The following is a 67626-nucleotide window of genomic DNA, read 5'->3' as shown; positions in this document are numbered from 1 at the left end:
CTCATAGCGCTGTTGTAAGGAATTCACGAATCGGTATAAGTTAAGGGCTTGCAAGAATGCCTGGCACACAGTAAGCACTATACATATATATATATATATATAATATTATCAATTACAATTGTATATTAATATACAATTAATATTATCAATTCATTGTTAATATTATCATTAGTCCATTTTTTCCAACATCTGTGAATTTTTTTTTTATTAGACAGGTAAATCTGAGGAAGCATATAAAGCTTTTTCCTGGCTGTAAAGAATACTTTTTAAGTGAAAATACAGATTTTAAGCATGTTTTTTTCAGTCCCTAAGAATTTGCTAGCCATTCTGCTGCAATCATTCAGACGGCAATGCCTTGGCAGGCGTCACTGTAAACACTGTGCAGCCATCAACAGTACACATGCACCGGCCCGGGGGTTTCTATGATTCACAAGGCCAATGTTCATTATTGGGCTATTGGCCATAAGTGGCTATTATTTTTGGCTCCAGATACCATCATTTTAAGAGTTCTCCTTGCTGCATAGTATTCACAGGTCCCCATGAATATTGGGACATATCGAAACGTTCAGACCTTTTGAGACGGAGGCTTAATTTTTTTTTTTTTCCGATACGCGGGCCTCTCACTGTTGTGGCGCACAGGCTCCGGACGCGCAGGCTCAGCGGCCACGGCTCACGGGCCCAGCCGCTCCGCGGCATGTGGGATCTTCCCGGACCGGGGCATGAACCCGTGTCCCCTGCATCGGCAGGCCGACTCTCAACCACTGCGCCACCTGGGAAGCCCAGGCTTAATTTTTAACTTCTGATTGAAGTCAGTGCTCCATTTTGTTGAATAATCATGGGTTTAAGAGTTGTAGGGAAGGAAGCTCAAGGGACAACCAAATGGTGCGTCGACATTTTTCAGGGAACGTTCAGTCCCACTTGACTTTCTGAGTAGCTATCGCCAAAGCACCTAATACACTTGGAGGAACTCCAAGAGCTCAGCGTGCTCACAAACACAAGTGCTTACACAACATCAAGCTTCCCTTGCTGGCCCTCCAGGTGCTCTCCGAGGTACTAGGGACCCATCGCACGGCACTCAGAACGGGAAGCCCGTGGCAGCCCGATCTGTGCAAGGAAGTTTCGGCAGATAATCATGCCTGAGCCCTCAGTCCCACTCAACTCCTCCAGTTTTGGTCTCTTGCCCAAATGTGAGTCTGTTCTATGGGTTACACTGAAAAAGGAAGAAAATAAATTAACACTTATTTTGTCCCTGGAAGGTTTGGAGAGCTCTGCTTACTTTTTTTTTTTTAAGTCAGATGGATTGATGTGAAATGTATATCCAATAACATTTACCCTTTTTAGGGGTACACAGCTCTGATGCTTTTAATCCAAAGATCCAGAAACTTCTTCTCTAGGGTCCTCCTGGGGATGCCAGGGAATCCACTTCAGTAGCTCAGATCCACAAATACAGCGCTGGTCTCTCACTTCTGGTCTTGCAACCTCACCCTTCAATCCCCCAGACAAGTGATAAAAACCATTTTTGAAAACTTACAAGTAAAGGGCATATAAGCTCTAGTTTTCTATTAGGCCCCAAGAGACTGAAATGGCACCTTCCAATTCGGCAGAGTCATTTATATATGTATTAATCATGCCTTTTTATTTTCTGTATTTCTGATGCTTTGACATCTGGGGTCTTGCTGACCCTAGAGGGACTGCCCCTCCCAGGGCTAGCCGGTTCCTAGAGATAGTAGAACACTTGCCTGCAAGTGTGCCTTTTATACGCAAACTAACCAATGCAGAGCCCACAGCCCACACCACCATCATCTCCTCTACTGGGCTGTCACACACCGAGCCTAACCCCCCAGGACCAGGTACCAGACAAATAAAGACAGCACTTGCACCCCTAGTCGACCCTAACCTGCTTAACCTGCCTTGCATTTTCTGTGAAAACCCAAGTAAAGGCTCTGGCCCACATTTTCCCCTCACCCCCTCTGCTCCTGACCTACCCTGGTGCTTTCCCATGGGTCCTGAATGGCATGACCCCCTCCTCCCGGGAACTGTGAGGAAAAAGCTACCTTTTCAATTGTAACTGTCCCCTAGCTTGGGCCTCACCATACCTGAACAGTAATAAAATCTACATTTAAAACAATACACATCTGCATATTATAGACATTTCACAAAGTACATGTCCAACTGACTGTGTGAAAGGCTCTCACTGAGAGGCATGCCAATGACCACCTGGATGACCTTCAACACCACCTGCACAGCTGACACATGGGCCAATTCTGACTCCCAGTCACAGTGCCATTAAAAATATAAACAGCTCAGGAAATGGTTTGGTAAAAGTTAACATAAAATTCATTCATTCAAATATGTATTGAGCATCTATAATGTATCTGGTGGTACTAGAGATTCAATAATAAGTTGTGGTCCAGACCTCCAAGAGCTTCTAATATAAAAAAATGGTACCCATACATCACCTCATATTCTATAGAATATAGTAGTCAAAGTGCTCCTGGCCTCCTAGTTGTGGTGTCATGAGGGGTAGGGGAGGGAAGCTTGGGGGCACCAGCAACAACGCTGCCAGAAAGGAAGCTAAAGTACTGGCAGGTGTAAAAGATGAATAAGATCCTTCTGCTGCATGAATACCTTCCCTTGCTTCCTGAAAATCTGGCCTTTGGCCTGCCCAGTTACCTCAGTTTTTAGTATTTACCTCAAACTTCCAGGAATTTCTTGTTCAAAAAAAAAAAAAAAGTGTGACCCTAGTGATGTCTTCTGGGTCAGAGCCTGCAAGATTTGGCATATCTGCCTTCCATTCTTTGGCCAAGCAAGAAATGAAGTCAAGTCAAAACAGACTGCTGGCCCAGAAGACATTCATACCAGAGCAGGCACCACCCGGTGGGATGTCCTAGCGAAGGGCAGTGGTGGCAGAGGAGGGCTTGCTGGTCATAACTGCTGTATATCAAATATTCCCATTTCTCTGTGTTAAGGCGTAGGGAAGGCTTGTCCTTGCTGGCTCCCCTGTGGTTGGATGGAGCCATGTGACAAGTTTTACCCAATGAATTGTAAGCAGAAGAATGTGTGTTAGTCACTTCTAGACCAAGCGTGTAATGGTTGAAGAGAAACCCTGGAGCTGCACTGCCCAATATGGTAGCCACCAGCCACGTGTGGTTACTGAGCACTTGAAATGTGGCTGGTCCAAACTGAGATGTGCTCTAAGCATAAAATACTCTTGTGGAAATTATAACACTGGGCTAGATAAAATACATTATCAAAATTAATTTCACCTTAATCACCTTCATTTTGCCTTTTTAACGTGGCTACTAGAAAATCTGAACTTATATATGCAGCTCATGTTATATTCCTATTGGACAGCGCTGCCCTAGAGCTTTTCTCTCCTCTTCTACATGACTGGGAATGTGCCAGATAAGATTACTCCTGGTGACCAGGGTCCTGAGGTGGGAATGACAATGATGTGGAGAGAGCCCTCCAGCTACCCTCAAAGGACATGCAGCACAAGCAAGAAATCAACCTTTTATTAATCCAAGCAACTAAGACTGGGTTGGTTCATTACCACAGCAGTCTATTCTAACTGATGCAAGAAGGATGAAGACACTTGGAGCCAGTCTGGATACAGGTGGGGTAAGACATACAGTAAGAAAGGGACACAGAGGAGATGTTTCTCAAGTCATGTCTTGCCTATAATCATCCCTGCACGTGTGCGAACACACACACACACACACACACACACACCTGTTTATGTCCTATGGAAGAGGAGCCAGGACATGAAACACTCTTTTCGTCCAGTGACATTTCAAATCCACCAGTAGCAGACAAGGCTGCATGGGTCTTATGAAAAACTTGTCTTGTAAGAATGGTTGACGCTGGGGTTTTGGGCTTGGCTGTGTAGCACTCGCCTGTTTCTACCTCATTCCTGTCCATGGAACCACCTCTGATAATTTACTTCTAGGGCTGACAATCACCATAATGCCTCATTCAACCTGCATCCTCGATTCAGTCGGGACCCATGGTGATAGTGTAGGGAAAAATAATCCTGGGATGAACAACTGAAGGGAATTCTGAAAAGGGTGCTATACCAAAAGGTGGACTTAGACATTTGGTCTTCAGTGAACACTGAGGAAGGGGGATCATAAAGTCCTGTCATAAAGGAGGTGTGAGTGGTGTTTCCAACAATGGGCTTGCCAAGAATCAGAAATCTAGATTCCCCTACCATTCACCTATCTGCTACCGCCCTCATTCCCTGCTTCCATTACAGGTGTTTATGGCTATAACGGAATATTTAATTAACAGTGGTTCAAAAGAGGAAATTTCTTTTTCACATAACAAGAAGCTCAGGGATAGTCAGTCCAGGGCAAGTGTAGCAATCCAACAATGGCATTAAGGACCCAGACTCCACGCATCTTTCCTTTCACCTTCCTAAGCAGGTTGGTACATTGCCTCATGGTTGTAAGATGGCTGCTTTAGCTCCAGCATCACGTCTACCTTCATGATGGGAAGAAGAAAAGGGGAGGAACTAGCTTCAGCCCCAACCCTGTGGTACAAAAGGTAGGGCAGATGCCCAGGCCTCACACTTGGGGAAGAAGGGGCATACTTCAGAAAGGTGGGTGTGGGGGAGATGTACCTTTTTCTCCTAAATCCACAGGCCATGACTCAGGGTTTTATCAGCTGGTCACCTTTTTGAAATTTTTTTGCTTGGAGGGGTCTCCTTTTTGTAATATGCACAAAAGCACTATTTATGCTGGTAGACTTGGACCTAGTACCCTCAGTTGAAGAGCCTCTGCTTCTCACCCTCCAAGGATGCCCTCAGCCGGCAGTAATGCTCACTTTTCCTACAAAAGTGACCAACACTTTGGAACACAGTGCCTTGGGGTTAGAGTGTGTAGCCCACGATGGGTCATCGCTGCAATCTCTCCAGCCCCGCGCTAATCTCAATCCGCACCTCTTTCCCACACCATCACCACCACTAGCAGCAGGATCCAGACACACAACAGGTTCTTACCTCTCCTTACGGTAGCTGATTGGCAATTCATTCCCACCAAAATCTTAGCAGATAATGACCAAGCATTATGCCCCCGGGAGCCCCTGATACTAAGAGGCTACCACGGAAGTAGCAAAGCTTTCCCTAGAGCTCCAGGGCCTCGGGTAGTTATGGGGCTGAGAGAAGAGGGCAGCTCTCTGGAGGCAGGCTGTCTGACTCCTGCAATCCCACTTCCGGTTCCGGTTCTGGTTCTAGAGGCCAGATGGGATTTTCTGCCACCCCCACTCTGAGAGGGAAGCTGCGCCCATTCCGTAAAGACAATCTCTCACAAATGGCATTTCTGGCTGGGAAAATTGCCCTGCAGCAGAAAGAGCTGGGGCTAATTTAGTGTTCACTTCTCATCAGCTGAAATGTTTTTATTTTTGGAGAGAATTGGCGAGCCATAATTATTATCGATCTCTGGGACAGCAATCAGAGAAAGCTTTCGTGTACCCTCAAAAGAGCAGGACCAGGAATAGACGCCAATCTCTCAGCCAATCAGAGCTTCTTCTTGCTCTAAGTTGACTTTAGAGCTGACTTGCCATTTAAAGAAAAAAAATAATAATTAAAGTTCTACATAGTGAATCTGGATGTGGCAATCACTCCCCTGTCAGTATTTATGGAGCATTCACTGAGGTCCTAGCCATATAGTCTTAGAGAATGTCTTACCTGACTTTCAACAGATGGATATTAATGGGATATTTATTTACAGAGTACAATTAAACTGGAGCTGCATCTTAAGGTACAATTTACATAATCAGCTTTGTTCTGAACTGATGAGCTGTTTTCAATAGCTCCTGGGACCCTTCAGTCACAGCTGCCTCAAAGCCACAGCCACTGAGAATGGAGATTAAACAGCTTCCTAAAGCCAGAAGTCTTGATGAGGATCTATTACCCCATCCTGGAGACCTCATAATTTCTCTAGACACTGGCAAAGGATCAAAGATCCATGTTCGCTTCCTGCCATCATTCGGGATCAAAAGAAAGACGTTCAATTTGCATTTGGAAACCATTACAGTCATGGATAATCTCACCCTCACTTCTATAAAGTTTATGGCATTTCAATTTTTTAATGCCTCACATTCCAAACAACACACATAATTACCGACGTACCACACCACGTGCTTGGGGAGCCTGGAGGAAATCTTCCTAATGATTAATTTCATTTTAATACCTGTGCACATAAAGCTGGTTTCCAGGGAGAGCTGATCACAGGCAAGGCACATTCAGAGCCTGGAGGGATACAGGGAGTAAATGCTCAAGGGGAGAGCCCGGTTGACAGAACTGGACCCTCAATAAGGAACTGTTATCTCCTTATCCCGACCCCCCGCCCAGAGGGCAGTGCGTTGACCAAATACTTCCTGTCCTTCCAATGCATCTGATCTTAACCTGGTGAACAGCATTGCTCCTGTAAGAAGTCACAGCAAATGAACACTTCCTGAAAACTCAAGCTCTTTACGCGGGCCTCTCACTGTTGTGGCCTCTCCCGTTGCGGAGCACAGGCTCCGGACGCGCAGGCTCAGCGGCCATGGCTCACGGGCCTAGCCACTCCGCGGCATGTGTGATCTTCCCGGACTGGGGCACGAACCCGTGTCCCCTGCAGCGGCAGGCGGACTCTCAACCACTGCGCCACCAGGGAAGCCCCAAAACTCAAGCTCTTTAAGTTTGCTTTGTTCATTCCTTCAGACAGCCTTAGGAGACAGCAATTATTACTGGCCCACCACCCTTTGCAGATGAGAAAACTGAGTCCTAGAGAAGTTAAGTAATTAGTCCCCAACCCCCTAGTGCATTAAATCGAGTAACCAGAGTTTGAACCCAGTCTGTCTGGCTCCATAATACAAAGTGCTTACCCACCCTGTTTCTACACAGTCTCCTAGAGCAAACAACACGGAGAGTTCTACTAGTAGACCTGAGGTTCCCAAATATTGATAGAAATATAAGAAGAGGCTTAAAATGAGACTTCTACAACCCAGGGCTGTATTTGCTAACCTTGATTCTTACGTTGGGCAAACAAAAAAATCCTTAAAGGAGAGGTTGATGTAAATTATTTATTCATCCATTCACTCATTTATTCATTACAATAGGGCTTGTAAGCTATAGTTAAGATATAACAGAGAGGTCAAAATCATACCCCATGGGGAGCAAGAAACGTACACCGCTGGAATCTCTACAAATTTGGGGTTTTGTGATGTCAACTGGTTATCTAAATAAACTTCAATTCTAATAGAAAGGTTCGTATATGTGAAACACATTCCTAAAATTCACTGAGCTAATTAGCGACAACAAATGCGGTAGGAGAAACATACACCTGGAGGAGGGTCTATTGATTCCTCCACCCGCTAAGCACGCAACCCTCAGCTCGTGGACCTATGTTCCATGATGGGATAAATGGCTATTGACATCCTGTTCACTCCTGAAAGCCTAACTCAGGGGACTTCCCTGGTGGCATAGTGGTTGGGAATCCGCCTGCCAATGCACAGGACAGGGGTTCGTGTCCCGGTCCGGGAAGATCCCACATGCCACGGAGCGGCTGGGCCCGTGAGCCACGGCCGCTGAGTCTGCGCGTCCGGAGCCTGTGCTCCGCAACGGGAGAGGCCATAGCAGTGGGAGACCCGCATACCGCAAAAAAAATAAAATAAAATAAAAATAAAAGTTCAGGTGACCTTTTGCAGAGATATTTTACTTTTAAATAGGAGCTCTCTAGAGGTACAGCGCTTAAATTTCAGTTGTGTTTCTAAATGGTGGCAATTTCAGGCCAAGGCAACAAGTTGAGAGAGAAAGGGGTGGGGGGAGAGATGACCACTGTAGCGGGTTGGATGGTGGCCCCCCAAAATATATGTCCGTATTCTAACCCCCGGAAACTGTGAAGGTGACCTTATTTGGAAAAGGAGTCTTTATAAATATAATTAAGTTAGGATCTCAGGATGCAATCATCCTGGATTACCCAGATGGACCCTACATCCAATAACATGTCCTTATAAGAAACAGAAGAGGAGACACAGACACAGAGGAGAACACCATGTAAAGATGGAGGCAGAGATTGGAGTGATGCAGCCACAAGCCAAGAAGCACCTGGAGCTACCAGAAGCTGGAAAAGGCAAGGAAGGATTCTCCCCCTTGAGCTTTCAGACTTCAGACACGCTCTTGGAGAGCTGTCTCCCAGGTTGCAGCCCAGTGTTCTTCGTGGCATTCTTCCCTACCAACCCACATGCTTACACTGGGAAGAAGGTGGGGAGCAAATGCCAACAGTCTTAAGACCCCAGATCGGGAGGGTGGATCGTGAGGAAAATCTGTAGCACCAGGACATGCTTAAGAGAGAAAGTCACAATTTCCTAAGATGTTGAAGAAAGGTTTAATATAACGAAGCGGATGGATGGGATAAAGAAATAATGGAATTAAAATGAGAAAAGAAATACTTGGACAAGTTTACAAGTTCATTTCTCTGGTGGTGCAGTGGTTAAGAATCCGCCTGCCAATGCAGGGGACACGGGTTCGAGCCCTGGTCCGGGAAGATCCCACATGCCGCAGAGCAACTAAGCCCGTGTGCCACAACTACTGAGCCTGCGCTCTAGAGCCCACGTCGTAGACACAACTACTGAGCCCACGGGCCACAACTACTGAAGCCCGTGCACCTAGAGCCCGTGCTCCACAACAAGAGAAGCCACCGCAATGAGAAGCCCGCACACCGCAACGAAGAGTAGCCCCCGCTCGCTGCAACTAGAGAAAGCCCATGTGCAGCAACAAAGACCCAACACAGCCAAAAATAAGGGAGGGAGGGAGAGAGAGAGAGAAAAAGAAGAAGAAAGAGAGAGAGAGAGAGAAAGGAAGACAGGAAGAAAGAAAGAAAACAGGAGGAAAACCAGGTTAGAGCAAGGACTACTGTTCTTCTCTATTAAAAAAAAAAAGAACTAAAATTAGAGTGCAAAATGATTTCTATAGGTAGATGATGGAAGACTTGTCACTCAGAACATTTAAAGCTAAATCAGTCTGCAGGATACACACAGGAGAAGCGAGATGCATCACTCAGGCCATTATACAAATGATTCAGGAAGAAAAAGAAAAACGCTCTTTGGGACTAAAACAGTTCTCTTGTCTGAAAAATCTGCATTTGATCTTCATGGGGATTGAATTTACCTGGCAATTGCTTGTCTACTTCTTTGTATACACCCAGATTTTTAAATGCATTTACCTTTCTTAGGAGTACCTAGTTGAGGTTAGGAAAACATCCTCTGACAGCAGGACAATCAAATTACCGTAAAGACAATTTCAACAGCTTCCAAGAGTTCTGGAAACCAAAGGTCTCCACCTAGGTGCTCTGAAAGGTGAAATGCAGGGGGAGTTTGTGAGCAGGCCCTGTGGCTCCTGCAGCCCCACCATCTTTCTCCATCCCCCTCATCCACACAACAGGGCAGATTACTCTGAGGGCCATGATGCCATTGCTTGAAGGACCCCATCCCTGTGGGGTCACCTAACCAACCTCGTCTGTAGACGGAGGCAGGAGGGGGCACTCTCCGTCCTCCCAGAACTCAGTCCCAGTCACCCTTCCCCATAAGGCTCAGCCAGGAACGTACTCTGCCTTCCTCGAAAATCAGCTTTTACCCACGCTTTGCACAAGCTCCTTTACTGCAATGGGCGATTCCCATCAGCACTGTGTCCTCTTCCATTCTGCTTGCTTGGGTCGCGTGTTAGCGTTCCAAGAGATGCATGCAAAAAGGAGGTGAGGTGGGCAATTTCTACTGTAAATTTTCTATCTCTATAGTATGTGTAGAAGTAATCAGGAGCGTGCCATTTAATCTTTTTTGCTTATATCTCCAAGGTAAGTGTTTTCATTTAAAAGGTAAAACCTGGGACTTCCCTGGTGGTCCAGGGCCAAGGCTCCATGCTCCCAGTGCAGGGGGCCCGGGTTCCATCCCTGGTCAGGGAACTTGATGCCGCGTGCCGCAACTAAAGTTCCCACACGCCGCAAGGAACCTCCCACGTGCCACAACTAAGACCCGGCACAGCCAAATAAATAAATGAATATTTTTTAAAAAATAAAATGTAGGACCTTCCAGTCTTCCCACGTGGCCCCACAGATGCCCTGAGATCCAGCCCTTGCCTCCATCCTGAACCTGCCTCCTCTCACCTGCCTTTTTTTTTTAAAACAAGTGATCAGTTTATTAAGAATTAAATGAGGGTATGGAATGTGATACAAGACACTCAAGATGGATATAATAGTACTACTCACACAAAAAGTTAAATCTCTTTTAAAAAACAATCACAAGACAAATGAAAAAGCAATTCTATCATCATAAAGTAAGGTATTTCATGCAAAAACTTCAAAGAAGTCCCCAGTCCCCCCCAAACCCCCCCAAGCTCCTAACAAAGCTATCTGAAATATTGCCATGCTAACATATTAACCACAATATAATCATTCATAGAAAAGCAACACACTAATGAAGCAATGGATTAGATGAAACAACACAGGCTGCAATATCGTAAACTCACAGACCACGATGATTTTACATGATAAGCAATTCCAGAGTCACTCATAGCCGCCTTCTGCCTTGACGCTCATTCAGCCACACTGGCCTCCACAGCAGGCTGCTGCTGCCTCAGGGCCTTTGAACATGCCACTCACCTGCCTGGAAAAGCACCCCCACCCGTTCCTCCCTCTGCAGCTCCTCCTCTTCATTCCAATCTCAGCTCAAGACATATCAAAGGGGCCTCTCACTCTGGTTTCCAGTCAGCACGCAAGGATCTTGGAAGCTGTCATTCCCGTCCGTCCTCACAAGAAAAACTTTTTACACCTAAAAATCAACACCTCTTCTTAGACCTGTCAGAGAACTGAGGTCGCAGGGAAAATCACTGCCCCCAAAATTGGAGAGACAGGAAGACGGTAACAGAAACACAACTTACTGGAACAGAAACCTCCGTGAGAACGAGTGCTGAGGCAGGAAGCTCTGCACTGTAACTGATGAATCGCTGGAGGCTCCGAGTGTACAACTCTGAAAGGGACCCAGCCATGGGGGAACCGTCATACTTTTGAGAGTTTTAGGCGCTCCATCAGATTCTCATGGTGGAGATCAGAGAAAAATCCCCTCGCACTTTCGGCAGGGGGAGGAGGAAGGTAGCCATTTTGAAATACACCAGAATGCTCTGTTCTTCTTAAGGAGGCCTGCCCTGAGGAGACACTTTCACCAGCACCTAACCTGTGGGGTTTTTATCGGAGCCCAGCCTACCCTGGGGAAGGGAAATACCTAACTCCAGCCCCCTCTAGCCATCCTGTCCCACCTAAAGAGGGGGAAAACTGAGAAGCACTTGTGAAGGGCACAGCCCAGAATCACCAAAAGGCTGAGACCATAGGACAACAGACTGCTTCCCCTCCCCCACACCTCTGCAACACATCAGTATACATATGACATCACATCACATCTTCCCACATCACATCATATCACATATCACATCACGTATCACATCGCATCTTCCCACGTCACATCGTATCACATGTCACATCACATATGACATATCACATCACATCACACCTTCCCAACACATCAGTACACATCCTGTATAAAAACAGGGGAATGCAGTAAAGAACTTCACATCCCACACCTTATTTAAGCAGTCTCAAAGAGGCCTTTCCTTGACAGTGCTGTCTCAAACCGTACACACCTTCCATTCCAGCAGCTCATTTCCTATGTCTTTTTTCATAGCATTTAGCATTACCTAAGATCATCTTGCTTACATGATTACTTGTTTATTGTTTGTCTCTCCTACTGGAATATAAACTCCATGTCTGCCCTGCTCCTCAGTGAAACTCCAGTACCTGTAACAAAGCTGGAACAGAGTGAGGTGTTTAGAAAATACTTGGTAAATTACTGAATAACTGAATAAACACAAGCCCGTTGGTCTATACATCAGTAGCATGACTTTCACACTCAGAACATGTATTTTGATCAGCTCCTCTTCTTTGTCTTGGATTTTCTTTTTTTTTTTTTTTTTTTTTTTTCCGGTACGCGGGCCTCTCACTGTTGTGGCCTCTCCCGTTGCGGAGCACAGGCTCCGGACGCGCAGGCTCAGCGGCAAGGGCTCACGGGCCCAGCCGCTCCGCGGCATGTGGGATCTTCACGGACCGGGGCATGAACCTGTGTCCCCTGCATCGGCAGGCGGACTCTCAACCACTGCGCCACCAGGGAAGCCCTGTCTTGGATATTCTTAAGATGCTTTCCATTTTTCTTGGGAAAAAAAAATATATATATATACACATATATAAAATGTCTGTATATATGCATACATTTTATGTGTACACGGTACTCCAGCTCTTTATAATGAATGATAACTTAATATAGCTATGCATACAAATATCATCAAAACTGTCTCCATATTGAAAGATGTCAGCCACAGCCATTGGGCAGTCGCTATCTGTTTCACAGACATGGAGAAAGCAGAATGCTGGTAGCTGGGAGTAAGACTTAGGGTCAGAATAAGACTTCAGTTCATTTCCCCCCTCTCATATCCATAATAATATTTTTTTGTCACAGTGCCACTTGCTCTATTTCAGACAGATTTCTTTTCACTACATTGTAGTATATCAGTTCTTGGATATTAAAATTTGTTAATGTTGGAGAATGCCTAGCTCTTTTGAGCATTAGCAAACCCCTGGAGCCCACAAGATCAGAAAGATGAGTTAGGCTGTGATGATCAAATGTTCCCTTGCTGACACTGTAGGGATCCGCTGAACCTAGCAGATGGTGTACAGACATGCTGTCTGATTATACCTTCCCACGGTTTATAACACTCATCCAGGGAAAGCTAATTCCTCCCTACCAAGAGGGCTCCGTTATCAAAAATCACTGCTGTACTGCCTCTGTCCTCTTTCTTACTCAAATACCCAGACGCATCACTGCCCTCCTCCCTGACCTTTGCTCCACTAAGACAGACCAGGAAAGAAAAGAGGCCATTGTAACTTAACCATGGTGTCCTATTAAGGACACCAATGGAGAACATCTCCATTTTGAAGACCTCGGGACACAGAGCCCTAGGCGAACACTTCTGTAGCTGCTGGGCTCCACAAATCATATTTCTAAAGGGAGCACGTCCTCCGAACTCAAGTGTGTGTGTGTATGTGTGTGTTTTCAAGATCAAGATGTGAGATTTCTACAAACTTCTGATGTCTTCAACTGGCAGCATCATCCTCTAGTTTTGACCCTGTACCAGTCTTTTTACACGTGTATAATCTAGGAAGTGGTTATTTTCTACCAACTAATAGTCTACAAACCCTAACAACTAAAATAACACTAAACTCTCAGGGCTGCAGAAATGGCAACATAAGACCACAGTGCGTCTCAGCATCCGGAGGTTTCCTTTCTAATGTAACAATTCTCACTTCTCTGTCACACACACCCCCGCCTTATCAGTACACATGAGTCACTGATTATGACTTAACACCTCATAATCCAGTGCTGGTGGACAATTTTGATCAGACCCCATTAGCGGAGGGCAGGAAGGCACTGGGTTTTTAGCTAAACTGTGAGCAGATGAATGAGCATTGTAGCTCTCCTCCACGTTTTCTCTTGAGCTTCATATTTACTGAGCACCTACTGTGTGCCAGGCACTGCGCCAGGTAGTAGGAATTCCTAGATGATTAATGTCGTCTTGAAGGAACTCGCAGGCTGGGAGAGGCGACACATACAAAACCAAACTGCTTCTTGGTAGCATGGTGAGTGATCTGGTAAAAGAATACTCATGGCCAGAGGTTTGGTGGGGAGACACAAAAGATGGCCCATTGGCCTAAACTTGAATTTCCAAGAAGGCTTCCTAAAACAGATGATTCTTGAATGGAGTCTTGGACGATAAATAAGAATTGCAAGATACAAAAGTGTTCAAAGAATGTTTCAGATACCGAGAACTGTGTGGGCAAAGAATGATAATCAAGAGGGCTGAAGACAAGAGCTTGGATTTTATTCCATAAGCCTTTATGCATCGTGGTACACATGGTAAATGACACCTGTGTGGAATATGGAGGTACATAAATGAGGCTGCTCACAACCGGGCCACCCCTGGAGCCAAAGGGATCAATATTTCCATACACACGTAATCCAACCCAGCATACTGGTGGGGAAGGCCCACTGAAAGAAATAAGGATCCATTAAAAGCTCTGAAGGAGGGTTATTACACAGTCAGAATTGTAGTTTAAATGGCTCACTCCGGCTGCAGTGCAGAAATTGCATTTACTTAGGATCTGACCACAATAGATTAGGCAAAGACTGATGACGATAGGAGCTGGGTCAGTGGTCATATGGATAAAGAGAAAGGGACAAGTTCAAGAAACATTAAGGAAGAAAAATCGGCCTAATTTGGTGATTTACTACATGGAGGAAATGAGGGAGAAAACGTGATCTAGAGCAGCTTTCTGGTTTCTGGCCTGGCTATTGAATGAATGCGTAAATACATAAATCTACTTTGTCCAAAAGATTAAGATCTTTCCCCGTTAACCACATCACACATAGAAAACTAGAGGGCCTGCTGGCTTGTTTTTTAAGACTTCCTATTTCAGACAAGCAAAGAAAATACTGGGGGCTTTTGGCACCCTCTCTTCCTTCCCCAAGTCCTATCTGACTACCAGAGCCAATACCCTTAAAGAGGGTGGGACGAATTGAGAGAGTAGCATTGACATATATACACTACCATGTGTAAAATAGATAGCTAGTGGGGAGCTGCTGTATAGCACAGGGAGCTCAGCTCGGTGCTTTGTGACCACCTAGAGGGGTGGGATAGGGAGGGTGGGAGGGAGGGAGACGCAAGAGGGAGGGGATATATGTATACAAATAGCTGATTCACTTTGCTGTACAGCAGAAACTAACACAACATTGTAAAGCAATTATACTCCAATAAAAAAATAATTTAAAAAAAGAAATTTGGTTTCTTGTGTGACAGCCTGATATTAAACTCTCTTTAGCTTGGGGACAGCTCACCATCTGTCACCTTCTTTGCTCCCATTCTTCCCAAGACTTCAGGTCTCAAGATAATGGTGTGGGTCTCAAATCTTTCAGATGACCTTGATATTAATAAAGTAGGTCACTTAGGCATTATTGATTCATCATGTCATAGCTCTCGGGAGCACATTTCTGGATAGTTCTAAATCAGGGTGTCTTTTTTTTTTTTTTTTTTTTTTTAATTTTTGCATTACGCGGGCCTCTCACTGCTGTGGCCTCTCCCATTGCGGAGCAGGCTCCGGACGCGCAGGCTTAGCGGCCATGGTTCACGGGCCCAGCCGCTCCGCAAGCATATGGGATCTTCCCGGACCGGGGCACGAACCCGTGTCCCCTGCATCGGCAGGCGGACTGTCAACCACCGCGCCACCAGGGAAGCCCTAAATCAGGGTGTCTTTAAACACACCAGATGGCATCATCAACATTTCCTGGGAGATGCAGAAAAAGGTTCCGAAAACCACACTGGTACATGTACCCTGGGTCCATTAGGCCTTTTTCATGTCCCTGGCAGGCTGGACCTCGAATAACACTAGCCAATTCTGGATGCTCCAAAAACTGCACAAGATTCTCCTCCTATAAAACAAACTTATGTTTCTTACATAACAACAAATGCAGTGTATGGATCTCGTTTGGATCGGACAATGGGAGAAATTTTATTATGGACTCGATATTAGATGATATTCAGGAATTATGCTTAATTTAGATAGGTGTGATTATAATATGGTAATTATAGTAAAAATGTCTATCACTGATACATCCTGAAACATTTATGTGACATCTGGGATTTGCATTAAAAAAACTCTACCCAAAAAAGAAAAAAAAAAAAAGAAAGTTGGGGAGTAAATGAAGACAGACCCATTGATCTACAGAAGATGCATAATGGAGGTATGGAGAATTATTATGTTTTCTCTCTACCTATGTGTATGTGAGAAAATTTCCACTTTGTTCTGCTTCTACTTCAGGCATTGATCACCTATTAGATTTCTCAGCATCATGCTTATGCCAACTTGTATTTGTTTTAGCAGTGAAGTGGGGCTGTATAAAAAGGCAGATTCTTTTCCAAAGCATTAACCTTGTTGCCATAATATAATAATCATAGATACCATTTAGTGTTTATTACATCCCAGATACCGAGTTAATCATTTTGTATACACTAATTTATTCAATCCTCACAATAAATCTGTGTTTAAGAGCATAAGGAGAAGGGACTTCCCTGGTGGTCCAGCAGTAAAGAATCTGCCTTCCAATGCAGGGGGCGTGGGTTCGATCCCTGGTCGGGGAACTAAGAGCCCACATGCCGCAGGGCAACTAAGCCTGTGCATCACAACTACAGAGCCCACGCGCCCTAGAGCCTGCACACCACAACTAGAGAGAGAAAACCCGCACACCACAACTAGAGAGATCCCGCGTGCTGCAAAGAAGAGCCCATGCGCCACAACAAAGACTCGATGCAGATAAATAAATAATTTTTTAAAAAAAGAAAAGAGCGAAAGAGGTCAGGTGCTGACTTTAGACACAGCTCTTCCAGGACCACAAAAAAATTATTCTAAACGAACTAAAAAATCCTCAAGAGTCTTTGAGGTAGTTTTCTATGAATTGCCCTAATTTCTATCTATATTTTTAAAGATACGCACAAAAAAATATTATGATAGTAATGCGTAAAACATATTGAGTGCTTACAATGTACTAGTCTCTGTTCTTGTTTTTAATGTAGCTATAATTTTTATTTTTTTAATATTTATTTTTGGCTGCACCTGGTCTTCGTTACGGCATGCAGACTCCCAGTTGCAGCACGCATGTGGGATCTAGTTCCCCAGCCAGGCCTCCCGCATTGGGGGCACAGAGTCTTACCCGCTGGACCACCAGGGAAGTCCCGACTAGCCTCTGTTCTAATAAGCACTTTGTACGCACTATCTCGCCTGATTCGCACAACAACCTATAACGTAGCACAGTGGATGAAGTGCACTGCGAGCTCCAACCAAATGCTTCCCTGCCTCCACGTCTGTCACAGCTCTTCTCCTCAAGAGGTGGAAGGCATTTCCCATCCCTTGGATCTGGGCTGACCTTGTGACTTGCTTTTGCCTATAGAAAGTGGCCAGTAGAAGTAAGGATGGGCCAGTTCCAAGCCTAGACTTCAAGAGGTCTTGCACATCGCTGCTTTCTCTCTCTTGGGCCTCTGCTGTGAGACCTCGCCTGAGGTAACTTGCTGGAGGATGAGAGACCACATGCAGAAGAATGAAAGGGCCGTAAGTGACAGTCGGACAATCACCGGGAGCAGAGCCACCTAGCAACCTGCCAGCCAAGCGCAGGGGCATGAGTGGGCTCAGTTGCTGCCCAGCTGAAGCCAGCCTAACTAAACAAGCGTTTCGGCAGCCACTAAGCTCTGGAATGGGTTTATGATGCAACAGGAGTTAACTGACATAGCAGGTGTCACTGTTTTCTCTAGAAGAAGAAACCATGACACAGAATGGTTAAGAGGCTTGCCCAAAGTCACACAGTAAGTGCGGTAGCTGAGACAGATACGCAGAAGTCTGACTCTGGAGTCCATGCTGCTGGTGCATGGCTGTTCGGAGTAAGGACAAAGGAGCAAGGTGAGAGGCTATTGGGCTTTGACACCCAATGGCCCAATCATGGCCAGGAAAGATTCATTACAACCACCTGACAACAGAGGTGTCTCCATCCTTCCTCACTACCCTGAGTACCTCTTCCCTAGAGCTCTGCCTGCCCTTCCCAGAAGAAGGAATCTCCCGTCTCTGGATGTAACCTCCAAGAGACGAAGCGGACATTTGATGAAATGACGTTGAATTCTGAAGGAGCCCACTGGGGGCCCTGAGAAGCACTGATGTGTTAAATGAATTCAGTATATTCAGAAGACTATAAAGTAGCATCCACACTTAAGCCAGAGACCCATAGTAAAGTTTTATTGTACCCTAAAGACCATGGAAAGCTAGCGATGAATTTTAAATAAGGAAATAATATAACGTTCACATATATAACAAAATCAGTCTGGCTGCAATATGAAGAATGGGCTGAAAGTAACCTTGTCCATATGGAGATAAACTCAGACTTGGAGCAGTCACCCAGGAGATGACGGTGGCCGGGACTAGGGTTACACCCATGGGAACAGAGAGAGGTAGCATTCAAGGGCTATTTAGGAGGTAACACCAGCAGGACCTGACAACTGGCTGAATGAGTGAAGGAAAGGGAAAAGGTGAGGACAACCTGACCATAGGTCCACGAAAAGTAACTGACAACCAGGAAGTTCTATTCCATCCCTCACAGTGTTTACTGAGCGACAACTGACCGATTTCTGAAAAGGGTTTAGGATTTAGTCTTCCCACAGTGCAAGGGTTCCTGATGGAGAGCTCTGAATCACCCTATTTGCAAAGAATAAAGGCGGGCTTGGAGGGAGAACATGTCATAAATGAAACAGCCACTTGTCTCGACAGCATTAAAAATAATCTGTCACCTGCTCCTAACTTTGTTTTTGGTCACAAAGGCCATTGTTTGAATGAATAAAGGGGGTAAGGAATCTGGAAAGAACTGTTTACCCAGAGACACTGACAAGAGCTCAAGCTGAAGAAGACTTGCATGTGAATGAGGAGGGCGGTGGGCAGCTCCAAGCACAAACTGTGCTGTCTGCTGCAAATAACTCAGGGACTCAATGTTATGAACAGAAAGAATGCAGTTTCCAGTAGCTGCTCTTGGCATATCCAGGATATTCTAACATTGACCGGTTTCTCGGTGGAAGCCATTTCCCATCTGATGATTCAGAAATTCAACTCAGGGGACAATATAACGATGGTTACTTTTTTTTTTTTTTTTTGCGGTACACGGGCCTCTCACTGCTGTGGCCTCTCCCGTTGCGGAGCACAGGCTCCGGACGCGCAGGCTCGGCGGCCATGGCTCACGGGCCCAGCCGCTCCGCGGCACGTGGGATCCTCCCAGACCGGGGCACGAACCCGTGTCCCCCGCATCGGCAGGCGGACTCTCAACCACTGCGCCACCAGGGAAGCCCATAATGATGGTTATTGATAAGGCTCTTCAACTTCCTCCATCAGACACCTTACCCCAACGCGCCCAGCTCCCAGCTGCTTCCCATGCTGTCCGACCTACCACTTGGCTCCTGCAAGCATTCCCGACAGGCAGGTGGAGGTCACTCCACTTTATGAAAAGTCCTTAGAAAAGGGGAGAGTTCAAGAACAGAATCTGAGCGTACAAAAGCCTACCAGATTTTCTCCACAATTGTTTTGATTCTGATTCCTATGGCCGAAGGATTAGTCTCACACAGATGATTTTCCTATTGAAAAAATTCGTTCTAATTCTTTAGTTTCCATGAACTAAATACTAGTTTAAGGTTGTGAATTTTCCCTATTTGACCTGACCCTCAATTTACAAGCACAAAATAGGCCGACGGCCAGGAGTCAGGCAGTTCAGCAGGAGGATTATAGTGGATTCCAGCAACCAAGAGTGCCAGCCAGCCAAGCCAAGGCCACATGAGAGAGGCTAGGAAAGGCAGCATGCTTAGCTCTCTAAAGGCAAACCCTAGAAGCTTGGAGCCAAGACCTGACTTGCATAGAGAAAACAAACTTGGCCATTAGAGAAGGACTTCAGGGTGGACCCGGAGGCAACAGAAAGAGTTGGAAAAGGAGCAGAGATGCTTAAAGGAAGCTCTCCACGAAGAATGCAATTTCACTCTGTTCTCCAAGAGGTTAGCCGCCGCTGGATGTTAGCTAATCTGTGACAGATTGCACTACACAATGAAGCACTGTTTTGAAGTAAAGCTCCCCCACTCCATAAAAATAACATTTTATGGTTGGTCTTGCTAAATTTTCACCCATTTAGATCCTGCATGACAGAGAAAGTTCACAGTGTTAAATAGTATTAAGTCCTCCGAGCTCCCTCAGCTTGCAAGAAACCCTCCGACTGCTGTTAGATAGCTTACTCAAAGTTAAATATTTGTAACACAAACATGGTGACAGCGTGCCTTCCAGTTGTCTAGAATCACAGAAATCAATTTGGTTTCACCAAGAAACGAAAATGAAAAAAGCCCTACACCCTGGGGTTAGTACATTGACTTAAACGAAGTATGGCAGTGGTCCCTAACCTCTTTGGCACCAGGGACCAGTTCATGATGCCCGGCATGATGCATTTACCAAGTTCAGAAGGGAAAAACTACAAAGGGCCAGAGGCCCATGAGCAACAACTTCCTATTTAACAGATTTTGGCGGCAACAGGGGAATAAATGACGTGGCCTCTGCATGCCCATGAGTCACCTTCCACCCTTGTGTACGATTAGATATGTTGTCACTGCCTGGAGAGAGGAAATACTCTGTTCTCCCTCATTTGGAATTTCTGATGCTATTCTGATAAGACTCGAGTTCCTAAATCTGGAAAACAGGCACCAAAACCATTGTTAAACTTCACTTTCTGGAGCCCAGGTTTACTTGGCAATGTGATCTAATAGGAGTCTGAGATCCACCACCATTAGGTCTGTGCTGAAGCCCCAGTTCGGCTCTTCCTAGCTGGCTATAGCCTTTGGCAAATCACGTAGCATGTTAGTGTCAGAGCCGTACGAGGAACGATAAATGCCTACCGTGCAGGTGGCGAGGATCACGGGGGTCACATCAAGTGAAAAGTGATGGGCGAAGAGCTCTGCAGGTGTGGGCTGCTGCCTTTGGCTCACCTTCTGGAATTTGCTCACAGCTCAGAAATCGAGCCAGCGTGAACAATGGGTTAGGAGTAAGGACATTCCAGTCTCAAGCTCACATCCGTCACAATTAGTTTTCCATCAGCAAATTGAGTAAACTCTTTGCCCTCACATGCACCTACTCACTTATACCCATGACTAGAGAATGGAGCATTCTATTGAGAATCAGGTGTCTTAGCTCACCTTACCATGGTGATTCCTCAGCTGTGCTGCATATTGGAACCACCTAGAGAGCTTTTAACCCTCCCGATGTCCAGTCCTACCCAAGAGCATATAAGTCAGAACGTCTGGGGGTGGAGTCCAGGCATCAGTATTTTTCAAAGACCCTGAGGTGACTCTACTCCACAGCGAACTTTGGGGAACCTCTGTCCACCTCCCTCCTGCAGTCCCCTGAGGTTACCTTTCAACCTCTTGGTTCTAAAGTATGTCCGCCTTTGAAATGGGAATTGGGGCCCAGGACACCCAGTCTTGAGCCTCTACTGGACAGGAAGGCAAGTCTAGGCATCGGGAGTGCACAGGGCACCCCTTCCCAAACTGGGTGATCAGCAGAGTCACATAAACAGAGATTTCAAGATCAGATAAAATTGGTCAATTCTGGGTTCACCGAAGATAAGCGGTTTTCTTCATCGCAGGACCTCTGAGACCCTTTAAGCTGCAGTGTGATCATGAATCTGCCCGAAAGGATTGTCTTCCCCTCATGGAAACCTTCACTTTCTCAGAGCATTTCAAGGGCTGTTGTTTCCAGGAAGATTCTCTGAGAGCAGTGTTGGGAGTGGGGCAGGTGTTTTACCTCCCACCCCCGGGGGCCATTTGACAAAGCCTAGAAACACTTGCTTGTCACAGCTGGGGGTCAGGTGGCTGTTCCTGGCATCTAGTGGGCAAAGGCCAGGGATGCTGCTAAACATCCTACAACACACGCGACAGCCCTAGACAGAGCTTTCCAGCCCAGTGTCGCCAGCAGCCCAGGTGAAAAGTCCTGGCCTTGAGTGGGCTCTACTCCCGCATCCTCTCCTCCACACTATGACCTCATCAGACGATGAGAGAGCAAGAAGGACAGGAGAAAGAGGAGAAAAACAAGGAAGGAAAAAGGGAGGAAATGAAAAACAGATGATAATGAAGGCTGAGATAAGGAAGAGACAAGCGAAAAAAGAAGAAAAGGAAGCCAGATTCGTAATTGCCAAAACTTGGAAGTAGACAAGAAGTCCTTCGGTAGGTGAATGGATAAACACACTGCAGTAAATTCAGACAAGGGAACAGCATTCAGCATTAAAAAGAAACGAGCTATCAAGCCATGAAAAGACATGGAGGAGACTGAAATGCCTGCTGCTGAAAAGCCTGCCTACTGTATGATTCCAACTATATGACACTCTAGAAAAGGCAAAACCATGTGGACAGTAAAAAGATCAGTGGTTGCCAGGGGTGGGAGGCAGGGAAGGATGAACAGGCAGAGCACAAAGGAGTTCTAGGGCCGTGAATATACTCTGTAAATACGCTGGTCCATCCCATAGAATGAACCCACCCAGAGTGAACCCTTAATGTGAACCGTGGCTTTGGGTGATAATGATGTGTCAGTGCAGGTTCATCAGTTGTAACAAGTGCGCCCTCTGGCGGATGATGTTGATATAGCGGGGAGGCTGCGGGTTGGTGTGTGGGGTAGAGGGTTATGTGGTAAATCTCTGTACTTTCTGCTCCATTTTGCCGTGAGCCCGCAAGTGCTCAAAAGAAAGAAAAATGAGAAAGAAAGCAGAGCAGCACGCGCGATTAGCGGCCCTCGCCTTCTCACGCCTTTATTGCTTCTCTGAGTTGACCAGGCCACTCGTTCTTGCTCTTGCACGGGCACCAGCTGGTGGAGGCAGGCGAGGCGACCACGGGAAGGCGGGCGATGCCGTTTGGTGGCCCAGCTCTGGGCTTCGGTGCGGCTCGGACGGGGAGCCTCAGACCCTGCGGGGCTTCTTGGGGTCTTTGTTCTTGGTCGGGATGAAGGCGTACAGCTCCTCGATGAGCAGCTCCATCCGGGCGGTGACCTCGGTCACCGTGTCGATGACCAGCTTCTGCTGGAGCTTCAGCTTGTTGTTCTCCCACAGCGCCTTGCTCTCCTGGAAAATGCGGTGCTCCTCGCGCAGCACGTGCAGCGCCCGGTTCTCCTCCTGCAGGAGCCGGTTCTCCTCGCGGAGGGCCTGCAGGTTCTGGTTCTCCTTCTGCAGCGCCTGCAGCGCCTGGCTCATCTCCCGCAGCAGCTCCAGGGACTGGCCGCCGTCGGGCAGGCCCGGGCCCGCCTTGCCCGCCTCCTCCCTGGGCTGCCCCGACAGGTTGCTGAGCATCTCGTGCAGGGCCCGGAGCGTCTTGGAGTCCTCCTGCGGGGCCTGGGGGCCCTTGGGCTCCTCGAAGGGGGAGGAGAGGCCCGCGCCCTGGTCCGGCAGCAGCCCGTGGGGCGCCTCATGGGACGAGGGGGCCGGTTTGATCTCGGTCGAGGCCGCCTTCTCGTCCGGCTGGGCCCAGTAGGCCTTTCTCTGCTCCAGCGGCTGCTGCAGGGCCCGGTTCTCCTCCCGGAGGAGCTGCAGGGTGCTGCTCTCCCGGCCGCCGTGCACCTGCAGGTCCGGGTCCTTCTTCGCCGCCTCCAGGGACGAGGCGTTGTCCTTATGCAGCAGTGGCGAGGAGGCCCGGCCGTCCTCGCGGCCCAGTGCGGCCTGGTGCACCTCCCATAGGACCTGCAGGATCTTGCTCTCCTCGCGGAGCGTGCGGTTTTCCGCGCGCAAGGACTGGTTCTCCGCGCGCAGGGACTGGTTCTCCGCGCGCAGGGACTGGTTCTCCGCGTGCAGGGACTTGTTCTCCTCCTGCCGCAGGCACTCCTTGGCCAGCCGCTTGTGGTGCAGCTTGTGGTGGAAGGACGAGGACGGGGAGAAGTAGGGGGACTGCAGGCAACAGTTCTCACTCACCCACCGCCCGTCCTGGAAGACGAACGTCTCGTCGCTGAGCTGCACGCGGGGAGGGTTGTAGTCCAGCTCCAGGTCCGCCTGGGAGGTGGGGCTTTCCATGGGGTCCAGGGGCACGGAGGGGAAGCGGTTCGGCAGGTAGGAGTGCTGGCTGACCGCCCGGCGGCTCAGCCTGGGGAGGGCGGTCCTGCCTGGCCCAGCGCGGGGTGGGGTGCAAGTTGTGGAGCCTCAGGAAGGGCTCGGCTGTACCCCTCTGCGGGAGAGAACAGGGAAGCCCAGAGTTAGCGAAGGAGCTGACGCACCCGAGGCTGGCTGACCACATGAGAGGCCGGGAGACCCCACAAGAAACCCTGTCTGGAGGTCTGGACTGGCCACAGAGGGCGCTTTTGCACTTGGCCTCTTGGGTTCCTCGCGAGGAAATGACATCGGTCCTCGTTATTCGCGGTTCTATGAAGTCCCGCGAACACACAATTCGCGACTACTGTACCATTGCTCCAAAGAGATGCACGGCGTTAGGTTCCTGCTAGCCTCTGGTCACATTTTCCTCAACCAATCAATAAATAACTTTGTCTGCTGTTGAAAGACACCTCATTTTAAATGTACTTTTGATTCATTACATTGAACTTGCGGTCAACAGCACTGTGACTCATGCGGGAAGGAAGCTTACCTAGCAGGTGTTTTCTCTGTAAGGCACATCACATCACTGCCTTCTGGTGCTTAGGACGACTAGACAGCACTGCAGCGCTATGCTTGAGGGCCATTTTAGACAGAGAAACACCAACAAAAAGCACAAGAGTGTGAAAACAGTGACACTAAATAAACTGTGAAAAGGACACTTCTACAGTCTGAGAGCTGAAACAAGAAGGCACCTCCAACTGGAAATGTGTGCATCAGGTAACTCAAATTTTTCATCATTCTGTGCATGTCTATGAATAATCATGAAAGTGAGACAAGTATTGATTTTGGGGCTGCAAACTAATTTTAGTGAAAAAAATTTAGGCAGATTCACAAATACGGAATCCATGAATAATGAGAATCAAGAATATATCATGGGGCTTCCCTGGTGGCGCAGTGGTTGAGAGTCCGCCTGCCGATGCAGGGGACACGGGCTCGTGCCCCGGTCCGGGAAGATCCCACATGCCGCGGAGTGGCTGGGCCCGTGAGCCATGGCCACTGAGCCTGCGTGTCAGGAGCCTGTGCTCCGCAACGGGAGAAGCCACAACAGTAAGAGGCCCACGTACCGCAAAAAAAAAAAAAAAAAAAAAAAAAAAAAAAGAATATATCATGGAGTATAAAGGCATCGATATTGGAATCAACCAACTGTTTGAGTCCTCGCCCCATTATTTGATTAGTTACAAGAACATGGACAAATTATGTGAGCTTTAGTTACCAGGCTTTCAAATTGGGGTAACTACACCTACTGCCTTGCCTCATAGAAATATTTTAGGATGAAAAGAGGTAATGTATGAAAGCACTAAGCACGGGTTCTGGCACACTTCTGTCACCCTAGAGGAAGAATAAACACCGTTCTCCAGCTACCGGAGCTATAGATGTGTACCCACAATTGGCATCACCCAACAGCCACTCACATTGTCCCAAATGGCAGTGCTACTGGTAAGTCCCACAGCCCCTTTAACACCAGCCAACATGGTGCTAAGCTTAAAACAGAGTCCAGCTGATAATTTTGGAAAGGAAGGGCACCATCACAGACATATCACCGAGCAATGGGAGTTCAACGTGTGGCAGTGAAGACATCAAAGGATACCAAGGAATTCATACAGAGGAATTCATGATGGTGGCCACGCACCTCAAAACCACCACATAAAAAGAGGATCGGAGCCACAGAGCTTAAACCCAACAAACCACTGTCACACTTCTCAATATAGAAGAATAAGCTAAGTGCGTTTCAAATGCACATTTTGGAGCCTTTACTTACAAGCCTCATTCACTCATTCACTCATCCATCTGTATTTCTAACCAGCTCCCTCCGGTGATTCTGGCTTCTGGGGGTCAGAACTGCTCTGAGCCAGGTAGAATGCAGTTTGCTCAGGTGAGGGTTACACCAGGGCTGAAGGCCAAGGGGTCAAGACTGGGGTCACACAGATGCTCATCCCGGTTCTGTTGCTGATGGGCAGCGTGGAACTAGAGCGCTCTCACCCTCTCTGAGACCCAGATTTTCACTAGTACGAAAGAGAGTCAGACTCTGTGACCTTAAAGGCACCACCTTCCAACACTGAAAGTCAGCAAATTGTACCTGTCAAATGGAAATAATAACACGTGCCCTGCTTAGTTCACAACACCGTTGTGAGGATTAAATGAGATAATGAATGCAAAAGTGTTTTTAAAACTGCCAGGTGCCACAGAAATGTAAGTGTTTTTAAAACTGCCAGGTGCCATCTTACATGTAAGAAATGTAAATGTAAGGTATTGTTACCAAGAAAAGGAGATTTCACTAATGGAGGAATTCTGAGATGAATTCAAAAAGCAGTGAACAAGTGGGATGCATCCTGGAGAAGAGATAACAATTGCAGCAATGAATTTAAATAAAAATAAGATCATGAGAGCTGCTTCTATACACCAAAAGCATTTCATCCAAGTACACTGCAAGGCTCTCCAAATATTAATTTCTCATTTCTTAGGTTATTTTCAAAATTTTACAGATAGAGAAGATAGAAAACAAGTCAGGTTATTCACATTATATATATATATAGGCATATATAGAGATATATAATTTGTACAGCGTATAAAGTTGGTTAGAATTCTTTAAGACCCAAAGAGCTAGATAAATAGAAGGCATGATTCTATGCTATTAACCTTCCAATAAGCACTTCATTAACTTTGTAAGGCTGTGCTTAATCTTCCAGAGAGCGAAGGTGCAGGGACATTCTGCAATCAGAACCTTATTCATTTTAAATAAATCCAGCCCCCATGGTTTTCATCTTTCTCAATGGGAGAAGCACAATGGCTCTTGTGGCTGAACCTGTGATCAGAATGAACCCCACTGTGAAGAGCCCAGACCGTTTCCTTATAAATTTAAGGTGCCTTGATCCCAGACTGGGAAGATTAGCCAAGGTCAATAAGGAGTAAATCTTGAGAGGTCCTCTTCATCCTCCAAAGATGAAGCACTACAGGAATCCGTCTCAGCAGTAATATCCTGCTCTTGAAGATGTTACTATGGAAAATGTAGTTTTAATCCATGATGTGTATACCCATCAAGAGAAAGAAAGGGAAGAAGTTTTGCGCTACTGAATTCATTTAATCTTCACAACACTGATTTAATAAGGTGTTATTATTCCCATTTTACAGGTGGAGAAACTAAAACTCAGAGAAGTTAAATAACCAGCACCAGTTCACTCAGTAAGTCACAAATCCAGTTCTGGCTCCCTGAACTTATATATGTAAAGCACACATGTAGGAAATCTCCATGAATTAAGCAAAGGACTTTCACTGCTTGGGGACTTTTTATTATGGAAAATTTCAAACATACACAAAAAGAGAGAGGATAGTCTAATAAATTTCCATGTACCCAGCTTCGGCAGTTATCAAATCAAGGCCACACCTGCTTCATCTATACCTTCATCCAATTCCAGAACCACTCCCCTACCGCTGGGTTATTTCAAAGCAAAGTATAGACACTGTGCTGTTTTATCCATAAACACATCAATGTGTATTTTTTTTAACAAAACCACAATACCATTATCTTCCCTTTAAAATTTAACAATGATCCCTTAATATCAACAAATACTGATTCAGATTTCCCCAACTCTCTCATTTCTTTTTCTTTTTCTTTTTCTTTTTTTTTTTGCGGTATGCGGGCCTCTCACTGCTGTGGCCTCTCCCCGTTACGGAGCACAGGCTCCGGGAGCGCAGGCTCAGCGGCCATGGCTCACGGGCCCAGCCGCTCCATGGCATGTGGGATCTTCCCAGACCGGGGCACGAACCCGTGTCCACTGCATCGGCAGGTGGACTCTCAACCACTGCGCCACCAGGGAAGCCCTGTCATTTCTTTTTTATAATTGATTTCTATCAGAAAGATAGTCTTCCTTTTCCAGGTGAACAACCAAAGAGAAACCTCTGGTGCTTTATACCTGTTCATAGTATCCTTGATGGCCTTTAAATCACCCTACTCAGTCAGCTGCCTTTATTTTATATCCATATCCTGAACTGGGTACCCAAGGGATTTTCAACTATCCCCTCAACATAAAGGCACTAAATAAAAACTTAACATGTGGGTGGCGGATCCCTAGCTATATAGACAACTTGGGTATTTGGGCCCTTGTCCTTACGCATGCCATTGGGTGACCTCGGTTACATCCTCTAACCCTCTGACCTTGGTTTCCACTTCTGTATAATGAAAGGTCAGTAGCATTATCTCTAATATCCTCTTGTCTAACTTCCTCTGGTCGAAGGGATCCATGTTTATAAACTGGCACCACTATGGCCCCAGCAGTCCTCTTTTATCAACCTAGCTGACATCATGTCCCCTCCCTTAAATGACCAACACTTTCCAAGCAAGTCCTGTGCTGTCTCTGTTCCGTGCCCACGCACCTAATCCAGAAAATACTGATGGGCTGATAGGTCTCCTTTACCTCCTTAACCAAGAGACCAAACGCTCCTCTTATGACTAAGTCCTTCTATCCTTCCTCTTATCCCCAGACAGGACCCAGAAGGTAGCCAAGTCCAGCACTGCCTCATGGCCTAGTTTCTTAGATAAAACACTTAAATACTGTAAAAATTTTAATAGTCATATATTTATTTTAATGGGTATTGGAAAAATATACCTATTTTATCAAACCCACAATCCTATGGATAGGATTAAGATGAGGCTAAAGTAGAGCAGCATCTTTTCTTTTTCTGAAAATGAGACCATCTAAGGGAAAATACTAAATATACACGATTTCAGATATACCAAGAATCATGCTTAAACTTTGGGAAGGGATTGAGGCAAGACAAATTCTTTCTTTCCCATATTTCCCTGATTCCAATCAGACCTAGCTGGACTTATTAGTCCTCCAAGGAAATCTCTTTCTTGGCCTTGTGAAAACTTCTCACCCTAATCTATTCCCACTCTAAACATTCTTGCACCAAATCACATTTATGTCAATGAATCAACTAACATTAATTTGGCATCTGTTCTCAGGGAACTTCCAATCAATTTGAAAATCAATGCATAGCAACCATTATTTCTTGGGGTAAGTGAGGGAGGTTGACGTGCAGCAAGCATTAATTCTGGCAGTACAGTATGGGGAACAGGGGACTGGACATCATAAAACTGAAAAGAGTCCTGGGTCTGTGCTGTATTAGTGCATAGCCTTTACAAAATCACTTAATTTCTCTGCCTCAGTTTCCATATCTAGAAAATGTGGATGCTAGCATGATTCAGAGCCACTCCCTATGTTTGTGCAGGCTGTACAATGCCCAGCTCTAGAGGGTGCCATTCACAACTGGTGTTGCAGTGCACAACCTGTGCAACCATCCACAGCAGTTTTACTAATATCTGCCCTATTTATTTCAGACACTTTGTTGTAGAGTTCAAAAATAAAAGGAGAATATGTGACATCTTCTTTGTTTATAGAGAGCTACAGACATGCAAGAATGGTTACTGTGAATTCAGAAGAGAAGTTGCTTAGCATTTCCTTCTATTGTATAGAGCAAGGAAAAGGAAGTAACACTGAATGACTATTATGTGATGATATGCTAACTGATTTCCATAGTCATAAGTAATATCTTACTGAAAAGAGCTACCATGGTTCCACCAAAGATCACATAGCCAGCAAGGGTTTAAAACCAGGATATCTGACTCCAAACTGCAGGCTCATTCTAGCTCTTCATAATGCCCAGATATTTTATTTTGCATGTGTGTTGATATCATTCCTTTGCAGTGATTCTCATACGTCTTGTCCCATCTTGTCCCCAGATGAATAAATTGTAATTATCTGAGCACAGTGACCCGTCCCTTACTTTTTTTTGACATCCCTAGTCCTGGAAGTTAGAACAACACATTTCACATACACTGGAGGTGTAATGAGTCCTTGCCAATGCACTAATCAACCAAAGTGCACTGAAAGGTAAGGAGGAGATATCAGACTGAACTACACAAAACTGTTAACATTATACTATTTTGGGCCCTCAAAAGTGGTGATTTTGTTTACCTTAATATTTTTAGTCTATTTAGGAAAGCCGTATCCACATTTCAATTCACATTTTTAAACTGCAGAGCTTTTACATCATGGGGTTTTCCCCATGTCCATCTACACAGTCCCTAAAGGAAGCTGTCCTCTGCACACAAACATGCTGGTGGTCCACACTGCCATCTTGAACCTATAATCCAGTGAGGCTAGAGGTCTTAAATTCCCAGTAGCTTTGGGCTTAAAAGTCCCATCTTTGACTGCTCTTGTGAAAGCCGCTTAACTTCTCTGAATGTCACCTCTAAAATGAACCCCCATGTAGCTGCTCTGCCCTGTTCCTGGTGCTGGTGTGAGATGCTAAGAAAGTGGTCGGTAAGCTGTCATAAAGACCAAACAGGGGCTTCCCGGGCGGCCCAGTGGTTAAGACTCCTCACTTCCAATGCAGGGGGCGCGGGTTCGATCCCTGCTCGGGGAATTAACATCCCACATGCCGCGGAGCCAAAAACTTTTTAAAAAGACCAAACAGATGGCCAGCTCTACTAGTAAAGCCTAAACATTCCTGGTCCAAAACACTATAGCAAATGCTGATGTATTTCTTTACAAAAGGACTTTGCAAAAAGTGAGCATCTGATAAGCAAACCCTCGAGGTAAAACATCCCAGGCCCCCTTAGCCAATGTTTGAAGCCAGCTCCTTCTTGGTGGGTCTCCTAAACCAGTGGTATCACTGGGTTGGTTTCATGGGCTAAACTAATCTGTGCTTGATGTCGTTGAGCCCCACCAAGAGGTCTGGGCCAAGAAAAAGCTCCTGGAACACCCCCGAAAGTTCTCTTCAGCCTAGGAGGCGGAGTCTACAGCAGCCTGATTCAAGCCCCCAAAGAAGCCTGGCCTGGTTTCCCCGTGAAGGAGAGGACGGTCTCTTCCTTGACCTGTGGGAAACACCCTCACGTGTGGATGCAGACCCAGTAGGTGGGAGAGGAAGAAGGGGGCTTCCTCATGAAAGAACGGGATATGAGAAAGGATGCAGGAGGGGAAGACAAATGGCCATGGCGCTCATCACACCTCGCATCTGGCTTTGTTAGGAAGGTGACCAAGAGACTCTGCCCTCAGGGGCAATGTGCTCCCACTTGTGACCTAAGTAAGATGCATTAGTGCTGAGGATCCAGGAAGGGCCCTGGGCACCAACATCTCCCTCATCGGTGCCTGAATCCCACCTATGGTTGGGAATCCGTCCTTAACATCAGGCCTGGCATCTCCTTTTTTTGTGGGCCTCTCATTGTCACAGCCTCTCCCGTTGCGGAGCACAGGCTCCAGACACGCAGGCTCAGTAGTTGTGGCTCACGGGCCTAGTTGCTCCGCGGCATGTGGGATCTTCCCAGACCAGGGCTCGAACCCGTGTCCCCTGCATTAGCAGGCAGACTCTCAACCACTGCATCTCGTTTTTAAATGCATTTGGTCCTAGAAGGAAAATGCATGAAATCACCAACTATGTGCTTCTGTCAGATCACCAGCATTGTGCGTGGCAAGTGGAGACCGTGGAGGAGGAAAAGCCAGTGAAAGGGCGGGCAGGGCAAAGGCAAAGGAGAGGTGATAAGACCAAAGTCTCTCTCTGATGCTAAGGGGTGTCTAAGGACCAGGACTCTGAGTGGGACCTTCTGGGCTGGAATTTCTGGGGCTGCTGGCCTCCCATCTAAATAGTTCGGCAACAGGGCTAGACAATGACTAGCCAGTTTAGCTGACATGCGCTGAGGTTCTCTCCACTCCTGGAGAAGTACGGCTACCACAGACCAGAAGAGACTTCCAAATGCTCCCAGCAGACGTCAAGCCTGTTGACCAAGTTTTTTAAAGCCCTATTTTGCCAGCATTACTGAGGGTTACGGTCAGAGAACATTCAACCATCTGGGGTTACTTTTCAAACATGTGAAGCTGAGAGGCCCAGGATGCTGGAAGGAAAAGCCAGACCCGCCACTAATTTTCAGACCAGGTTGACAAGGCTGAGTGTCTCATTATCATAGTTTTAAATTAACTCCGTTCCTGAGCACCATGAGAAAGTCAATGTTGGTTTTAAGAAATGCGAACAGATAAGAGGCTAATTCACAGGTCAGTGTGACTGATTTTGGTAGAATCGTAACACTAACAGCAAAGAGGATGAAGATGTCATCTGTCATGTATCTGGTAGTTTCAGCTAATTGTTTAACACACAATCTTCTGAAATCTTCCTCCTAACACTTATTCGAATTGGTAGAGATACAGGCATTGTTGGTGGATTCCATAGCTTCTGAAGAACAAACCCAAACAAAGGGGACTGAGAAAAGGCAACAGCAGGGATGAGGGGGGCCCTGGAGGGTGCTGTGGGAGCTCATTCTGACCTGGTATAGATCCTTCATTAATGATCTCACAGGAAACAGTGCCTTTATGAAACTCACAGATAGCGCTCACTGGGGAAATGGGAATGCTGGTGAGAACCGAATCATTATGCACAAAAGGAACCAGGAGGGCAGAGAGCTTGGGCAGGAAGTAACATTGATGGCTGGCGAGTTAATGTGTTGGAGGGAAATAGATCAGAAAACACAAATGTTTAATGTGAGGAAGAAAAGCTGGAAATCAATAAGACCTGAAAAGACCTAAGGGTGAAACACAAATAGTGAACCATAGGCATGTGCAATGTAAATGAGAAGCGCCAGGCATGATTGGGAGCTGGGAGGCCAGAGGTACTTTCTGGAGACACAGAGCTGCTGCTGCAATCCCCTTCCCAAATGAATGGGCTCAGCCTCAAAACAAAGCAGAATGCGGCAGATACACGCAGGGAGCTCACGGTGGGCGGTGAAGATGGGCGGAGAAGAGGCACCATCTCTTAAGAGCAAGGGAAGAAGCAGGTGGCATGTGCCCAGCTTGCGGCATAGCAGAGGAAGTGGGCACTGACCTGGCTTCAAGCCTTTAACTCCAGCTCTGACATTACTAGTGGGCTTCCTAGGGTTCCCAGTTCCCGTTCCTATACAATCTCTCCCTCGCACTGCATGGCCCAGTGCCACCACATGATCAAATCAGGGCTCAATCTCCCTTCCTCCCCTTGTTTTTTGCTTTGTTTTGTTTTTGTTTGTTTGTTTGGCCACACCATGCAGCATGCGGGATCTTAGTTCCCCGACCAGGGATGGAACCTGTGCCCCCTGCAGTGGACGTGCAGAGTCTTAACCACTGGACCGCCAGAGAAGTCCTCATTTGGGGAGGTCCAGTCAGCACACTGGTCCCTCTCACAGCTCTAGTGATGGCCCAGTTCAGATCATCTAAACTTATAGATGCCCCCTTCACCCCAAGCACCAGCCTAGAGTACCCTGCCAGGTGTCTGGAACCTGCCGCAGGACTTGTGCCCCCTTGGCAGGTATACCCATGAGACACATCTGCCCATGTGCCCAGGCAGCAGGTGTCCTCTAATTTCATGCTCTCCAAGATCCCAGGATGCCCACTGGCGATCAATCCTGTTCCTACACGTCCCTGGACAGAGCTTTCAGATAGTTACCTCTGCATTGGATTCCTCCACTCTACATTTCAGCCCCTCTGGTTGCACCACCATGATCTTGCAACAGGGCCTTGGGTGACTCTGGAGAAGCAAGGCTGCCCCCTTTGTGACACAGCAGTAGGAACAATCCAATCAGGAGGACCCCTCCCAGGAAACAGCTGCTTAGCAGGAGGAGAACTGAGAATCTCCAGCCTGTCACCCGTTCATTGGCCTCCATTCTGAACCCCCCAGGCCCACCCCTCTTACACTCTCTCTGTCTTTGGTATACAGCAGGGCTTCATTCTCTTGACCCCTCCGCATGACCCTGTACCCCTCAGCCCACATCCTAGGTTCATGGATTCAGTCGTATGCTTTTGACTGCAAGTCTCAGTTCTAATTCCGCCCCCATAAATCCAGAGTAGTTGTACAACAGCAAGCACCAAAAGATCTAATTTTGAGAAGATTGGCTTATTTCCGAGAGTCACAGAAACTTTAAGTGGTAGGGCTGGAAGGTCTTCCCAGATCACCTAACCCACCCCGCTCATTCAAGGGATGAGAAACCCAAGACGCTGAGTGACTAAGTGGCCTCCCCCAGGTACACAGCTGGCTGGCGGCTGACCTAGAACTAGAATCTGAGGCCCTGACTACTCTGCTCCTTCTATGACATCCTGCTAGAGTTTTGACAGAGGAGGGCTATTCTCGCTAAAACTGAGAGGTTGCATCCTTCTGTGATTATCCCTACCTGAGGTAGAACCACACTGATTGGAATTTCTAGGCTTTCAGATCTGGTATCTCTTTTTCTTGTAAAATTTGGCCTCAAGTGCTGTGGAAAAGAGGAAATAAGTAGATTTCTGCTTCCCAGCCCATCCTCTGGACCTCAACTTCTCACCTGAAAAACAGAGGACTTTTTACTAGTCACTTATCCCCTCTTATTAATTATGTACGTTATGAAAATCTGAGTCTGAAAGAATGTGAAGATGATATCTGACACGATGCTTTATCAGTCTCTGAACAGAAATTAAGACAGGTATTACAGTTGATGGAAAAGCTTTCTGAAAGTGTGTGGAGCAGAGATACCGATACCTACTACCTTTTCTAAAATTATTATTTCTATCTCAAGTAAAAAGCCATACCAATGTTAGGTGCCAGGTATAGGTCCTATGCAGAAGTTGGTCACCAAAACACTCAGAACGTTCCAGGGGTGACATCACAGAACAATATGATGTTTTTCAAGGCTCATGGTCTCTCTCTGAGCATCACAGGTGGGAATGAGGCATCTGATGGTCAGCAAGAGCTCACCCTGGTTGTGTCCACATGGCCGGTCAAGGTCGGTGTGACACACAATAGCCCAAACACGGGCCCCCTGTTTGGTCATCCTGGCTGACATTTACATCCCCACTGCCAGGCTGGGCCGAGACCCCTATCCTCTCTCCACGGGTGGCATCTTCTACTTGGATTACTCAAGAAGGAAGAAAGCCAGACCAAGAGAAAGAATGTAGTCTGAGACGTTTTTTGATACCAATCTATTCTTCAGTTCTCTGACACCAACTGGATGTCCTATACTTCAATTCTGACACACCCTACCTGGAGTTGGTGCCAGATTCCACAAGTTAAAGGGCTCAGTCCCACAAAACTGCTCCCACTTCAGATGTCAGTCACAAGTCTTGGGCCACCAGTACTCCTAACTAACCAGCTATAAATCAGAGGCTCGCAGTTTTGATGATTTGCTAGAAGAGCTCAAAGAACTCAGGAAAACTCTTTACTTACAAATACAGGTTTGGGGTTTTTTTTTTTTTTTTTTTTTAATGAAACATACAGCTCAGGAACAGCCAAATGGAAAAGATGCTTAAGCCAAGGTATGAGGGGAGAGGGAGGCAGAGCTTCCATACCCAACAGGGCACACCACCCTCTCTGCATCTTCACGTGCTCCCCAACTCGGATGCTCTCCAAACCCTGTCGTTTAGAGGTTTTTATGGAGGTTTCATTATATGGTCATGACTGATTATTTCATTGGCCTTTGGTGATCGAATAATAAAAGATACGTCTATCACTCAAGAAATCCCAAGGGTTTTAAGTTACTCTGTGCCAGGAACTGGGAACAAAGACCAAACATATATTTTTATTAGACCACATGTAGAAACTGCTGACACTGGGCTTCACGAAAGGGACAGCCTAGTCCCCTGGCCTCAATTCTGTCAAATCATTTGCCTCTAGAGGCTGTCAGTGGGAGCCCTCCTATGTACCTTAAGTCTCCCATTAGGTGGGGAACTCCAACCCCACACTATTATACCACATGCAGGGAAAGAAGTGGTGGACCAGGGTAGGGTCACTGTAACAACCCACCGGAAGCTCCCGCACCCAAGTTACATGCAAGCCTCGCTTTAAGAAAATCCAATGTACAAAAAAATCAAGGACATACATATGTAAAAACCAAGAAAGTAATTAATCACATTATCAAAGAATTTCTCATTTTCAATGGGAACTTCTCCTAGGGTTTCTTTTTTAATTTTTATTTTATTTCTCAATTGTGGTTACAAACACATAACATTAAATTTTCCATCTTAGGGACTTCCCTGGTGGTGCAGTGGTTAAGAATCTGCCTGCCAATGCAGGGGACACGGGTTCGAGCCCTGGTCCAGGAAGATCCCACATGCCACGGAGCAACTAAGCCCATGTGCCACAACTACTGAGCCCACATGCCACAACTACTGAAGCCCACGTGCCTAGAGCCCGTGCTCTGCAACAAGAGAAGCCACCGCAATGAGAAACCTGCGCACCACAATGAAGAGTAGCCCCTGCTCGCCGCAACTAGAGAAAGCCCACACGCAGCAACGAGACCCAACACAGTCAAAAATAAGTAAATAAATAAATAAATTTATTAAAAAAAATTTTTTTTTTCCATCTTAAACATTTTCGAGTATACAGTCCAGGAGTGTCAAGTACATCCACATTGCTGTGCAACGGATCTCTAGAACTTTTTCATCTTGCAAAACTGAAACTCTATGACCATTAAACACTACCTCCTCTCCCACCTACCCCCCAGCCCTGGGAAACCACCTTTCCACTTGCTATTTCTATGATTTTGACCTCTTTAGATACCTCATATGAGTGGAATCATATAGTATTTGTCCTTTTGTGACTGGCTTAATTTAGCATCATGTCCTCAAAAAACCTCCATTTGGGGGCATGTGACAGGGTCTCCTTTTTTTAAGCTGCATAATATTTCTTTGTGTTTATATACCACACATTTTATTTCTTTATCCATTCATTCATTGATGAACACTGGGTTGCTTCCACCTCTTGACTACTGTGAATAATGCTGCAATGAACATGAGTGTGCAAAGATCTCTTTGAGATCCTGCTTTTAATTCTTTTGGATATATACACAGAAGTAGGATTGCTGGATCATATGTAGTTTTATGTTTAATTTTTTGAGGAACCTCTATACTGTTTTCCACACCAGCTGTACCATCATTTCCACCAACAGTGCACAAGGGTTCCCATTTTTCCACATCCTCATTGACACTTGTTTTCTCTTTCTCCAAGTGTTTCTATAAGTGATTAACTCCCACACTGCCTGAAAACACAATTTGGTTTTTCCTTAAACACACACCTCATGGAAGCACCGGCACATGCACTTCTGAGGCTGAGCTGGGAAGACTAAACAGAGCGGGAAGTGGCTGTATTCATTTCCTAGGGCTGCGCAAAGGACCATGAACCGAATGGCTTAAAACAACAGAAATGCATCGTGTCCCAGTTCTGGAGGCTGGAGGTCCAAAATCAAGGTATTGGCAAGACCAGGCTCCCTCGGAAACCTGTAGGGGAGAACCTTCCTCGCCTCTCTCTGAGCGTCTGAAGGCTGCTGGCAGTCCTTGGCCTGCCTTGATTGCACTGCAGTGCTTCAGTCTGTGCCTATGGCATCAGATGGCGCTCTCCCCGTGGGTCTGTATCTGTTCTCGTCTTAAGAGGGCACCAGTCATATGGGACTAAGGCCCACCCTACTGTTGTATAACCTCATCTTAACTAATTACATCTGCAATGACCCTCTTCCCAAATAAGATTACATTCAGAGGTACTGGGGGTTCTGCCTTCAACATATCATTTTGGGGGGACACAATTCAACCCATAGCATAACCTAATATTAACCAAATATATAATAAACACCAGCACTGTGCTAGGTACTTTATGTTATCTTCACTTAATCAGAGTCACTGGCAAATATGCAGATCCTACCACCCTTGGGATACAGCCCACCCTTGGGGTCCCTAAGCCCATCACCCTGGCCCACCTCCAGCAAGTTCAGTGGATTCCCTTTTTTCCCACCTCTAGTGCCAAGGAACACAAGCTCTGCCCTGTAAGGCTCCCCATGAACAAAGGAACCTGCTAGTAAGCCTGATGTATTTTATTACTATTACACATATTATATATTATTCATATTTATTATCATTTCCATTCTATTATTTTGCCTGCTGTTAGACCCCCTTCCTTCTCCATAGTTTTGACCATCTGTCCCCTAGTTCGCTCCGGGGTGAGAAAATCCTTACCCCAATCCTGCCCTGAGGCCATATCTGGAGAAAGAAACAGACCACCCATTTAAGTTACTCAGTGGTTTGCTAGTATGACCCCAAAATCAGACCATGATATCAGGGGAGCTCATGGTACAGTTCACTCCTAGAAAGGAAGTCCTGCTACTGGATGATCATGGAGACTCTCTGGGTCCAGACCATGGTGCAAATCACCAAAGACAGCTGCTGATAGATTTGGATATAGGGTAAGCAAGAAAGGACCTAGGGCACTACTTCCCTCCTTCCTCACCTCTGCCATAGTCCTTTGCCTTTTCTCTGCAGAGGCCTGGCTCCAGGGCAAGGGGCAGCCACCAGATCTGTGGCTGACAGCGACGGCCCTCACAGCACGCAGGTGACTCATTATCCACGCCATCTGGTCAAAGCCCCCCCCACCTCATCCTAGGAGGGGGAGTGCTGAGGGAAGGAAACAAAGCAAATAGGCACACGGACTGGCCTGCCACATTGGCATGAAAAGAACTTCTTTTACTGAACCCAAAGGAAAGGCACCGATAAGAATAAATGAGGCTGCAGATAGCAAGGTCACGGACACTGGTCACAGAAGACCTGTGTGCAAATCTGCGGGTCCAGAAATAGTTATTTACCATGTGTCTTAGTCAGCTCTGTCTGCTATAACATCCACAGACTGGATGGCCTAACAACTGACTTTTATTTCTCGTAGTTCTAAAGGCTGGGAAGTTCAAAATCAAGGTGCTGGCAGATTTGGTTCCTCATGAGGCCCGTTTCCAGGTTTGCAGATGGCCACCCTCTCACTGTGTCGTTACACAACAGAGAAAGACACAGAGAGAGAGAGAGAGACAGAGAGAGAGAGACAGAGAGAGACAGAGAGAGAGACAGAGACAGAGTGTGTGTGTGTGTGTGTGTGTTCTAGTCTCTCTTTCTTTTTTATAAGGACACTAATCCCATCCTTAAGACTTCATCCAAACGTAATTACCTTCCAAAGGCCAAACCTCCAAATACCATCACACTGTGGATTAGGGCTACACAATATGAATTTTGGAGGGACACAAACGTTCAGTCCATATCACTATGTGACCTGGGCAAGTTACCCCAGCTCTCAGACGCTCAGTTTACTCATCTCCAAAATAAGGAAATGACATCTAATTTGAGATCACATATGTAAAGAAGCCGACAGTAAGCTCTCAATAATCATTGTTTTGGTGCCTTCGGACATGCTCCCTTTGACTTAAAGTCTCAAGCAGCTGACACACAACTGGTGCTGCTGTTAAAAAGGCTTCATACTACAGCTTGGCTGAGGGCTTGTTTGTTTGCTTGTTTGTTTGATTTGCCTTTTTTTTGTGTGTGTGGTACGTGGGCCTCTCACTGTTGTGGCCACTCCCGTTGCGGAGCACAGGCTCCGGATGCGCAGGCTCAGCGGCCATGGCTCACGGGCCCAGCCGCTCCGCGGCATGTGGGATCTTCCCGGACCGGGGCACGAACCCGTGTCCCCTGCATCGGCAGGCGGACTCTCAACCACTGCGCCACCAGGGAAGCCCTGCCTTTTGTTTTTAAGAGAAGAGCATTTTGAACTGGGAATCCCGGTACCGGCTCCTGCAGTTGCCCATCACTTGGGTCTCTTCCTCCTCAGCAGGACACACACATCTGTAACCCAGTACTGAAAAACTTCCTTGAGATTGTGCCCCAAATGTTATTACTCAGATTAACACCGTCATCAATCACCCACGTTCCATGAGCATCCACACTTGGTGGGTACTGCACAGAGCGCAGAGGTAGACATGCCTCGTGGCTTTCTAATCTAAACAGACAGGTAGAACAGAGACAAAGGAAAGGGCAAGCACGCATCCAAGACTCTCCCCGCTTTCCATGTCTGCAGCTTGTCTGGTGATGAATCACATGGGGAAATTAACAAGCAGTAGGGTCCATTAGAGAGCACGGGCCCCTTGCCCTTCCCCAGAGAGCCACAGAAACTGCAGCTCTTGGTCCAGGAGTCAGAGGTGGGCATGGGGCATATGTTCTGACTTTTCTCTCCTTGTCATTTGTGGAGAAGGGGATGGGGGGCTGCGTGGGTGTAGTAGATTATCATGATGGCTGTCCTCTCCAAATTGCATGACATGTTTGGGAAGGTTTGTTATTTTCGCTACATAGGGCAGAGGGCAGCTCTACTCTGGAGCCAGAGGAGCAGCCCGAGCCCAGCCAGGCTTTGGGCCAAGCTGCTCTTGGGACAGGCTAGGAGCTCTCACCTTCTGAGGAAGCAGGAGGCAACGGCCAGGAAGAGCAAGAGAGCAGCAGATGAGTCTGTCAGGCAAAAAATACAGATCAACTGTTGGAAAAAGTCTGGGCGGGAAGGAAGGAGAAAAATACAATGTCTGCTCTCAGAGGTGGCTGGCTGAGGTGAATAGCTGTTGTTGAATCACTCACATTTGTGGGAATACTGAAGGAACCAACGGCAGGGGCAGGTGTTGGAAAGCAGGGCAACTGACACACCCAGGTTCCAGAGATAACAGGACAGCAAATCATTCTTGGTGATCACCCGGATACCAAAACCAGACAAAGATACTACGAAAGAAGAAAATTACAGACCAATATCACTGATGAATACAGATGCAAAAATCCTCAACAAAATACGAGCAAACAGAATCCAACAACATATTAAAAGGATCATACACCATGATCAAGTGGAGTTTATCCCAGGGATGCAAGGATTCTTCAATATACGCAAATCAATCCATGTGATACACCATATTAACAAATTGAAGAATAAAAATATGATCGTCTCAATAGATGCAGAAAAAGCTTTTGACAAAATTCAACACCCATTTATGATAAAAACTCTCTAGAAAGTGGGCATTGAGGGAAACTACATCAACATAATAAAGTCCATATATGACAAACCCACAGCAAGCATCATCCTCAATGGTGAGAAACTGAAAGCATTTCCTCTAAGATCAGGAACAAGACAAGGATGTCCACTCTCATCACTATTATTCAACATAGTTTTGGAAGTCCTAGCCATGGCAATCAGAGAAGAAAAAGAAATAAAGGAATACAAATTGGAAAAGAAGAAGTAAAACTGTCACTGTTTGCAGATGACATGATACTATACACAGAAAATCCTAAAGATGCCACCAGAAAACTACTAGAGCTAATCAATGAATTTGGTAAAGTTGCAGGATATAAAATTAATGCACAGAAATCTCTTGCATTCCTATACACTAATGATGAAAGATCAGAAAGAGAAATTAAGGAAACAATCCCATTCACTATTGCAACAAAAAGAATAAAATACCTAGGAATAAACCTACCTAAGGAGGTAAAAGACCTGTACTCAGAAAACTGTAAGACACTGATGAAAGAAATCAAAGATGACCCAAACAGATGGAGAGATGATCTTGGATGCAAAGTATCAATATTGTGAAAATGACTATACTACCCAAAGAAATCTACAGATTCAATGCAATCCCTATCAAATTACCAATGGCATTTTTTACAGAACTAGAACAAAATATCTTAAAATTTGTATGGAGACACAAAAGACCCCGAATAGCCAAAGTAATCTTGAGGAAAAAAAAAAAACAGAGCTGGAGGAATCAGACTCCCTGACTTCAAACTATACTACAAAGCTACAGTAATCAACACAATATGGTACTAGCACAAAAACAGAAACATAGATCAATGGAACAGGATAGAAAGCCCAGAGATAAACCCATGCACCTATGGTCAACTAATCTATGACAAAGGAGGCAAGGATATACAATGGAGAAAAGACAGTCTCTTCAATAAGTGGTGCTGTGAAAACTGCACAGCTACATGTAAAAGAATGAAATTAGAACACTCCCTAACACCATACACAAAAATAAACTCAAAATGGATTAAAGACCTAAATGGAAGGCCAGACACTATCAAACTCTTAGAGGAAAACATAGGAAGAACACTCTTTGACGTAAATCACAGCAAGATCTTTTTTGACCCACCTCCTAGAGTAATTGAAATAAAAACACAAATAAACAAATGGGACCTAATGAAACTTAAAAGCTTTTGCACAGCAAAGGAAACCATAAACAAGATGAAAAGACAACACTCAGAACGGGAGAAAATATTTGCAAACGAATCAATGGACAAAGAACTGATCTCTAAAATATATAAACAGCTGATGCAGCTCAATATCAAAAAGAACAAACAACCCAATCAAAAATGGGCAGAAGACCTAAATAGACATTTCTCCAAAGAAAACATACAGATGGCCAAGAGGCACATGAAAAGCTGCTCAACATCACTAATTTTTAGAGAAATGCAAATCAAAACTACAATGAGGTATCGCCTCACACTGGTTAGAATGGGCATCATCAGAAAATCTACAAACAACAAATGCTGGAGAGGGTGTGGAGAAAAGGGAACCCTCTTGCACTGTTGGTGGGAATGGAAATTGATACAGCCACTATGGAGAACAGTATGGAGGTTCCTTAAAAAACTAAAAATAGAATTACCATATGACCCAGTAATCCCACTACTGGGCATATACCCAGAGAAAACCATAATTCAAAAAGACACATGCACCCCAATGTTCATTGCAGCACTATTTACAATAGCCAGGTCATGGAAGCAACCTAAATGCCCATCTACAGACGAATGGATAAAGAAGATGTGGTACACATATACAATGGAATATTACTCAGCCATAAAAAGGAACGAAATTGGGTCATTTGTAGAGATGTGGGTGGACCTAGAGACTGTCATACAGAGTGACGTAAGTCAGAAGGAGAAAAACAAATATCGTATATTAATGCACATATGTGGAATCTAGAAAAATAGTAAAGATGAACTGGTTTGCAAGGCAGAAATAGAGACACAGATGTAGAGAACAAATGTATGGACACCAAGTGGGGAAGTGGGGGGTGTTGGTGTGATGAATTGGGAGATTGGGATTGACATATATACACTAATATGTGTAAAATAGGTAATAAGAACCTGCTGTATAACACAGGGAACTCTACTTCAATTCGCTGTACAGTAGAAACCAACAAACACTGTAAAACAACTATACGCCAATAAAAATAATTAATTAATTAATTTAAAAAAAATCCTTCTTGGTGAAGTCAGAAAGGCGACCATGTGCAGGGCTGGTCCCCACAGGTAACATCGAAGCTTGGGGGTCTCGAGGGCTGCATACCATCCTTGCAAACTTCCCTTCTGAATCTGGAAGCCATTAGCAGTCCCCCCAAAGTTCAGACTTTTTCCTAATACTAGTTAATTTGTTCACTCCATCCAAGAGTAAGGCTGTATCAAAAGACATCCCATGGAAAAGACTATCAGTCTCTAAGAAATTCTCTTTTTTTTTGGAAAAAGTCAAAAGAGGTAAACTGCCTGGTCTCCGGCCCCATCCCGAAACAAAACTTGACCTTGGTCGCAGGCAGGCAGATGTCCTGGGAGCAGATGCTTCCAAATGAAGAGGTGGGCGGTCCCATTCCACTTCCAACCAGGAGGGGTGAAACTGAAGGCTTTGTTTATTAGCACAACTCTAATCGTGATGTATGTGATTCTGTACATTTCAGTCTAAGCAAAATTTTTTTTCCATCATTTAAACTTTATTCTTTTTTTTTCTACATCTTTATTGGGGTATAATTGCTTTACAATGGTGTGTTAGTTTCTGCTTTATAACAAAGTGAATCAGTTATACATATACATATGTCCCCATATCTCTTCCCTCTTGCGTCTCCCTCCCTCCCACCCTCCCTATCCCACCCCTCCAGGTGGTCACAAAGCACGGAGCTGATCTCCCTGTGCTATGCAGCTGTGCTTATTTGCACTCCTGATCTCGAGAGACCCCAACTTCTTTTAATTATTTCTCTTTGCTTGAGCTAGTTAAGGCAAGTTTTTTTTATTTTGTGATTAACACATCAGAAAAGCCAGGAAAACCGTGACAGTGGAAAAATGGTCATCATATTAAATATGGGATTGAAGAGTCTTGAGATTCAAGGCAACCACTTCATCTTTCCAGTCCTCCGTTTTCACATCAACAAAACGAAGGAGGTAAATTAGATGAACTTTGTAGTACTCAAAAAATGTTGTTCCACTTCCATGTGGCTTCATGGTTTCCAAGGCAAACTCCACAGTCATTTGATTCACTGTTGCCTTGTAAGTAATATATCATATTCTCTGCAGCTTCTTTCAAGATGTTTCTCATTGTCATTAGTTTTTAGCTGTTATTATGTGTCTAGGCTGGGATTTCTTTAAATTTATCCTGTTTTGGATTCACTGAGCCTTTTACATTTTCCATCAAATTTGAGCATTTCAGCCATTATTTCTTCAAATATATTTTTTTTTCTGCATCACATTCCTTCTCCTCTCCTTCTTGGACTCTAATGACACAAATGTTAGACCTTTTTTCATATTTTCCCATAGACTCACCCTGCCCCCCGTCTTTTCAATCGTTTTTCTCTCTGTTGTTTAGATTGGATAGTTTTTTACTGATCTACCTTCAAGTTTACTGACTCTTTCCCCTGTCATCTCTATTCTGCTTCTGAGCCTGTGGTAGACAGAATGGCCACCCAAAGATGTCTACTTCCTAACCCCAAGAACCTGTGAATATGTGGCCTTAACAGCAAAAGGGATTCTGCAGATGCTAATTAAATTAAGGATCCTAAGAAGTTAGGATCTTTAGACTAAGAGATTAGTCTGAATTATCTGAGTGGGCCCAATGTAATCACAGGGTCCTTATAAAAGGGAGACAGGAATGCGAGAGACAAAAAACAGGAGATCTACAGCAGAAGCAGTGGTGGGAGGGATGCACTTTGAAGGTGAAGGCTGCCATAAGCCAAGGAATGCAGGCAGCCTCTAGAAGGTAGAAAAGGCAAAAAAATGTATTTTTCCCTGGAGTCCCCAGAAGAAATGCAGCCCTGCTGACATCTTGATTTTAATTTTATAAGATTCATTTCAGACTTCTGACCCTCAGAACTGTAAGTTACTATGTTTGTTTTGTTTTAAGCCGCTACAGTTGTAGTACTTTGTTACAGCAGCAATGAGGAACTAATACAAAGCCCAGTCATTTAAAAATTTTTGGTTATTGTATTTTTCAGTTCTAAAATTTCCATTTGGTTCTTTATACTTTCTATTTCTTCATTGAGACTTTTCATCTTTTCACTCATTTCAAGCGTGCTCATACTTATTCATGTCTTTTTTTGGCAGGTAGGATCTTAGTTCCCTGACCAGGGATCGAACCCGCACCCCCTGCATTGGAAACATGGAGTCTAAACCACTGGACCGCCAGGGAAGTCCCCCTCATGACATTTTTATAATAGTGTCTTTTTTTAAAAAAACATCTTTATTGGAGTATAATTGCTTTACAATGTTGTGTTAGTTTCTGCTGTATAACAAAGTGAATCAGCTATATGTATACATATATCCCCATATCCCCTCCCTCTTGCATCTCCCCCCACCCTCCCTATCCCACCCCTCTAGGTGGTCACAAAGCACCGAGCTGATCTCCCTGTGCTGTTCAGCTGCTCCTGACTAGCTAGCTATTTTATATTTGGTAGTGTATGTATGTCCATGCCACTCTCTCACTTCGTCCCAGCTTACCCTTCCCCCTCCCGGTGTCCTCAAGTCCATTCTCTATGTCTGCATCTTTTTTCTGTCCTGTCCCTAGGTTCATCAGAACCATGTTTTTTTTAGATTCCATATTTTAATTAACTTATTTGTTTGTTTCTGGCTGCATTGGGTCTTCGTTGCTGCGCACGGACTTTCTCTAGCTGCAGCGAGTGGGGGCTACTCTTCGCTGTGGTGTGCGGGCTTCTCATTGCGGTGGCTTCTCTTGTTGCAGAGCACGGGCTCTAGGCACGTGGGCTTCAGTAGTTGTAGCACGCAGGCTCAGTAGTTGTGGCATATGGGCTTAGTTGCTCCGCAGCATGTGGGATCTTCCCAGACCAGGGCTCAAACCCATGTTCCCTGCATTGGCAGGCGGATTCTTAATCGCTGCACCACCAGGGAAGCCCCCCTAAGCAAAATTTTTAAATCAGCCAAGTAGTTAAATGTGTAATCCCTTCAACTAATTATCCATTAGTTGCTCCTTAATGATAATGGAATGCTTACCAAATAGCATGTGATCTCTGAATAGTGCCAAATACAGTGATTAAAATGTTTCTTCAAGAAGTAACAAGGGTTCCGTTTGCTCGGCTTTCTCAGTGAATCTTAATGCATTCAGGCCACTGAAAAGTGGATCCGAGATCGGGCTGGCATCACCATAAGGAAGGACAACCTCTAAAGGTAACCATGTCAGAGAAACACTCACCTCCACACTGGGTAACTAAAAAGGCAAAGTCAGCACCTACATGGGACCCCTTTTCCAACCCCAGCTGGCAGTGTGACCTCTGCCACTTACTTTTGCTAAGCCTCAGTTTCTTTGGTGATAGAATGGGTGTGATAGTCCTTAAAATCTAGGGTTGTTGGTAAGGATCAAATTAGATAACATAGGAGATGAAAGGCTTCAAAACAGTGGTGAGCAGACTTCGCCCATAGTGGCGATCAATAAATGTGCACTGATTGACAAGTTCAGGTGACTGAAACTAACACAACATTGTAAATCAACTATACTCCAATAATAAAATAATAATATAAATAAAATTTTTTTAAGTTATAATTACGAGGGAGGAATGGGAAGCTATTGTTTAATGGATACAAAGTTTCAGTTGTGCAAGATGGAAAGAGTTCTGGAGGTGAATGGTAGTGATGGTTGTACAACAATATGAATGTTCTCAGGGCCCCTGAACTGGACACTTACAATGATTAAGATGCTAAATTTGAAGTTATGTATATCTCACCACAATTGAAAAAATATAAAATAATTCCTAAAAGAAAGTGCAGGTGAACTGAAATCATTATTAATAAACACGTGAGCATCATCTCTGAGCAAGACACTGCACTTGGTAGTGGGGATAAGGAAGGAAAGGAGGGAAAGAAAGGAGAGGAGAAGAAATCAGATACCATTCTTCACTCTCAAAAAGACTGTAATCTAATTAGAGAGCAGAATTTGGGGAAATAGGAGATATGATGATCATAATAGCCAACATATATTGAATGTTCACTTGTATCATGCACTGCTATAGCCCTTTAAGCATTACTTAATCTTCCCAACGATTCTATAAGGTAGGTAATGTAACTTTCAGCCCCATTTCACAGATAAGGAAACTGAGGCCCCAAGTTAAGTAACTTGCCTAGGGTCACTCAGTAAGTGCCAGAGCTAGGATATGAGCTCCAATTCTGCATCCTTAATACTGCCTGTAGTATTGGGGGCAGGGGGTGGTCCTACACTTAGACTTGGAGTTCTAGATTTGAATCATCCATACCATCTGTGTAGTCCTAACTACTTCAGACTTCAAAACGGTGGAGTTTTGGGCTTCCCTGGTGGCGCAGTGGTTGAGAGTCCACCTGCCGATGCAGGGGACGCGGGTTCGTGCCCCGGTCCGGGAAGATCCCACATGCCGCGGAGCGGCTGGGCCCGTGAGCCGTGGCCGCTGAGCCTGCGTGTCCGGAGCCTGTGCTCCGCAATGGGAGAGGCCACAACAGTGAGAAGCCCTGCGGTAAAACAGTGGAGTTTCAGAGTGGGAGTCTCTTCATCTGTAAAATGAATTAACAGTCCCCACTGAATGGCTGTTGTGATCATGAAAGTAGGTGAGTATAAGTGCTCTGTGCAGTGCCTGGCATGTGGTATGTGTCTAATAAAGTTCAGATACATCTGATCACTGTTTATAAACCAGAGTTTCCATCAGCTAAAACTTCCCTGATCCCCCCAGATAAAACCTGGACACTAAATATGCTTCCAATCTTCTCAAAAAGTTGACCCAGACTATTTTGAACACTGTACCAAGGAATTACAATATGAACATCGCTAATCTACAGTCAGTGAGCTACAAAATCTTTTCATAGTAAATCCCACCAAAAAAGTACTTTAAGTGCAAACCCTTAAACCTATATTTCTTATTTTATAAATCTGATGCTTTTTCTAACCTATTATTATGGTAGGCATATTATAAAACATACCCCAAATTGAAATTTTACAGGATAAACAAAGAAAAATAACTGTTTTATAATAGTGTTATTTTATCTTCTTCATTAAAAACACAAAACAAGTTTTGCTTCCACAAAAAACAATTATCGATAGTAATATTTTTAGTGAGCACAGTGTAATTTTAAAAAGTGTGGTTCCCTCTTTCTTAAAATCTTGGTTTAACACAGTGAGCCAAAAGTCAAGTTCTAAGTTCAGTTTACTTATGTTTTTGGATTTAATGACTGTCCTTGCTGAAGAGGGTACCTCACAATGATGTATATATCCAGATGGAAAAATACATTATTGACTGCAATTTCTAAACAATATTCAATATTCAGTCCTATCCCCAAATAATGCAATGGTTATTGCTAAAATTTAAAATTTGCATCCAAAATGTTCTTTTCATTGAGTGAGGTTTTTCACACATAAAAACACTGAGTTCTCTTGCTTACTGTTAAAACACCATCATTTCCATGAAGGGGGAAATATATTTTTTTAATCTTTCAAAAAATGTCAGGTTCCTATATAGCACACTTGTTGACAAGTTAACAACCGCTTGTCACCGCAAGAAAAGGTTAGCAAACTTGTAACACTGCTCTTTTGTAAAAAGAGACAACTGCAAAATCTCTGAGACACAACAGATGTGTTCATGGTCATTCTCCATCTTGGTACGAAGTACTGCAAAAATCCTGGCATTCTGTACAGCTCTCTCACTTGTTAAAATCAGATCAACTGCATCCATGATATCATCTAGTTCATTGTGCACTTCTTGGCTTTGATTGCTTTGCAGCGATAGTTTGACTATAAATTACTCTACGGTGAATAAATTTCATGAGTGATGCTATCCCTGTACCCTCACCCCAGCATCCTCTTGATATTCTAAAGCAGCCGCTCCATCAAATGTTATTTTAAACAATTGTTCCATCAGAACATTATTTCTAGTAAAGTTATTTACAGTTGAGATCTTTTCTGACATGTCTTTCTATAATTGGTTCACAAAAGAATAGCACTTTGTTTTATTATTGAAGGGGAAGCTATACCTGTACTTCACTCAGCTGTATAACAAATACTGCTTGATTTGTTTCAGTACTTGTTTCTTCAAAGTTTTCTCTGCATCTATCAGCAGTTTTGCTGGCTAAGGAATGAATATTCATTTCATTCAATCATTCAGAAAGGATTTACTGAGCACTTGGGCTGTGCCAGTCGCTGTCCTAGGTGTGAGGATGTCGTGAACAAAATTATGTTCTCACGGAGCTGTGTGCCTGTGCAGGAAGACAGATGGTAAGCAAATAAAAACCCAAGTATATGTCAGGGTAAGCACTCTAAAGAAAAGTTCAACAGGATATTGGGACAGAGAGTGGCAGAGTGAGCTATTTCAGGTGATGAGGAAGACTTCCTTGAGGAGGTGACATTTGACCAAAGGTGTTGCGGGTAAGCTATGGAATACCTGGGAGAAGAGCACGTCAGCAGAGGGGCAGCAGGGGCAAAGCCCCTGAGGCAGGAGCTTGATTGGTGCAGCTGAACCACAAGGAGGCCAGTGTCCCTGGAGCCAGTGAGGGTGGGGATGCGTGAGGACCAGAGGTCAGAGGATTTTTTTCCAGCTGAGATAGGAAGCCACTAAGGGTGTTCAGCAGAGTGTGGAGTGATCTGACTTAGGTTTAAAAAGATTTCTGTGGCCACACCATGGAGAATAGATTGCAATGTAGCAAGGCAGGAACGGAACAAATTTCAACTGTCCAGATAAGAGATGGACTCAAATGGCCATGGTAAGAGGGTGAGAAATCACAAGATTCTAGATATATTCTGATACAGAACCAATGAGAGCTGCTGATAGATTTGGATATAGGGTAAGTGAGAAGGGAGCTAGAGCTCTTCACCTAAGCACTTGGAAAATGCAGTGGTCATTTACAGGGGTGGAGAAGACTGACGGTGGAATGGAGATTAAGAATTCATTTAGGGACTTCCCTGGTGGCGCTGTGGTTAAGAATCTGCGTGCCAATGCAGGGAACATGGGTTTGAGCCCTGGTCCGGGAAGATCCCACACGCCACGGAGCAACTAAGCCCATGAGCCACAACTACTGAGCCTGCGCTCTAGAGCCCGCGAGCCACAACTACTGAGCCCACGTGCCACAGCTACTGAAGCTTTCACGCCTAGAGCCCGTGATCCGCAACAAGAGAAGCCACCGCAATGAGAAGCCCGTGCACCACAACAAAGAGTAGCTCCCGCTCGCTGCAACTAGAGAAAGCCTGCGTGCAGCAACGAAGACCCAACGCAGCCAAAAATAAATAAATAAAATAAATTTATTTTAAAAATACATTAAAAAAAGAATTCATTTAGACACGCTAAGTTGAGAAAGACTACATTCAAGGGAAGGTGTCAAGAAACCAGCCACTTAAAAGAGTCTGGAGTTACAAGAGAGGCATTTGGAATGGAAATATAAACTTGAGACTTGTCAGTGTGTAAATGGCATTAAAAGCCTTGTCACTATATTTTCCCATGTATTATTTCAGCGGTATTTATTGCCGTGGGAAGAACAAGTATTTCCCCCAGCAGTATGCAGCTTTTATTTTTTCACGACTAAGTAACGAACCTCAAAAGTGGCTTTTAAGCACTTTCTATTACACTAATTAAAAAATTTTAAGCTATTACATTGAACACTACATTATTTTAAGTCCATAAAAAAGACTGTAGACATCTTTATTGTCTGTTTTTCCAATCTTAAAAGCGTCATACTCTTATTAGATAGTATTCCAAGACATACCACAGTCCAGGTAAAGGTCATCATTAGCGATAGTGGGTGTAAATTTGTATTTGTACACATATTTAGTAATTTCACTGAAAAAGAGATAGTTGAGGCAACTGTGATTTCCTTTAGTAGGTAACTGGATAAATAAACTATGGTACATCCAGAAACATTATATTATTAGATATTATATATTATTTAGTGCTGAATATATATTATTCAGCACTAAAGAGAAATGAGCGATGGAGCCATGAAAAGATATGGAGGAACCTTAAATGCATATTACTAAGTGAAAGAAGCCAATTTAAAAAGGCTACGTACAATATGATTCCAACTATATGGTATTCTGGAAAAGACAAAACAGTGTAGATAGTAAAAAGATCTGGTTACCAGTGGGTACGAGGTATGGGGGACGAACAGGTGGAGCACAGAGGATTTTTAGAACGATGAAAATACTCCGTATGACACCATAATGATGAATGCATACCGTTATACATTGTCCAAATCCATAGAATGTACTACATCAAGAATGAACCCAGCCATCATCAAAAATATCTACAAACAATAAATGCTGGAGAGGGCGTGGAGAAAAGGGAACCTTCATGCATTGTTGGTGGGAATGTAAATTGATACAGCCACTATGGAGAACTGTATGGAGGTTCCTTAAAAAACTAAAAATAGAGCTACTGTACGACCCAGCAATCCCACTACTGGGCATATACCCTGAGAAAACCATAATTCAAAAAGGGTCATGTACCACAATGTTCATTGCAGCACTATTTCCAATAGCCAGGATGTGGAAGCAACCTAAGTGTCCATCAACAGAGGAATGGATAAAGATGTGGTACATATATACAATGGAATATTACTCAGCCATAAAAAGGAATGAAATTGTGCCATTTGCAGAGACGTGGATGGACCTAGAGACTGTCGTACAGAGTGGAGTAAGTCAGAAAGAGAAAAACAAATATCGTATATTAATGCATATATGTGGAATCTAGAAAAACAGTACAGATGAACCTATCTGCAAAGCAGAAATAGAGACACAGACATAGGGAACAAACGTATGGACACCAAAGGGGGTAAGGGAGGGTGGGATAAATTGGGAAATTGGGATTGGCATATATACACTACTATATATAAAATAGATAACTAATGAGAACCTACTACATAGCACAGGGGGAAAAGCAAAAAAGAATGACCCTTAATGTAAACCATGGACTTTGGGTAATTATGATGTGTCTATGTAGGTTCATCAGTTGTAACAAACACACAGCTCCGATGGGGCCATCGATAGGGGTGGGGCTGTGCATGTGTGAGGGCAAGGGTCATAGGGGAAATCTTTGTACCTTCCCCTCAATTTTGCTGTGAATCTTAAACTGCTACAAAAAAAGTATCTTAATGGAAAAAATTAAAATTAAAAAAGAGATATAGTTCTAGAAGTGGGACTGTCACTGCTGCTTCTCTTCTTGTGCACTTATTCTTGCCTTATTATTACCTTCCACCCATGATCACTGCAGATATCTCCTTAAGGCACGTGTTCATTATGTGAGACTAGATATCATCCACAAATCCTCTCTCCCTGACACATGAGAACTGCCATCCACCATCACACCATGTATCAAAGAAAGGGGTCACCACAACCCCTTGAGAAACTCCAGCTTTCCCTTAGGACACTTCCCTTCTCCAACAAGAATGTGACACTGTGCAGGCCACAGGAAGGTGCCAGTGACAGTCCATGCATTGTGCATTAGTAGAACTCAGTTTCTTTCTAGTTTTTCTAGGGAAAATAAACATAAATAGAAATTGGAATAGTTTCTCCACCCACCCTCCCACCCCCCATCCCCCGCCTAGTGCATCTTGTGTGTCCTTTGCAGTACGCACACTCTGCCTTGATCGGGTCCATTTCACTGTCACAGAAGATGACAATTACACTGCTGCAGAGTCAGAATAAGCCTGGCCCCAGCTTCTGAATAAACAATTCCTGTTAACACCTCCATTATCACACGCCCCAGGGGCACCAAACAGTGAAAGTTCACACCGAGTTCCCAAACACTCTGGTGAAACTTTAAAGGCTTCCCTAGAGTCTATTAAAATGATAAAACTAGGCTGACTTTCTTGCCTGAAGTAACTGGTGTTAAGTTATTTTTGTAGGTTGGTTAGAAAAGATTATTTTCCCACGTCTTCAGGGCCTCCTGAGTCAATCTGGCTATTCAAGGCAGATTAAGAACCTGAACTTCTCCCCTGAGGAAAGTGTTACATCTAATGTATAGTCAAAACTTGAGTTGAACTTCCTTTTATGCTCTGTCTGAAACTGAGTTTTACTCAGCAACAAACTAAGCAATGTTCCCTCCTCAGAGGAAACTAAGAAGTCAGTAAAAGATGAAACACCTTTACTTCTACAGTAAGACTGAGATTTGAGGTAGCGGCAAGGTGGTTCTCAACTACCTGGTTTCAAATTACCTTGGGTGCTAATCGACACAGGCAGGACCCCAAATTCAAGGTCACATTTCCCAGGCCTCCCTTTCTCTTCCTAGAAAGCCAAACCCGAGAAGGCAGCAGCCATCCAGTGGGCATTCTCTTGCACTGCTGTCAAACAAAGTAGCCAGCGTGCAATCCTTTGAAAGGTGTTAACCAGCACTCACAACGCATCAGGGTAGCACCAGTCACGTGTGTCTGGGTGACATTTCCCTGTAAAGTGGGATTAGCTGACGGGACCCCCAGAAGAAACCCTGCACTGGATGGCTCGAGGTTTACCCTAATCTCGCCTCCGCGTGGAGGGGGCTGCTGATCACAGAGGCCTCCACGGAATGATGGGAAACCTACAACAGACCCAAGTGTGGTGCTCATAAAAGGGAGGGGGAAGCAGGAGGACAAATGTCTGGATATTTTTCCAAGAAGCAAAGACTTCATTCACTTAGAGGAGTTTCCCTAAGGGTAAAGGAAACATCTCAAACCCACTGAAAGGAAGTGATGGCTTCGTGCCTTGCCTGTCATTGCAGCACTGCCTCTTGCAGGGGAATCAGGCTTCCTCCTGGTCCTTTCACTTTCAGCCCACAGCCTGGGCTCTACCAGGCACCTTTAAAGAAGCAGTAGCTCTTTCAGAACAGGAGGGCTGACTTAGAAAGTCAAGTTTTCTAGTGATTCCTATACCATTCAAGGTCCCAGCAGAAAGCAGATGGCCACTCAAATTTAAGATAAGTTCAGAATGACCTCATATTCACAAGATGGTGGGCAGGGCGCAGGGACACCCAAGGCTGTAGTGCAGCCCCTCTGGCCTACACACAGGCCAGTTCTCCCAGCCCAAGGCCCAAGGAGGTGAGGAAAGAGAGTGGTTATGGGAACGTGCAAGAAGACAGTATGGAAGACTGCCAGTGGGAGAGGAGCAGTGTCTTCAGTATAGGCCACAGCTAGCCCAAGGAGATGCCACAGGGGAGTCAGGAGAAAGTATTCCCTGCCTGTACCACCTTCCTGCCCTCCTGTCTCCTGGTCAAATTCAAGAAGCCAGAGAACAAGAGATCTCCCCGATGGAGTCAGCATCCTGGAGCAAAGAGAAGGGCAGAGCCTGGACCTAAGGAACAAACAGAATAACCAACACGATTCCCAAATGCAAGGAACCGACTACATCGGAGTCTACCGGAGGCACGTTTTAAAAAATATGTGAATTCCCCAGAGCCACCCCCCTCCCCGCAAATAATTCAGAGTTAGTATATAGGGGTAGAGCCTAAATAATCTGTTTTCTCTTTTAAAAAAAAAATTGCTTAAATGATTCCAATGCACAAGCAAGTTTGGAATCTCAGATGACCTTGAAGATCTCAAAACAGGTCACAAAATCCCTTCTCACCATAAGTCCAAGGCAACAAGACCAAATCACCAGAAGAATCTTCTACAAAGGACTGCATTGTGTACTATTACAGTGTCAGGTCTGCAGCAGCACTTACCAGTCAAAGACAGAACCGTGTCACTTTCTATCCTCAAGTACCAATCCTCAGGACAGGTGAGCCAAAGGATAAGTTTTGTACGCTCGAACATGATTGCCCCTTTACCCCCTGAGTAGAAAATACAAGCAATAGCTCCAAAAGAAAGACCCGGTTCCTTGAAAACTTTGTATACGAATCTAGACCATCAACTTTAAATGGCTGCAGACTCTAATGGCCAAAAGGGACGGTATTTCCACGAGGACCATCCATCGGCAAGGCATGTCGTTCAGAAGTTTCATTTAAAGATCATTCTTTCTAAAAAAAAAAAAAAAAAATCATTCTTTCTATTATGATCATTGAAGTGAAGCCAAGAGGGGAAAAAAAAAAGTTGACAGGCTGAACTCCAGACTCTTGACTTCAGAAATGCCTATTAATTCAATACAATAAAACTTACAAACTCCCCGTAATCCTCAAGGTGCTCTTAAAATTGAAATTGATTCTGTGAAACTGCTTTCATCAACTATCATTAAAGAAAGTTCCATTTTAACTCAACTGTTAATAGGGAGGGCATGAAGAAAAGTGGTATGTCCAGGAATACAGAATGCTATTTATGAACACTGGACCTGGAAGGAGGGGAAACAGAAGGCGTACACCCAGCCCGGACCGTGCGTGTGCCTGCTATGCAGGTTCTGGCTCTAGCCACTGCTCATTTTCCTAGGGAATTACATGGAGGAAGCAGCTCAGAATTTCCAGCCACACCGCACAGTTAAATGGCAAGTTATTTTCCACAAAAGTAATGCAACCCAATATGAAAAGAAGCTTGGGAGGTGGGGCAGGGGGTGAAGAAGGCATTTATTTAGTTTCATGGCCAGAGTCACAAAAGGACTTCCTTTGACTGCAGGTGCTGGAGTTGAAAAGTGGAGCCTAGTTTTATGCATGTACTGAATGGGTCCCCAGGGCTGTGGTTGGCGTTGCTAGACTCCTGGGTCCAGCTCCCTGACAGTCTATTAATCTGCCATGTAACCTTGAACCAAGGCTTTTAAATGTCTTCTATCAATTTCCCAGATTGATAAATAGGAAGAAAAATATGCCTACCTTACAAATCCTATCAGAGCCAAAATTCCTTTTTCTACAGGTATGTCCCACTGTGCCCAGCAGATATGTCCCAAACTGCAATGAAATGCTTGCCATGAATGAGAGATCAAATGGTTGTCAAGTGGTTTTTAACTACTCCCAGAGAATTGACTTTAAAATTGACTTATTTATGAGGGTGGCTAAAAGGCCAGTTTCTAGAGACAGACAGCTCTGTTTATTACTGCAGCAAGATGTTTTTGGTAGATTAACCAACATTTTTTGCCCTTTCCCCTTACTTCCCATTATTCCATGACTCTTGGACCTTCTGCATTTACTACTTTTGTCAATGACAACTTACAGATCACCAAAGAAGTGTGTTCCTGCACCTCCATGGAATGAACATGTCTCTGGGAAGTGACAGCCCAGACAGGACCTGCACTTCCCAGCCCCCGTGAGCTAGGGTGAGGCCAGGTCACTGAGTGCTATCCAACTCTGTGGGTAGAAATGACACATACTACTTCTGGACCATCTCTGCCTGGTCATTAGAAAGACGAGGAATGGAAGAGGATGCCTCGTTCAGCACAGAGATTCCTTAAATCAGTTCGAGAAAACAGACATGGGCCTCTTCTCCTATGAGTCCTTTAGCATCACATCCGTCCCCAAGAATCAATGTCACTGACCCCTTTTCCAGGATGCACACGTGCCTCTTTAAAAGTCAGACCAAGGCACCTATTCCATGCCTATGATATGCCAGGATATTTAACGTGCAAATACAAAATCTCATTTTTAAGAGTAGTAGAATTATCTCCATTTAACAGAGGGGGAAACTCAGGTCAAAGAGATGCAATAACTTATCCAAGGTCATTCAAATGCAGCAGTGCTGAGGTTTGAAGCCAGGTTTTCTGGCTTTGAAGGCAGTGAAGGCAGCTATTCCACAGCTTCCTCTCTTAGACAGTGTGCCCAAAGCGATCCCTAACTGTCATTTAGCTCTCACCCTCAAAGACCCATGCATCCAACACAGGATCTGAGAATGACTAATCAAACCCACCTGTCTCTAAGAGACATCCTATATGAGATTCTGAGCAAAAAAAAACCCTGTTGGGCTTCCCTGGTGGTGCAGTGGTTGAGAGTCCGCCTGCCGATGCAGGGGACACAGGTTCGTGCCCCGGTCCGGGAAGATCCCACATGCCACGGAGCGGCTGGGCCCGTGAGCCACAGACGCTGAGCCTGTGCGTCCGGAGCCTGTGCTCCGCAGCGGGAGAGGCCACAACAGTGAGAGGCCCGCGTACCGCAAAAAAAAAAAAAAAAAACCTGTTTTCCCCAAACTCTGATCCACGTGGATACATGGGCCATAGGACCTGACCATCTGTCCACCATTATCCTTGTATGACTGACCACTACCAGATGTCACACCAGCCAGCATAGATTAATTAGTTAGTATAAACCAAGTTCAATGTAATTAATCATGCAAACTTAAGTCCTTAATGTCCGATATTACTAAGAGCATACCATAAACTTGGGACACTATAAAGGATTAATGACCAAAATGGAAGCATGAATAAGGCCCGGAACAGACCCGATTCGTGTTTGAATCAAGTCGGATCCTCATTGCCCAGAAGGGACTCTCCCAACTCAGTATTGTTACCAACAAAAAATTCATGTCGCCTGAACACATATGGATTTCTGTTCATGTGACGCACTGGAGAAAAGCCTCAGACAATCCTTCAGTGAACCCTTCCCTTTGCTTGTTCCAACCAATTAGCCCAATACATTCCAGACCTACTTGCAAGACACAAGGAGCACACTGCCAAGGTTACCATGGCAGCCCCTCAATGTCTCCCTTGAGAAGGGCCTCCATTTGCAGACCCCATCCCCTCCATTATGGGACTACAACACATTAATCACCTTCACTTCTCAAGGGGGCTTCCAAACTATTTGTGCCATTGATTGTTTCAGCAATTTACCAGGTAGGGAATTAGAGTTACGGGCTAGTAATTTCCTGTGTACTTCTTCCTTCACTTCTTAAAGTTTGGTGTTAATTTAATCCTTGTGAGAACACTGCGCTGCTTGGATGCCCTGATGGTGACTAGAGAGCTGATTATTTATCTGCAAGACTTACCAAAACTCACTGACGGGCAATATGTCCCTGGCTGATCAGACACAAGATCGGGCACCAGGAAACTTGTTCAGCTAAAAGAAAGGACTAAGGAGAAGTTGAGGACCCAACTAGACAGAAGATGCCAAAGGCGGGGAAGGGAAGCTTTGCACTGTTTTCTGAAGGAGCCCAGGGCTGGACTTTGCCAGGCAGTGGGAAGGATGTGCTTAAACTCCTGCAAGGGAGACCACAGGAGGCACGCATTTACCTCCCGAATTTCTGTTCCCAAGACAGTGTTCTTTATCAGTCAAGTGTGTTCAGTCACAGAAAGCCAAGAAAGAGGGGTAAATGATCTTCACGGGAAAGCAAATTCCAGTAAGTCCCAGCTGCTTCTGCTGCTGACGCTTCTTCTTTTTCTTCCTCTTCTCCTCCTTCTTTTCTTCCCAACGCCTCTTGGGTGATTCTGAAAATTTTCAATTCCTGGGCAGGAATAACTCACTCACTGCACGATGAATTCTAATTTTAACCCTATTCCCACTCACGGATGACCGAGACAAGGCAATCGTTCTCAGTAAATTTCTTCAATCTCCTTACCCCCAAAAGAAAGACTGGCAAAGAGTCTTGTGAAAGCATTGGCCGTCTGGGAAATGCAGAAATACAAAAGATCGTGAGAGATTACTACAAGCAACTCTATGCCAATAAAATGGACATCCTGGAAGAAATGGACAAATTCTTAGAAAGGCACAACCTGCCAAGACTGAATCAGGAAAAAACAGAAAATATGAACAGACCAATCACAAGCACTGAAATAGAAACTGTGATTAAAAATCTTCCAGCAAACAAAAGCCCAGGACCAGATGGCTTCACAGGCGAATTCTATCAAACATTTAGAGAAGAGCTAACACCTATCCTTCTCAAACTCTTCCAAAATATAGCAGAGGGAGGAACACTCCCAAACTCATTCTACGAGGCCACCATCACCCTGATACCAAAACCAGACAAGGATGTCACAAAGAAAGAAAACTACAGGCCAATATCACTGATGAACATAGATGCAAAAATCCTCAACAAAATACTAGCAAACAGAATCCAACAGCACATTAAACGGATCATACACCATGATCAAGTGGGGTTTATCCCAGGAATGCAAGGATTCTTCAATATATGCAAATCAATCAACGTGCTACACCATATCAACAAATTGAAGGAGAAAAACCATATGATCATCTCAATAGATGCAGAAAAAGCTTTCGAGAAAATTCAACACCCATTTATGATAAAAACCCTGTAGAAAGTAGGCATAGAGGGAACTTTCCTCAACATAATAAAGGCCATATACTACCAGAAAACTACTAGAGCTAATCAATGAATTTGGTAAAGTAGCAGGATACAAAATAAATGCACAGAAATCTCTGGCATTCCTATACACTAATAATGGCCGCTTACTTTAACTTAGGCCAAAGCCTTTCAATCTATAGAAGTATTTTCCCACCTTATTTTCACGATCTCACCCCCTCCCATTCCGGAGCCTTAAACATTTTTTTCCTAATTGCCCCCCCCTCCGCCATCTACGGAATTTTAATGCCACAGATATACAGATACTATGAATCTGTTTGTGCATTGTGTATATCTATCTGAGCTTTATACATAACAAGAATAAGGGTTTTTTTACCTCCCAAGAATAACTTTTGGTTGGCCCTCCTGGGAGTGTTATCTCTCTCTTTGGGAAGGAAAATACAGACTTAAATTCACACTAAAGGAAACAGAGCAGGACCCTGTGGTCCTTCCCTCCACCCCCATGTACTCCGCCTGCCGTTTGTCTGTGGAAAAACTTTAGCCAAACAGTAAGTTTAATCAGGGAAGTGAGAAAATGCAGAAACAAAGGAAAACAGTCAAACGAGACCAAATAATAATAGTTTAGTCATGAACGAAAGTCAAGGACATTTAGTTCCTCCTCAACGGCTGTAGATAATATTCTGAGCCCTATCCTGTGAGCTGTTGTAGATACTGAAATCCCCATCAGGTGGAAGAAGTTAACTACATGATGACCAGACTGTAGCCATGACACAAGCTGCCACAATTCCGTAAACTGTCCTCAAGGAAATGGGCACAAACCGGCCCTGGAACTGAAGATTAATTTTACTTAAAACGATCAGGACGATGCTGGTCAGACCACCGCATGACCAACATCAAGGTGACTGTCAGAGCTGGCTGTGCTGTTTCTGCATGGAGCCCCCTCGCTCTGTCTACGAAAGCTCTTGCCCATGGGTTGTCGGAGGTAGGGGGAGGGGAGGCCTGTGGAGTCCGCCCCCTGCCGCCCCGCCACCCTGGCTGCCAGCCTCCAAGATAAAGCAAACTTGCCTTTCCACCAACCTCGTCTCCTTACTGGCTTTTGAGCGGCAAGTAGCCAGACCTCACTTTCAGTAACGTAAAGGTGTGATGGTTTGCTATCAAGGCATGTCCTATTGAGTGGAGAAAACTGAGAGCAAAGGGGGTCAATTAGGGGGAAAAGGGTAGAGAGGAAGCAGGGGACCAATTTACATCCTTTATAATACTGTCAAGGGCCAGGCGTGAAACTTGGCCTTATTTACCGACACAGTGTCCATTCATTTATGAAAGGCATAAATATTGCCTCCAATTCTAAACTTACTCGCTTTCCCCACACTTTGGCATGCTCAGTCTTTACAGAAAATGTTACGCCAGGACTGACTGTGAGTAATAAGAAATGCTTTATCGGGGCAGACAGGGTCCTTTCCTCTGCCCTGTTCTCTGCCTCTGCCCTTGTGCCCGCTGTGACACTAGCTCTCCAGCAGCTCTCCACACTAGCCTTGGCCCCTCTCCGTGGTGCTCTGGGCCATTCAGAGTTATTACAGCATTTTTTAATTAGCCAGGAGTATTTTAGACCCATATTTTTATTCCTCATCTCCCTGATTGATTTTCTAAACTATGTGTCAGCAAAAAGGTGTTTGAAAAAAACACTTAACTCAGCAGCAATTAACTGCAAAGCTTTTAAAGCTTAGTTTTCATTTCATAGGTCTTCAAGAGACAGAAATAATATCAATAATACTGAAATCAAGTTGTTTTTCACCCCTGGTTACAAAGGCAGCAAGTGGCTTGAGAGGCACTATTATCTAAGGCGACATTAACTAATCTTTTCCTTTTCTGCTCCATTTCTAGCTGTCAAATTTTCTTACACACACACACACACACACACACACACACACACACACACACACACACACACACCGTGGGCAGGATTTAATGGAGGGGGTATTGCTCATCAAGATGACGTTTGAAAGAATGTTCGAGATCTCCGAACACTTTGGGAACATCAGTGTTTTGTTTGGGCAAGACATCCTCATCCATTGTCTAGAACTGAAAAAGCTAAGCCTCTAAAAGCACAACCCTCAAGGTTATTCTCAGTTTAGCGTAAAGAGCATATACAAGAAAGACAGAACTGCCCAGCTGCCTCTTTTTTTTTGTAACATCTTTATTGGAGTATAATTGCTTTACAATGGTGTGTTAGTTTCTACTTTATAATAAAGTGAATCAGTTATACATATACATATGTTCCCATATCTCTTCCCTCTTGCGTCTCCCTCCCTCCCACCCTCCCTATCACACCCCTCTAGGTGGTCACAAAGCACCGAGCTGATCTCCCTGTGCTATGTGGCTGCTTCCCACCAGCTATCTATTTTACGTTTGGTAGTGTATATATATGTCCATGCCACTCTCTCACTTCGTCCCAGCTTACCCTTCTCCCTCCCCATGTCCTCAAGTCCATGCTCTAGTAGGTCTGTGTCCTTATTCCCGTCTTACCCCTAGGTTCTTCATGACATTTTTTTTTTTTTAGATTCCATATATATGTGTTAGCATACGGTATTTGTCTTTCTCTTTCTGACTTACTTCACTCTGTATGACAGACTCTAGGTCCATCCACCTCACTACAAATAACTCAATTTCGTTTCTTTTTATGGCTGAGTAATATTCCATTGTATATACATGCCACATCTTCTTTATCCATTCATCCGATGATGGACACTTAGGTTGATTCCATGTCCTGGCTATTGTAAATAGAGCTGCAATGAACATTTTGGTACATGACTCTTTTTGAATTATGGTTTTCTCAGGGTATATGCCCAGTAGTGGAATTGCTGGGTCATATAGTAGTTCTATTTGTAGTTTTTTAAGGAACCTCCATACTGTTCTCCATAGTGGCTGTACCAATTCACACAGCCTCCAATTTGCAGGGAGTTTGGAGACCTGGTTATTTTGCAAGGTGTCCTTTCTGGAATTTGGTATTCATTTGGAGATCAGAGCTTGCCCCTAGGGTATATGTTGATATAACTGCCCCCAAGGGTCATTCACAGTTGGAGATTCTACACAAGCAAGGAGTACTGCAAGTCAGGGAGAAGGAAACTGAAAGAACTGATGTAAGAAGAATCTATCTATGGTTCATCATGGAATACTGCAGAAAGACGGAGGCTGGCAAAAATGTTTTCTCCACTGCCTTCCACCTGTCAGTCACCAAGCGGCCACTTACAGCCTTCTAATCCCATTGCCCCTTTCAAGTCTGCCCTTGATGCTAATTTTAACCACATTTCGCCTTGAACTTTTAAGCACAGGAACACAAGGGTGTGTGTGTGGTGTGTGTGCACGCGTGCATGTGTGGTGCATTGGGGTGAGCAGCCACTCTTTGTGATTTGGCCTTAAGATGCTCCTTCACAAGATGCGAAATTAAACTTTTATTCCTAGACTAACTTGTCTGCTTGAGCTCACACACCCGAACTCCTCTCGTCTCACAGCACGTTTTATTTTATTAGATAGAGACCTTCATATGTAGTCTAGCTTTCCTTTTAGCCTTGGCTGCCAGGAACCGCAAAGCTAAATGCTATGCTCAGCTGTACTAACTAAGCTTTGGCACACATGTTCCGCCTCCACTGTCTTACCCCGTCCCACCGCTGCCCCCCACCCCGTGCCCAAGGAGGAACTGGCCTGTGGGATTCTGACCGAGCTGAAAATGATGTCGAGTGACAGCAGTCGGATCAGAGAAGGGAGAGCAGTCACCGTCAGGAGGTAGGTGACAAAGTTATGCTTTTGTTCTTTTACCCTTTCTCGGGTATAACCTTTACAACAAGCTACCCTATAGCTTGTTTCGTGAAAATACAAATAAAAGAAAAAGAACTAAATTATCTTTAAATGACTTGGCATTATGGAGCAAAGTCTTTGCGATATGCCTGTGGTGACATCCTTCTGGAGAAAGGCTGATCTAGGGTGGCGGGGGGCGGAGGGGTGCATTTTAGCGAGGCAATTAGCGCACACATCAGAATCCATAAAACCTCGCCACCATAACCTGCTCCACGTGAACGGAAAGTCATTTCTGCCTCCTTTGGTGAAGTTTGCCGTCTATAAAATGATGACAATGCTTGCTCCGGCCGTTATACTCCTGTTATGAGGATCAATGCCGCAGCGCCAGTAAGTGCTTTGAGCTCCTCAGGGGACAGGGCTCTATAACTATAATTACCATTATTGACGGCGGCAAGGAACTGCTGTAGGCTTTTCAACGAACAGTCAAGACTCGGGCACCTGCCCGGCCTTTGACTGGAGCTGCAGCTAGGCTCATGAGTTTGTCTTTTGCGAGGGGGCATGGATACCACTAGCTCCAATAACCCAGATAAAAAAAAGTTCTCAAGATGCAGAAAGATTCCAAGAAGGGTGAAAACAACACATCATCACCACTGCCATTAAAAGGAGGCTTGAGGGACTTCCCTGGAGGTCCAGGGGTTAAGACTCTGTGCTTCCACTGCAGGGGGCACAGGTTCAATCCCTAGTTGGGGAACTAAGATCCCACATGCCACCAAAACAAACAAACAACAAAAAAACAGCAACAAAAAAAGGAGGCCTGAAACACCCAATAGCACAGCAGAGTAAACAGGTACATGGTGAGGAGAGCCAGTAGCAAGTGACATGGGGCCCAGAGGCATTCACAGTTTATCCACACAAAGACCATCCTTTTCCTACTTATGAAATGCTTTTATAGGATCCCATTCTTTATGTTGGAAAATATATATATACGATGTCCACATCCATCAAGCTGTCACGGCTTTTCATGACCTTTTTAAAATTTATTCATTTATTTATTTATGGCTGTGTTGGGTCTTCGTTTCTGTGAGAGGGCTTTCTCTAGTTGTGGCAAGCGGGGGCCACTCTTCATCGCGGTGCGCAGGCCTCTCACTATCGCGGCCTCTCTTGTTGTGGAGCACAGGCTCCAGACGCGCAGGCTCAGTAGTTGTGGCTCACGGGCCCAGTTGCTCCGCGGCATGTGGGATCCTCCCAGACTAGGGCTCGAACCCGTGTCCCCTGCATTAGCAGGCAGATTCTCAACCACTGTGCCACCAGGGAAGCCCCATGACCCTTTTAAGACTACACCTTCTAGAAGCCTGCATTATCTATCTCAAGGAGACGCCGGGCTCCAGCCCATAACTTTGTCACCTGCCTCTGATAGTGACTGCTCCCTGCTCTTCTCTGATATGACTGCTGTCACTCGACATCATTTTCAGCTCGGTTAGAATTCCACAGGCAAATTCCTCCTTGGGACAGCTCTGATTCCTCCTCTGATCTGAAACATTGCCCTTTCTGGCCAGTGGCATTTTAAGACTGTATTTCTAAAAGATATCTTCTGATTTCTTCTCAAGGCCCTCTCTTTTGAATATTGTCTTTGAAGTCTTTTCTGACCCTAAAGGATGCCAGGACAAATCCTAAAATCAGACATTATTTACCTGACTCCAAAAAAATACATTTGCCTCCTATTTTAAAAGTCTGCGTACAACTCATGTGGTAATGTTGGTGCAGTAGCAACGGCTAAACAGAAACTTCAGGAACTAAATGAGATGGGATGGTGTCTGGGTCAGGAGACTGAAAAGCCAAAGCAAAGAGAATAATTGGGACTTCCCTGGTGGCGCAGTGGTTGAGAGTCCGCCTGCCGATGCAGGGGACGCAGGTTCGTGCCCTGGTCCGGGAAGATCCCACATGCCGTGGAGCAGCTGGGCCCGTGAGCCATGGCCGCTGAGCCTGCACGTCCGGAGCCTGTGCTCTGCAGCGGGAGAGGCCACAGCAGTGAGAGGCCCACGTACCACAAAAAAAAAAAAAGAGAGAGAGAATAATTGAAGAAAGATATATACTATGGATGTAGTTCCAAGATTCATTTTGGGTGCAAAAGAAAACTATACTGTACTTCCCACTCTGCTTTCCGTGTAGCATCAATGAATGCCAAGAAAGAAACACAATTTCAGAATATCTGAAATTCAACTGCAAACTTGCGTTAACACTTAGCAAAAAGGTGGGGAACATAAAGTGACAAATTTACTTGGAGTCTTGCAGACTCTTCTTTGGCCAAATTGCTGGTTCGAGACAGCTCATCATCTCTGTAAGAACAGGAACTGCAGACTTGTCACTTTCCCCGCTCTGTGCTAATGCAAGCTGAGTGCCCTCCCCAGTCAGCAGCGCGGGTCCCATTCTCTGCAGTTCGAGCCGAAGAAGAGCCCTCTCAGGGGACTAATGAACAACTGTCACCAGCACTCTGTGAATGGATGATGGTGGAATCAGCGTTACCGACCAGCGGCACCTTCGAGTGGGAAGCACAGTCTCACTAACCGAGAGAACTGGCTCAGGGATTGGAGGTCCCCAAACACAGCATTCGGGTAACAACACACTGCTGTTAGTTACATCTGTCCCCTGGCCTGTCCTCGGGGGCTGCCACCCCGTTGGCCCACGTGATCAGGCTCATTACAATTCAGCCAATCACTTAAACCGGGAGCACACCTCCGGTGAATGTTCCATGCTCCCGGCTACTTCGAGAAAAAACTCAGACCACTGGTCGTGAACTCTGGGGGTAGGAGTTGCCCCTGATCTGACTGTCAATGTCCAGAAGGAGCTCAATAAATGCTTGATGAGAATCAATGAACATATGAAGTGGCTTATTAAATACTTAGATTGTGATGTGCCTGGAATACTCTATTTCGTATGAAGATTTAATTGAATCGTCACATAATCCTATGAGCATGTCACTGTCCTCAATTTTAATGGATGAAGGAAGAGAAACAGAGTAAGTGACTTGCCCAGGGTCATGCGGCCAGTAAGAGTCCGGCTCTGGACCCCATGCTCTTAACTTCTACACTTCGCTTCTCCTGCATGAGAATAGAGGGCTCCCTACCCAGCACTCAATCCCTGAAGCCAGCGATACAGGGCAGACAGCTACACAGAGGTTCTTTCTACAGGAGACAAATACAGTAGGGAGCTTTACAGGCTCCTTATAAAACCTCCTTTCTGCCCTCCCTCTGGCCCTTCCGCATCCAGTGCTGGCAAAGGACAATAAAGAGCAAAGGGCATGGCAAGTGCCCTCGAAAACCCGTCTTCTTGTCCCAGATGGGGAAACGGAGGGACCTTTCTCCCTCCATTCCCACCACCCCTATACGACACAATTATACACATGCTCCCACACCAAGGACTCCATTTCTCCCAACTTCAGCTACTGTTTTTGTCACTCGTCCCAGCAAAACACTGAGAAGGTAGTTGCCCCTCTAATGTAGGTGGGACAAGATAAATTCTGGAGTCCCTCCCGTGTCCGAAATTCCAGAACTGAAGTCTTCCTGGCTTTCCAAGAAAGCGCAGAAGCCAGTCTTATGGCCAAAATCTCAGCTGAGCTGTGACACCAAGGCCATCCTGCTCAGGGACAGAGGATCCTGGGGTGTGCTGACATGGTGGTCTGTAAACCCACCATCAAAGAAACCACAGAAATGGGGCTGGGAGGGGCTTCAAGATCATTTATTCCAAACCCCTGCCAAGTGGTGGGAGAACTTTTTCCAAACCAACTTTTTTTTTTTTTCATTGAAGTACAGTTGATTTACAATGTTAATTTCTGCTGTACAGCAGAGTGATTCGCTTATACATATATACATTCTTTTCTATATTCTTTTCCATTATGGTTTATCATAGGATATTGAACATAGTTCTCTGTGCCATTCAGTAGGACTTTGCTGCTTACAAACCAACTCTTAAAACTTGGTTTTGTTGTATCAAACCCTATTTACTTGTGGTGGTATTTTTTTTCTTTAAAAACAAACACGAAAGGCTTCCCTGGTGGCGCAGTGGTTAAGAATCCGCCTGCCAAGGCAGGGGACATGGGTTCGAGCCCTGGTCCGGGAAGATCCCACATGCTGCGGAGCAACTCAGCGCATGCACCACAATTACTGAGCCTGCGCTGTAGAACCTGCGAGCCACAACTACTGAGCCCGTGTGCCACAACTACTGAAGCCCACATGCCTAGAGCCCATGTTCTGTGCCACTGCAGTGAGAAGCCTGCGCACCACAACGAAGAGTAGTCCCTGCTCACCTCAACTAGAGAAAGCCTGCGCGCAGCAATGAAGACCCAACACAGCCAAAAATAAAATAAATTTATTTTTTAAAAAAACAACAAACACTAAAACAAAGCACTAACAATATATAAATCTCAAAGAGATTACTGTTCCATATCCTTTAAAGGTGGCTGGGTTTGATAGGTCTAACTCACTCAGTGTATTTTATTCCTGACTCTTGCTTTTGGTTCACAGAGGGCAGAAGAGGGAGGTTGGTGCCCTCCCTCCTACCACTGTGGCTGCCAGGCTGGCACCTGCAAAACTAGAGCCTTTGTTGCACCTCTACAGCCTGGAGCCTGGGGACATACGTCCCCACTGTTCCTTCTTCAAAATTCATTGTTACATCAGCATGATGACGTTATTAACTGATGAAATTATTTTCGCCTACAGACAAAGTAAAAACTAAACCAAAGTTTCACTTAAGTAGTTAGCAATAAGTCTACCTGCTGATTTGAATGAGATAATAGATATCAAATTGCTTTGGAAAAGCTAAAACACTGTGCTTAAGTATAAGCTATGCCTGTATGTGTTAGGAGATTTTA

The 67626-nt window shown here is 45.1% G+C and overlaps 1 protein-coding gene across 1 annotated transcript; it reads right to left on the bottom strand.

The window, feature by feature from the left end:
• Positions 1-22635: 22635 nt before the first annotated feature.
• Positions 22636-34463, bottom strand: SPERT (spermatid associated). Its single transcript, XM_029210078.1, is given in 4 exon segments — positions 22636-23820; positions 23822-23887; positions 33998-34078; positions 34389-34463. Coding segments are annotated over 4 exon segments (1407 nt in total).
• Between the last annotated feature and the right edge of the window lie 33163 nt (positions 34464-67626).

This window comes from Monodon monoceros, unplaced genomic scaffold (genome assembly GCF_005190385.1).
Source record: "Monodon monoceros isolate NGI ecotype Baffin Bay Population unplaced genomic scaffold, NGI_Narwhal_1 Super_Scaffold_8, whole genome shotgun sequence".
NCBI lineage: Eukaryota > Metazoa > Chordata > Mammalia > Artiodactyla > Monodontidae > Monodon > Monodon monoceros.
This window is presented reverse-complemented; position numbering and strand designations above follow the sequence as displayed.